The sequence below is a fragment of the Hevea brasiliensis genome, chromosome 10 (genome assembly GCF_030052815.1).
Source record: "Hevea brasiliensis isolate MT/VB/25A 57/8 chromosome 10, ASM3005281v1, whole genome shotgun sequence".
NCBI lineage: Eukaryota > Viridiplantae > Streptophyta > Magnoliopsida > Malpighiales > Euphorbiaceae > Hevea > Hevea brasiliensis.
The window spans coordinates 87,593,320-87,665,408 of NC_079502.1; the positions used below are offsets into that span (position 1 = coordinate 87,593,320).

The 72,089-nt window shown below is 29.9% G+C and overlaps 2 protein-coding genes, 1 non-coding gene and 1 pseudogene across 3 annotated transcripts; 3 read left to right on the forward strand and 1 right to left on the reverse strand.

Moving 5' to 3' along the window:
• The first annotated feature begins 6,180 nt into the window (after positions 1-6,180).
• Positions 6,181-7,674, forward strand: LOC110631496 (transcription factor MYB92-like). The gene is made up of 3 exons (XM_021779338.2): positions 6,181-6,408; positions 6,503-6,632; positions 6,718-7,674. Exons 1-3 carry the CDS (start codon positions 6,276-6,278, stop codon positions 7,508-7,510), a joined length of 1,056 nt encoding a protein of 351 aa, XP_021635030.1. The 5' UTR covers positions 6,181-6,275; the 3' UTR covers positions 7,511-7,674.
• A 6,288-nt stretch (positions 7,675-13,962) lies between these two features.
• Positions 13,963-15,061, forward strand: LOC131169389 (DNA-directed RNA polymerase subunit beta'-like; annotated as a pseudogene).
• A 33,971-nt stretch (positions 15,062-49,032) lies between these two features.
• Positions 49,033-50,748, reverse strand: LOC131169390 (uncharacterized). Its single transcript, XM_058128610.1, has 4 exons — positions 50,284-50,748; positions 50,011-50,148; positions 49,470-49,668; positions 49,033-49,331 (listed from the first exon to the last, which is right to left on the reverse strand). The coding sequence occupies exons 1-4, from the start codon at positions 50,746-50,748 to the stop codon at positions 49,033-49,035; spliced, it is 1,101 nt and encodes a 366-aa protein (XP_057984593.1).
• A 2,484-nt stretch (positions 50,749-53,232) lies between these two features.
• Positions 53,233-53,338, forward strand: LOC131170091 (small nucleolar RNA R71). The gene has a single exon (XR_009141033.1). It is a non-coding gene; the product is annotated as a small nucleolar RNA R71 (small nucleolar RNA).
• The last annotated feature ends 18,751 nt before the right edge of the window (positions 53,339-72,089 follow it).

Here is a 72,089-nt window from a genome sequence, read left to right on the forward strand (position 1 = left end):
TAAATATATTGATTAACAAAAAATTTAATTTAAACTGAACAGAGAGATTAAAGAGTAAACAAAAAAAAACAGTGATTAACTAATATAATTTTCAAAATAAAAAGATTAAGTAGTTAGTTTTATTAAAATAGAAGGACTAACTAGTAATTTTTTCAAAAGAACAATCGTTAGCTAGCTAGCTTTGGTGAGGGAGGTGTTAATAGAGTGTGTCTTTTGTCCACTCTGCATAAATTCCAAGGTTTTTGAGAATTTTCTTCGTTTTCTTTTTGGAGTAAACTTGTGCCGACAGCCATATGAGGTAAGTGAAGGAAAAAAGAGGAGGGGAAAGCAAATGGGATTCTCTCACTTCTCGTCGTTTGTTGCTTTGACTCTATGTGGTTATTGGTGTGATGCTTTATTATGTGTTTAGGTTTGAATAATCTTTAGCTTATGAAGAAAGAAAATGGACCCCTGGATTTTCAGCCAATATACAAGATCAGTACGTTGGCAAATGGACAGTATTGATTCTAACGTCTATACCTAGCAGTTTTGCTTCTAAAATTGTTCTTTTGTAGACGATTTTTCCCAGCCTTTATTGAGCAGAATCATGTGAATTGGGGAATCCTTTATTTAGTATTTCAATAGAAAATTTGATTCTCGTTACATTACGCTTTTCAAATATAGTCTAGTTTATTATGAATCAACACATTAAATTTATTTATTAAATATATAAATTTATGTATTTATATAATTCATAATGAATAGAATCTATATAAGAATTTCTCATAGCCTAAAAATTAAAAATAACTTCTGGTTTTTGATTTTTTTTAAACATTCTTGAATTTTGATCCTTTGGTCGTGAGCTAGGTTTTGGCTGAACAAAGGAAAACCAATTGACCGCAATGGTACAATTTCCAATTACAATATTTTCTACTTGTACGTGCGGTAGAAAATCTCTGATGGAGTTGTCTCCTGAAACGTAATAAACAAAAATTTTCACTACCAGATTGGAAATTTTCAAAAGTAGCCATGAGCATAGATTTTGTTATGGAATAATAATAATAATAATAATAATAATAATAATAATAATAATAATAATAATAATAATTTCTTGTGTATTTTTATTTTTGGATTCAATGGAGACACAATAGATTAGATAACAACTGATGGGCTATAGATTGGAGGTAGCCATCTTTCTTTCTTTTGAAACCAGATGTTGCAAAAGAACTGAAATATATATTCATAGAATCTTGATGATTTCAGTTATTTTTCAGTTTTAAGAATAATTTTTATCGTCTTTTAGCATGGCTATGAAGCTCTTTTTGCAGGATGCCTGGAAAAAGATCAGGTGAAATCTGTTTCTCTCTCTCTCTCTCTGTGGTATTGAAATACAGGGCTAAAGAAGAACGTCTTGTAGGTTTCAAAGGCGGTGGAAATTCAGTGTTTGCTACACCAACTTCTCCTCTAACCAGCTCCCTCAATGGTCAAATGGGTCACATCCTTTCATGTCCTTATCCTTGAGTAAGTTTTGTCATTAAGACCAAGTATTTTGATAACTATTTTGTGATCACATACTGTTGTTGGATTTTTCTTTTTTAACTATAAATATTTAACGATTCTAGAGAACAATCTTTATCGATTCCATCTGCATTTTTCAAGCACAGTAGTCAGTCTGTGTTAAGTATTAACAGTATTTGCCATTTCTCTTGTAGGCTTAGGCAAAGCTTCAATTGCTATTACAACTTATAAAAATATGGTGTTTCAATTTTTGAGATTTTTCAGGCATTATTGATATTTGAAGAGGATTAAATATAATATTTTTTTTCTCGAGATCTTATCAAAATGTATAAATGATAAATTAATAAATCATAAATAAAATGATATAGTTAATATAAATTCAATTTCATATAAATATTAATACAATAATCACCACATAAAATATTTATATGATAAATTAAGCAAGCTACTTATAATTCACAATATCACTTTACTGCAACACTAAGAAGAGAAAGAAAAAAAAACTTATACATGATCATATTTATGCTCATGTACGTGATATCTGGCTAGGTAGATGCATGTCTAAATTTGTATTCCTCTTTGGTACATTTAAAATTGCATTATTACTGTCAAATGAATTCTAGTGTCAGCTTCAATAATAGAGTGAGATTTACATAATTATGATAACAGAGGTGGGGAGATGGAGAGAGAAAGGTGGCCTATTAGAGATGTGGTTGGTTATAATGCAAAATCATTGTGCACACGTGGAAAGAGACTCCTATTTTTAGAATAAGGCACAGGATGTAGATCCATACCCAACTCACAATATATATGATCATAGACCCTACATTGCATCAGGCAGTTACATTAAAAATCAACCATTCTCTCACCACCTTCATTATGAAATTGCTGTCATTACAGGTGCTTCACTGCCCTATCATGGTGCCCTTATTTCCTTCTCTCAGAGTCTTCTTCCTTCCTTAAATAAATCCACAGAGTAGCTTTATTTGGAAAGAATATGCTCTCTAAGTATACCTACTTAGAATAAGACACTCTGTTATGAGTATTCTTGAGTGTTCTTGTTACTTTCTTTTTAAAGTAAAAAAGCTGCATGCTGCTAATAGTCATTAGGTTTGCATACCGTGTTTCGTCCCTCTTAAGATAAGCAAAAATGATTAAATTACATTCTCTTCGTCACAAAACCTCTCGAGGCTTCTGATCATGAGGTGGGCTGAAGTTGAATATGGTGAAAAGATAGTGCAATTAGTTTACGTAATTAAGGTTGTCTTCATAGGATCATTTACATCTTAATTTGTTTAATCATGGTGGGCTTAGATATTTTTTTAGAGGGGTAGGGGTGAGCTTGTGTGTATTCATTGGTTAATAAACTAATTCATGTTTGATAATTAAAGAGATGGATGTAATAATTCTAGTGGTTAGTCTAATTGATAAATGCATTTGTTACTAAATTTATTGATTGGAATTTAAAAAATTAGGAGGTAAACTCTATTTAATGTAAAGATAACTTTATAATATATAAAACAAAAGGTCACTCAGTGCCCGAAATATTTTATATTTATAAATTCTAAAGAAAATTGGTGTATGTAATCTTATAGTTATTTCATATTAGATGATCTGTATATTATAAATTGAGTAATTTTACCATTATAATATATATTCTTGCAATTTTGATATCCTCACACGTGATTTTATTTATTTATTTATTTATTTATTATTAATGCAAGTTGATTTAGCAATTTGTGCCTAATAATTCGCAGTGGACGTGAGTTATTATAAATAAAGACATCATACGTTGGGTGAAATAATTAATGGAATTCAAAATTGATGGACATTGAGCAACATTTTCTGAATAAAAATTGGCTAATATTGTTATACAACAAAATTTGTATGCAATACATAAAAGCATTATTGCATACAAATTATTTTGTTGGAGTATTTTTTAGGGGGAAAAAAAAGCAAAAATTTGGTAGGAATGATTGAAAAACAAATATCACATTTTTTCAAAAGATTTTCAATAAAATAGTGATTTTTATGAATAAAATTTCCTTTTTTATGCTTATCAAATTAGAATTCATGTTTGAGAGAATACAAACTTCGTTTATCAACTTATCAAAGTAAATAAATATTATTAAAAAAAGTTCTTAAATTTAATTTATCATAAATTTATCATATATTTTATTATGAATCGATTATAAATATAAAATTATATCGATTGTGATAAATTAAAGAAAAAAATAGTTTATCTTTAATATATTTATATCTCATAATTTATTGTGTCTGAAATACTTACTCATACATATTGTTTATAATATTTTTTCAATTGGCTTATCAAGCCATATTAATATACTCATTTTGTTGAATAGATTATTATAAGATTCTCACAGTTAACTTGTCATGAAAGAGTGTAAGTCAAATACCACACGTTATTAAGGGTATTCTTACAATGAAACTGTGATATGTAAATTCTATTATAAATATATAAGTGTTTATATATTTTCTTTGATTTACTCTTACTATCCTTATAATTTTTTCTAAAAAAAAAAGTCCACAAATTGAAAATGGGTTCTTAGTAGTGGGAAAGTTGGTCGGAAACTTCACAAAAGACATGTTCATGTTGTTATATATAATAATTAAAAAAAAGAATTTTTTATAATAATTAAAAAAATAATACGTAGAACAAAATATAGAAGAGATCCATGCACAGAGTGACGAAATAAACCCTATGTTGCGTGCATGGCATGTGTTCCGCTAGCCATCAGTAACGCGCCACCTGTTCTTCGATGCCGACTTCTTCTTTTCAGTGTTTCTTCATTTATTTTTTTATTTTTATTCCTTTGTTTTTACCACCATTAACGTGAAGATTAAGGCTGTCATTGCTTAAATTCCAATACTGCCCTCCTTGTAATGTTTTTCTAATTCACCACTGTGTCATCCAAATATTATATTCCTAAAACTTCGTTTGTTTGGAAATGAATAATTTATACATAAAAATACAAAAATATTTTTTTATTATTTAATTATGATATTAAACTAATAATGCTTGTTTATTTAATTTATATATAAATATTTTTATATTTTAATAAAATTATTAAAATCTAAAAAATAAAAATAATTTTTCTTAAAAAAAAGAAAGTTATATTTTTTAAAAATAATTTAATTTTTCTTTTTTATGAAAAAAATATTTACTATTAAATGTTCTAAATATTAAAAAAATTTTAAAAATATAAAATAATTTACGTAAAATAAATGGTGTCTAAATTGTGGAATTTTATTTTTTTTATCTTTCCTTAGCCTTCTTTTTTTTTTTATTTCAATGGAATTTAATATAAAATTCAGCTTTTAAATCTTATTAAAAATTTCCAATTAAAAAAAAATTGAACTTCAACCATTTTTTTTCAACAAACTTCTACCATTTGTTCAACAAAATTTAAACAATTTAATATAAAATCCCTCTTTCAATTTCCTATTTAAAAAAAAATAAGTTTTTTAAATTGTAATTATATATTTTGTTATTTGTTGTGATTCAATTGATTTTAATTATATTTGATCATACTTTTATAGAACCATGTAAAAATTCCTTTTTTTTTTCAAGTGATAAGTCATAAATGATTTTCATTTTATTTGCAGAATTAAATAGACTATCCCATTCTATTTGATGAACCAATTGCATTAGTTATTACAGATTTGCAAACACCAAAAATGGAATTCTCAAGTTAAATTTTAGGGTTTCCTAAAGACATTAATTTAAATCAGCAATTCACTTATGTTGGCACTTATAATGTGTCAAGAATTAGTTTAAACACAAAATTAAACATCAACATTAGTTTTGTGGTACTGTAGTTGTTTTCAGAGTTATAAAATCTCGAGTTCAAGTTTCAATTGAAACCAATTATACTAAAATAAAAATATAGAACTTTTATATGTTAACCTAATCTTTTAATTAATGGTATAAAATCACACACTAGATTATGTTCAAATAATATAGCATCCTCACTATTGTGGCACATTAACGTATGCATATCTAGTTAATAATGGCCTTCAAAATCACAATGATCAATAGACAAAACGATGATAAATCAAAAACAAAATTTTTAATAATATTGTGATATATTCTAGTATATGATGTTAATTATATGCAACATTTTTATTTTATTTATTTATTTATTTTAATTTAATCAATACTCAAATTTGATATCTTATCATTTTGAAAATTTTTGAAATTAAAATTTATAAATAACATTAAAATCATAAAATATTCAAATTAATATATATATAATACCAATATTTTAAAATTAAAAAAAATTATTTTATATAACTGTTGTATATATAATAATTGATTATGTTGAAATTCATATGAGATCTCTTTAATATGACCATAATAAAATGACCATAATAAAATCTTTATTCACGTAAGGTTATATTCTAATTTAAATAATAAGTTTTTTTAATTGAAATTAATTTATTATAAATTTATAATATAAAATACTATTAAATAAATAAATTATTTCCCCTAAATAATATATAACTCAACCGTGGAAGCCGCCGCCATGTATAGACCGCAGGGATACAATCTGCATAAAGGAGGGAGGGGTAAATTTGTCATTTAATGAGGCGGAAAGGCCTAATTGTTTTGCTAGCAAATGGGAAGCTGCCACGTGATAGTAGTTTGTACGGACATTAATTAGAGGGGCAGGAAGAAGAAAGATTGTATATAAATAGTAAAGGCGCAGTTAGTGGTTGGATCGGAGGGAGGCAACCAAATCTTGATAATAGAAAAAATGGGAAGGTCTCCCTGTTGTGATGAGAGTGGTCTCAAGAAAGGTCCCTGGACCCCTGAAGAAGATCAAAAGCTTATCAAATACATCCACAAACATGGCCATGGCAGTTGGAGAGCCCTCCCCAAGCTTGCTGGTATGAATATATCTATTTTAATATGTGTCACTCCTTGATTCCTTCTCTGACTAGATAGCTAGCTAGCTAGCTAATATGCACATCATTTTTGCAGGTCTTAACAGATGTGGGAAGAGTTGCAGATTAAGATGGACTAACTATTTAAGGCCAGATATTAAGAGAGGAAAATTTTCCCAGGAAGAAGAACAAACAATTCTCAATCTCCATTCAGTTCTCGGCAACAAGTATATATTCAACTTCATCTGTTCTCTCAATTTCCCTTTTTTTTTTTTCTCTTGGGATTTGATTTATTTTCTTGTTTTTTACTAGATGGTCAGCAATTGCGAGCCACCTGCCTGGACGTACTGATAACGAAATCAAGAATTTCTGGAATACCCATCTCAAGAAAAAGCTTATCCAGATGGGTTTTGATCCTATGACTCACAGGCCTAGAACCGATATCTTCTCTACCTTGCCTCATCTTATAGCTCTGGCAAATCTTAAGGAGCTTATAGATCACCACTCATTGGAAGAACATGCAGTGAGACTACAAGCAGAAGCTGTCCAAACGGCTAAATTCCAATACTTGCAATATCTCCTTCAAACTCAACCTCAGCCTTCGGCTTCTGTTGTGACAAGCTCAAACAATATAGCCTCCACTACAACGAGCACTTTCAGTGATATGGAAACTTATAATCTTTTGAACTCACTCGTTTCAATTAAGGATAGTCCAGTTTCAAGTTCAATTACCCAGTTGGATTTATCATCAACGACCTCTCTTCCAGGTCTTACTGATTCTATCCCTTTCTCTCATTTACCTGACTTACAAATCCCTTGCAGCTATCAAACACCACTGAACAAGAACACAATTGATCAAGCTAATGCTCCTGAGTTTACAGTGTTCAGCCAAGGAGATAACTCTCCAAACTCTCTTTGGCTTTTTTCATCTTCATCAACTCCATCTCCTCCTTCGGTTGCTCCTCCGCTTGTTACACATACTACTTCTTCCATCAACACTATGGGGGATACTTCTAGCACTACTATATCCAGCTATGGAGGTGAAGCTTCTACAGTTTGGCAAGACCTTCTCCTTGAAGATCCTTTGTTTCATGAGATTGCTTAGCTTTTTTAGATATGTGTGAAAAGGTTTGGAGTTGATTGCACTACCACTTCACTGTGTAATACCACAACATTTTTTTTTTTTATCTATATTCTGTTCACCATATACATATTTGGTACACATTAACACACTGCCTACACTCAATAGAATTGCATGTTCTTGTTTAATTTAGGTGCTTCTTCTCATTATTTGAATTTTATTTTTCATGGCCTGATCACCAAACTAATCTTTTCAATTCAGACCTAAGGAACTAATTTTATCAAAACATTTTCCTCCTAGTTAATTATCATTAATTTTTTTGGTAGTGGACATATTAATTACTTACTATTATCTTCAAAAACAGGTTTTTTTTTTTTTAATTTAATATGTATATATTAGAAAGATATGATGAGACACATATAATTTTTCTTATTTAGACCCGATATATCATGAACTCAAGACATACATATATATATAGTGAGATAAACTTATTAAATATATGGATCTCATATATTTGTGTATTGTGTTTATAATAAATTGGATCTAAATAATAATATTCCTAGAAATAAAAATAAGAGGTAGTACCTGCATATGTGTCTGTGTCTATTTTAAGCTATATATAACACTAGATATGATCGACAAGTCTAAGATAGTTGGGCTGTGAAAATAAAATTAATTAAGAAACATATTTTTCATGCATATACATATATAGTATTATTAATTAATTGATTAAGAGACTGAATTACATAATATATTGATCTGTTTTCTTTCTTAATCACTATATATTTCTTTCATCTATGCTGGAAACGTGTTGACAATACAATTAGTCTTCAATTGAACAAACACATATTCACTAGACATCATATAATTGTCAATAAACTGCAGATAATACCTAATAAAATTAGTTCGGTTGGTAAAGATGAAAGTTCTATTTCTTAGCAATCAAAGTTTGACTGTTAGGAAGCACTATATGATTATTTATCTTAAATGCATCAGTCTAATGTGGATATACATCTTTAAAATCGCTTCTCAATGTCTAAAAATTGACTAAAAATATCTATAATAATAAATATTAAAAAAAATACATAGAATTTTTTTTTGTTTTATTCCTTTTGTAGAAAAATCTCGGAATCATAAAAGGAGACATAATTATAAATTAATACCATCTCTCGGTAATTTTGCAAATGAATGAGGAGAAAACTAGAATAAACATAAGAATAGTATTAAAAATTGTAGATTAAAGGGTGATTTATTGGTAGAGCATACAGAGAAGTCATGATGTTCACACATGGGAAAATGTATGAATAGTTGATATTGGAAAAAATAATATATATAATGTGGGCAAGTTAGGATCTAGTCATTGACCAAAACATTATGATCTACACAAGCCAACCACTCTAAAGGAAGTAGCTCCAAACTCCATGTCGATCACTGTCTTTCTCGGATTAAATGTTTTCCGTGTTCATAATAATTTCCTAAGACAGAGAGAGGGAGAGAGAGAGAAAAGTTGACCAAAGATCATGTCAAAAAACTGACGTAAAAGGATCCTTCAATGATAAGAGGGACCCCAAGTAGTTAGGAAAGACAAAAAGCTGGAATTTTATGACCATCAATGATAAATTGATAATGGACGGATTGCTGCTCTATCTCTATTCTAGCCTTGGGTTGCACCACCGTTTTATGCACCCAATATTTACCTAGGATAACCCTAGCGACAGGTAGATTGGGAGTTTAATGTTTATTTAATGCACCAATTAGTATGAAAAATTACAATTCTACTTATAAACTATATAAGAAATAGCTTTAAAGGGGTGCAAATTATATTTAATAAATGACAAATTGTAATTCCTCATACTAGTGATATATATGTCTTAAATGAACTTTAACAAATGTATATTTACCTCATTAGCAAAATCGTTAATTTTTTCTGCTGATTAATTCTTATTATGTGGTAATAGGTTGGGTCAACGATTATGAAGAACTCCTAAATTTTAAGAGTTTACAGCCTAATTAAATGTTCCAAAAAATTCAAAGCTATATCTATATATTTTTCTTCTCATGTGCCAAGATATACATCTTGATTTTCAATCTTAATGGCTGTGGGTTTAGGATTTTTCTCGTCTAGATTTAGTACATCATAGATCCAAAACACAAGATATACGATGAGATCTATTTATTAAATACATAAGTCCTACATATTTGTATCTTGAATCTATAATAAACCGGATTTAGACAAAAATTTTTCATGAATTTATCTATATTTGCATGAATTAATATAATGAATGCAATATTAATTTCCAATGAAATGGGAATACCCTGTTTACTTCTCATTTCTTAAAGGAGAAAAAAGCGCAAAATAGCTATTTATATATATATATATATATATATATATATATATATATATATATATATATATATATATATATATACATTTTTTGAGGCACAAGAGGCATTAAACCGCATAATAATTTTTAAAATTAAAGGTGGTAAACATATTGACTTGAATGGATTTAAGTTCGCTTATTTTGACTTTGTCATTTTGAATCTCATTTTTTAATTAAATTTGAGTTTAGTTTTTTGGATGGTGAATTGATTCAGATTATTCATCAAATTACTTGAATCAATTTATGGATTATACGTTATTTCATATCAAAATATTAACTTTATATATATATATATATATATATATATATATATATATATATATATATATATATATATATATATATATATCAAAATTCAAGTTAATTGGATGAACTCAAATAGGTTCTTGTCAGACTTTAAAAATAAATAAATTAACCCTAAATTTTACGAGACATTTAAATTTAAATTATTTTATCAAATTACATTTTTATCTAATGGTTACTAAACTTATTCTCATATAAGGTCAATAGAGCTTGTATTAAATACACCCTTATTTTATCTAATTTCTTCCTGATTTAAAGGAGTGTGAAAGACCAATTGCCTAAGAATCTTTATTAGGTTTGGGTGACTTTATACCATTAATAAATGCTTATTCAAGAATGTGAATACTAGGTCTTTAAGCCTTTACAGCAAGAACCAGATTTCAAGGGTCAACTTTTTGGATTACCATCCTCTATTTTTTCATTTAATACAGCAAGTGGTATAAAATGATCAATGACTTGAGGAAGTCACTGAATGATTGTTGTGAATAGGTTGATCTAATCTAAGAAAAACAACTTTAACGCAAAGAGTAAAATTAAGGATTATTAGCCAACAATAACTAAATTAATGGTTAAACTAAATTATAAAATTTTTGAATTCACTAAGTTATTCTTCTATATCCGCTTTATGGTTCAAAGAAAACCAGTTCCTTTGGAGTTGATGGCTGCCCTTTCCAACAATACATTTTTCAATGATCGAATCTGAATTCTTTCTTTAGAAGTGCAGTGGCCTTATCATTGACCAAATGCTTGTTGGTAACGAGATTACAAAGTTTAGAAGGTAACAAACATGTTAGTTGAGTTTGAGTTATTTGGGTTTGTATGTTTTTTAGTTTATATATTTTTTAATTACATTGTTTTGAATTATTTTATTAATTTGAATGGCTATATACATAAAAATTTGGGTCAAATTTATATTAATTTGCTAAATATTAATAATATTCAGCACAAATATTAAAGTCATTAAAAAATATATATTTTTATCTCATTTAGTTTTTAAATAAAAATTTATTTTAATTTAATCAAATCCAAATAAGTTAGATTTGAATTAAATCATATGAATTACTAAATATTTCTAATTTAACCTATAAATTTTTGAATAATTCAAATTCATATATAATTTCAAATTGAATGCAATTTGAAAAAAAATATAAATTAATTCGAAAATTTTCAGTTTAAGTCAAGTTAACCAATTAAATTAGAATGAATTAAAAAAAATACCATATACAAGTGAATTTATTCTTTATTTTATTAATTAATGTTGGAATTTTTGAATTAAATAGTTAAAAATATATCAATTTGATTGAAAAAAAATTAATATAGTACTAATAACCCGTTAAAAAAAAAAAAAGGAAAAACTCTAAAATGGCTCAATTTCCCAAGTGAGTAGTTAGAGTGTGTTCCTTTGCTAACAAGGGATTGACTCTATAACCCATAGATTAACCTCACTACATATTCATTAACAATAATCTGAGACTTTTATGTATGCCATGTTATAGTAATTAGAATCCAAAGGCATTCTAACACTAATTAATTAATTTTTTTTTAATTAATTAGCTTCTCTATGAGCAAACTAACCTTCGAGCTGTTGTGGAAAAAGAGTGGAAATTTATTAAGTCAACAAAGTCGTGCTTGTCAATGCAACATTTTAATTGTATTTCTCAAAAGTCTTACTCGAAAAATTAATATACAATTTATTACCTAATTCTACTTTTTATTTTGGTTTGATATAATTAATGAGTTTTTTTTTATTTTTTTTAATATAATTAATTTAATTGAGATTCAAACTCAAAATCTAATAACTCTAAAAAGCTTATTATTTTTATTTTAAAATTATATATATTTTAGAGGCATGCAGTATTTTAAAAATAAAAACAAAATAATTAAATATTAAATTAAAAATGGATTAAAAGTGATTTCTAATATCTCTCTCTCCATGGTTGTCCCCTCCCTCTTTAATCATTCTTTGCTAATTGAAACATCCGTCAAACTATTACATGGAAGAAAAGTGTTGAAGACTGTCGACAAGGTCCAATTGTTTAATTTGGGGTTGTTTCCATCAAAATTTATTAATCCAATTAAGCTTGGCTCCCCCTTGCTCATATTCACTTTCAATTTTTTGTAGCTAACCGATGTGGGACTCCACCCAAAAACCTGACCTAGAAAACTAAACAATCAAGCAAACAAGACCAAAACATAATCAGTAAGTGCAGGTCAAAAAAAAAAAAAAAAAAAACCCAAAGACTTTAAGATAACACTAAAAGAGCTAAAACTCCAGCAATGAGACTATGGTAGTACGCAAACGACCCAAAGAATTCTAAAGTGAAAAATGTAAGGACCCAACACCACATCAATGTCACTCCAAACCATAAAGAAACAACCCCTAAGCTTTGTAGCTTTACAACAATTAATGCGACAGGGAAGTTAAGAACCATAACCAAGATAACCAACCATCAGGAGCATTCCTAAGGATTCTTAAGTAATAGCTTACAACATTCACAAAACCAAGGAACTGATGAATTAAAAACCATAAACATGGTACATCCTTTATTTGTAGGCACAAGTATCCTTTAAACTTTTGATATAGATGATAATCCAGAGGCCACTAACACCAAAGTTGCTTCCAATTAAGCTAGATCAAATTCAGTTGATTCCATTAGGCAACCCATTTAACCTCTTTAAGCGCGATGTAATTTTTCTTAGTTTATGCCTCTTACATAAGATCTCAGTATTTGATTACAAAAATAAAATATTAAGAAAGAAAAAAAACATGGTGCAAGCACCTCCCTTCAAAAGAAGAATGAGATATGGCAAGACAAAATGAGGAAACCTGTCCCACGTGAGGAAACAACTGTCTTGAAGTAAAATAGAGGTAAGCAAAACACCCAAAACTTCACAGCAATAAACCCTATACTTTTCATTACAAAACCAATAAACCTGAAAAAGATGGATTATTTTGTGAAAGAATTTTTGGGCCTATAAAAAGTGGAATTTGTGCTTGTGGAAATTATCGAGTAATCAGGAATGAAAAAGAAGACCAAAAATTTTGTGAACAATGCGGAGTCGAATTTATTGATTCTCGGATACGAAGATATCAAATGGGCTACATCAAACTAGCATGCCCAGTAACTCATGTGTGGTATTTGAAACGTCTTCCTAGTTATATCGCAAATCTTTTAGATAAACCTCTTAAAGAATTAGAAGGCCTAGTATACTGCGATGTGTGATTTGATCGAATTGCAGTTTCTGATTTTGAAATGAAAAGCGTCATCCCATTTAATCGAATTGGGATGTCTGGATCTAACATGTCTCTTGAGAGGAGTAACATGAAGCTCGAATTATGGGGGTATTCAATACTCCCCAATAAAAGAGGAATTGGTCTATGGTCGATGCAGTAAAAAAAAAATAGGAATTCATTGGTGTACCTAGTGAAACCCGATTTCTTTCTTGTGTTTTGTTGTTTTATTCATTCCCTTTCATTTTATTTTAGAAATATAAAGATACTATGTTTATTCTCAAGTAATCTTATATGTAATGGTTACAGTATTATATACTTCGCATATAGTCTTAAATAGAATCGTGTCATAACCGTCGAGCGAGTTCGGGACCTAAAAGATCGAATAGAAAGAGACATAGACAAGTAAATCCCTTATGAATTCTAAGGTACTGGGAATTTCTCATTCGAAGGGAAGTAGACTACTCAAGAATTTCACATTTCATTTAGGTCGTAATTGTGAGAATTGAATAAGTTGTGATAATTGAATAAAGAATTCAGAAATTCTAAAAAAAAAAATGGAAAAGAAGAATGAATCAATGAAAGCTTGCTTGGTATTCATTGGGAACTTGAGTAAGGAGTAGCTCTTTTTGGGGTTTGTTTTTATCGATTTTGTTTGAAAGCAGGAACTCTTTTCCTTATATTTGGTATAACTATTTGAGCCGGATGAGAGGAAACTTTCATGTCTGATTTTGAAGGGGGGAGACTCTATAAGATCCTATCCCAATTTTTCTTTTGCTAGGCCCATAGCTAAAAAACCTACTTTTTTACGATTACGAGGTTCATTCAAATATGAAATCCAATCCTGGAAATACAGTATTCCACTTTTTTTTACTACCCAAGGCTTGATACATTTGAAATCGAGTAATTTCTACAGGTGTTGGTGGTATCCGAGTACTATTAGAAGATCTTGTTTTGCGTATTATTATAGTTTATTCTTTGTTAGAATGGAAAGAATTAGGGGAAAAAGGGCCTACCGGGAATGAATGGGAAGATCGAAAAGTTGGAAGAAGAAAGGATTTTTTGGTTAGACGTGTGGAATTAGCTAAGCATTTTATTCGAACAAATATCAAACCAGAATGGATGGTTTTATGTCTATTACCAGTTCTTCCTCCCGAGTTGAGACCGATCATTCAGATAGATGGGGGTAAACTAATGAGTTCAGATATTAATGAACTCTATAGAAGAGTTATCTATCGGAACAATACTCTTATTGATCTATTAACAACAAGTAGATCTACACCAGGGGAATTAGTAATGTGTCAGGAGAAATTGGTACAAGAAGCCGTGGATACACTTCTTGATAATGGAATCCGCGGACAACCAATGAGGGACGGTCATAATAAGGTTTACAAGTCATTTTCGGATGTAATTGAAGGCAAAGAAGGAAGATTTCGTGAGACTATGCTTGGCAAACGGGTTGATTATTCGGGGCGTTCTGTCATTGTCGTAGGCCCCTCACTTTCATTACATCGATGTGGATTGCCTCGCGAAATAGCAATAGAGCTTTTCCAGATATTTGTAATTCGTGGTCTAATTAGACAACATCTTGCTTCGAACATAGGAGTTGCTAAGAGTAAAATTCGGGAAAAAGAGCCAATTGTATGGGAAAACTAAACAATCAAGCAAACAAGACCAAAACATAATCAGTAAGTGCAGGTCAAAAAAAAAAAAAAAACCCAAAGACTTTGAGATAACACTAAAAGAGCTAAAATTCCAGCAATGAGACTATGGCAATACGCAAATGACCCAAAGAGTTCTAAAGTGAAAAATGTAAGGACCCAACACCACATCAATGTCACTCCAAACCATAAAGAAACAACCCCTAAGCTTTGTAGCTTTACAACAATTAATGCGACAGGGAAGTTAAGAACCATAAACAAGATAACCAACCATCAGGAGCATTCCTAAGGATTCTTAAGTAATAGCTTACAACATTCACAAAACCAAGGAATTGATGAATTAAAAACCATAAACATGGTACATCCTTTATTTGTAGGCACAAGTATCCTTTAAACTTTTGATATAGATGATAATCCAGAGGCCACTAACACCAAAGTTGCTTCCAATTAAGCTAGATCAAATTCAGTTGATTCCATTAGGCAACCCATTTAACCTCTTTAAGCGCGATGTAATTTTTCTTAGTTTATGCCTCTTACATAAGATCTCAGATATTTGATTACAAAAATAAAATATTAAGAAAGAAAAAAAACATGGTGCAAGCACCTCCCTTCAAAAGAAGAATGAGATATGGCAAGACAAAATGAGGAAACCTGTCCCACGTGAGGAAACAATTGTCTTGAAGTAAAATAGAGGTAAGCAAAACACCCAAAACTTCACAGCAACCAAAAAAGATAAATGGTTTAAGACACTTATTTTCTTTTGTGTTATTAAAAAAACCTTCAACACCTCACATTGACCTAAAACAACCATAGAGATATGTCCCAATTCACAAATTAGACAATAAAAGAAAAAATAGAAGCTGCTCCATCATTGCCCAAAATGGACTGAACCATTAGGAAAAACATAACTTAATAAGAATAAAAGTATAGAACCCACTCCACCATCGCTTAAGGTGGTCCAATAGGAGAAACATAACTCAATAAGAATGACAGGTAGAAAAGTATTAGTAATCAATTTAACCTCTTTAAGTGTGATTGAATTTTTCTTAGTTTATGTGTCTCATATAAGATTGCGGATATTTAATTAACAAAAATAAAATATTAAGAAAGAAGAAAAACACGATGTAAGCCCCCCCTTAAAAAGAAGAGTGAGATATGGCAAGACAAAAATGAGGAAATGTCTCCCACATAAGGAAACAATGTCTTGAAGTAAAGTAAAGGTAAGCACATCACCCAAGACTTCAAAAAAAAAAAAAAAACAATGGTTTAAGACTCTTATTTTCTCTTGTGTTATCAATAAAAACTTTAATACCTCATATTAGCCTAAAACAACTACAGTGATATGCCCCCCCCTCCCTTTTTTTTCTAAAGTGATATGCCTCAATTCACAAACCGAATAATTGGGAAGAAAAAATAGAAGTTGCTCCACCATCACTTAAGATGGACCAAAACATTAGAAAAAGCATAACTCAATAAGAGCAAAAGTATAAAACCCACTCCAACATCACCCAAGGTAGTCTAATAAAAGAAAATTTACTTAAAAAGAACAAAAGGGATAATAGGATTAGCACTTAGAATCATGAAAGAAACCAATGTCTTCCTTAATTTGTTCCATGAAGAAGAGTATAATAGAAGATTCTGGCTCAGAGAAAGAAAGCCTTAGTTGCCTACCCAATTTAACAGTTTGTATCACTTATTCATAGGGGTCTAAAGCTAAAGCCAATACATCATAATCCCATTATGCTTTAAATGTAATGAATTCATTCTATGTATATCATTATCAGTTGGCTTACTTGTCCTTTTTTTGCCTTTACCTCCTTTACTTAGATTAGGAGAGACATCAAATAATTTCTCAAGCATTTTGCTTTTCCATCTTTGCTTCAAAAGTCTTGAACAGTTGATTTTCTTCTGTAGAAAATTTGACTTTACTTGAGGTCACCATCCAAGAAGGGGTTCTGTGAGTCAGTGGGATCTGGGCCTTGGGTTGGTTTAAATAAGTTCAACAAAAAAATATCTTAGTAAGAAAGGTCCCAGGGCTCATAGTGGACTATGCTTAGAATAGGCTAATGAGTTTGTTCTTCTAGAAGAGCCAAGTTAATGGGAGGTGATTGTGAAATAAGATAATTGTTAATCTCTTGAGAGATTAAAAAAAAAAAACCAACGGATCCTCATTAAATGTGTTCTCATGTAGCATAGGGCTTTCATATGCATGCATGGATCCTTGATCATTACGATAACTCGATGCAAACCCACTAAAAGAAGTAGAGTCATCTGGGCAAAATGAGATCTCTGTGGTTAGTGACAAACTTTGCATTACTGACCTATGGCCCTTTTTCAAAGGAAGCAATGGATGATGATGGCACTTCTTTAAGAAAAGGTGGCTCAGCTGGCTCTGCATTGAGAACAGAAAGTTAACTGCTCTATTGGATTGGCAAGATTGGATCTTCCTCATGTAGTAGGGTTTTGTTTCTTCCTTCAAGAGATTTGTCTCTAAAGATAGAACCACCATTTGTCATGTTGCAACCATCCATGTCAACATTAGCTGGTAGGTCCTCACCAGTGGACATGTCCATGTCATCATTGTGATTGAGGGAAGGGGAGCTATGGATGTTCTGATTATGGAAGAAAGTGGGATGAAAATCCAATCATGTTTCATCAACAGCAACTAACTTGAATTGAATCATGTTTATCTCTATTGCTATGGTTTTATTGATAATACTAGGATAGTCTATTAAAATGAGAAGTCTATCTAAGTTAAGCTTTGCTTTGGTTTATGTTAAGCTATCCACCGAGATAAATTCACCACAAAGACTTCCTATCCACTTGAAGAAATCTGAATACCAAACTTTTAAAAAGACTCCATATAGGCGAAGCCAGATGAGTTATTTGGTAAGGGTCAGTAAGTCTTGCCAAAGTTTTAGATCCTTAAACCATTGATGTAGCCAATTGGAACTGTCATGTAAAAAGGTTTCCATTGTCTCCTTGGACTCAAAAATAAGTAAGGCCAAATCTGCTCCCATTGGGGTAAGTTGGATGGAGAAGACTCCTTTTGATATGATATACTCCTGGACATTTGAGATTGTGTAGATGTTAGTTGACATAGCTAATCGAGATATCCAATCTTGGTTTTCTTCAACTACTTCATCTAGTACATTGTAATGTCCAGTTAGAATGAAATTATCATGTTGCATTTTTTAACTCTATAAGTTGGCAGAAGTCAAACCACTATTTGGACCATTGATTAGGACTGAGTGATTATGATCATAGGTGGTATGTTTATCATGAGAGTTATGCATCCAATTGTTGGCTTGTTTTCCACCTTTAAATATAGAGAACTGTGAAATTATGGATCTAGAGACAAATGCCCTCAACTTATAAAAACCAATCCAAAAGACATTCAAGACCTTCAACAGTAGCCATAGTTGGTACATGGAAGGGGTTTGAATAAAACCAAATCTTTTACCTCTTCAGGTAAGCTTGTTGGGGATAAATATATCCAAGATGGTTCCTTGTTTACCAAGAGCCCTCCATAGGAATTGAGCATCTAAGTTAGGGGAAAATTTTCTAAGTAGATTGTTGCGGTCTAACAAGGTTGATGAAAGGAGAGCTTCTGATGGTGTTGGTTAAATTAAGAGGTTTGTTGATAGATATGGTTGATTTTGGGAGGTTGGTGGTGGTTGTGATTGGGTTTGGTAGATAGTTGGGGTTAATTTGAAAATGGTTTCTGGGCTGGTGGTGGAGGTAAAGAGGGAGGGGGAGGAGAGAAAAAGGGAAGTTCCATGTTTGGAAGGAGAAAGTAAAATAACAAAGGGTCTTTATTTGGTTTCTTAATTGCGCAACAACAATGAAAGAAAAGAAATTAAGTAGGCTTACCAAAAAAATTGAAGAAAAAAAAGAAAAGAAAAGAAAATCTATTTGTCTTTATATTATTTGATCACCTTATGTGAGGAAATAGATAGAAAATAAAAGAAATAAGTTTAGAAAGTCTATTTTTATTGTTATTCCCTCTTCATGTAGCCCTTTGCTATTTATATGGTGTAAGGGTATATTCATACCTTCAGTCTTTGTAATTTTTTTTACTTTCTCGTTGCCCTTTTTTTACTCCAAAATAAAACAAAAACAAAAAAAGATATTTGGAGGAAAATTGGATATTTTATTTTTTTTATTAATTTTTCTTTTTTCCTTTCTTTAATTGATGTCTAAAAAAAAAAAAAAAAAAGAAATGATATTTTTTTTCCATTCATTTACCTCAGAACAAACAAAGAATTAAGGGAAATATATTTATCAATAGAAGTCTTATTATGAGGATTATCTCATCTTTAATCTTAGCGCATCAATAAGCTAATCACCTATAACAAACCAGTTAATGTAATCACTGTCATCCTTATCTATACACAACTATAAATTAATTAATCAATGCAACACAACAACCGTGTGTGGTTCTATCTTCATAAAAAACTTATAGGTATTAGAGCCCATCAAAATAAATAGCTACCTCACAAATGTTAGTTTCCAACTCCTCTTCTTCCATAACTTCTTTCCCAAATGCCACTCAATTCTTGTCCTGTAAACTTACTTCAACCAATTATTTGTTATGCAAAGCACAAATCATGCCATTACTTAATGGCATTAATCTAGCTGAACACATTATAGATACTTCTTTCCCACCTACACAAGTTCTGCGAATAGCACCCCAAATCCTACATACAACACTCTATTTCAGCAAAACCAACTAGTCTTGAGCTAGTTATTTTGCTCTATTTTTAAATCTTTGTTGCCACAAATTGTTGATCTCTTTACAATTAAAGAGGTTGGCAAAAACTTGTTACCACATTCTCCTCAGGTTTAAGAACTCAAATTCTACAACTTAAAAAATAACTTCTCACAAATGATTAGATAGCATTGATGCATACATAAGGCATGCCAAATCAATTTTTTATCAATTGGTAGCCCTTTAATCTCCAGCCATTGAAGAATCTTTTATCAATGATATCCTTGAAGGTCTATGAAGTACCTATAAACCATTCCTCCGAGCAATTAAAGCTCATAATTCTCCCATTACATATGATGACTTATATGTTTTACTTGTCAATAAGGAAACTCAACTCCAAATGAAGTCATTATCAGTAGATTCTTTAGTACCTCCACTGGTGCATTTGACTTAAAAAGGTCAGAGTAATAAAAGACACAACTTAAGCTGAAGACGTCGTAGAAATAACTATTATCATTATTCCTTTAACCCATGACGTACACCAATTAATTCCATAATCTGCCATAATTGCAATGGCCATGTTCAAGTTGCAAGATAATGCCCATCACTAAAATTGCAACACTACAACGCAGCGTAAACTTACCTGTAACACCCCCATATTTGGTAGTGCGTTCTACTATTCCAATGACAGTGTCTGTCCGGACAGCTAGGATGCTTGGAGTTATATTTAAATATTAGTGTGGAGACATAAAATAATGAAATACAAGAAAAAAAAACAAGAAAAATAAAGGAAAAATAATAACAATGAAATGAAACTAAGTTAAACGAGCCAGCACTGCAACGATGGGTGACCGCACGGGGAAGTTACGGCGCAGGCAATAGCAGACCCCAGGACTGCATGGAACCCTCCGAATTTAGTTTCGAGACATAATTAAAGACTTATTGAAGCATAAATGTCATTAGAAATATTAAAAAAAATTAATTAATTAGTACAAAGAAAAATAAGAAATCGAGAAAATGACAAAACTCGGTGTTACCGAAAAATCGGGAATGCAACCCGAATAGGGGCATTGTGGTCATTTGACATCCTAAGTTGCCTTTTGACCTAAATGTCCATTAAAAAAATAAATGATATTACACTTGGAAAATGTCATGAAAAATTAAAATGAGATATATTATGTAAATAGTAAAACTGTGGTGGCCAAATTGCAAAAATTGGAAACTTTAAATAAATAACCATTATAAGTTTTAATAGTGCTCCACTAACTTCAGTCTTTGGACACCTAAAGGGACACTTGGAATGTTAAAAATTCATCTTCAACCTCATGTGGAGAACCAGCCAAACCCAAGCTCTCCCAAGTTTTCGCATGGCCGTCCACCATAAAGCTTAAGTCCACCATTGATTTAGCCATCCTTTACACTAGCTCTCTTCATTAAACTTGACCACCATACCTTGGGCATCATACTAGGAGCAAGAAAGATAAGTTTTGGTGGAGTTTTGAAGAAGTCCAAAAGAGGTAAATGTGTATTTTTCAATCTTGCTTCATTAAACTTTGAGTGGATGTTGTAGGGAGTTGTTTTGTGTAACAAATTTTGAAGTTTGATGGAGTAATGGTGGTACACCATTTCGGCAGCCATGGAAACTTACTATTTTTTGTTTGTTTTCACTTGTAAATGGTTGTTTAAGATGTTGGTATAGGTGTTTATGTGTATAGAAATAATTTAGATAATGTATACTAAGTGTGTGTGTGATAGTGCACTTGGTTTTTGGAAGCTTGGAAGCTATTTGAAGGAGATGTGTAATTTAGCAACTTTTAAAATGTAGTTGAAATGTGTTGTTTTATGGTTTAGTTTATTGAATTAGGTTGTTTATGGTGACAGCATGTATATGTGTATAATAGTTTGGAATTGGATATGTAAATTGGGTATGTTTATGTGGTTAAATTATGTAAATGGACTTTGGAAAAATTCTGTGTTATAGTGTGTATATTGAGAATGGTTAAAAGTTGTCCAAAATGACCAAAATATGCTGTTAAGTGTGTTAATGGTATGGTACAAACCAGAATTAGCATGAAAGAGTTAGCTTGGTAAGTATAGAATGTGTAATTGGTAAGTGATGAAGAATGTGTAGTAGGGCAGTGTATGTTTTAGCTTAGAACCTTAAGTGTGTGACTCCAATTGGTATGAGACCAATTGGAGATGAAACTAGGCACAAAATGTGCTAACTTTCATGAAGGAAGCTTACCTAAATTCTGCCTAGAAGGTGACTTGAAAAATGACCAAATCCGGATTAGTGACTTGAAAGCCTGAAAATTGACCATTTGGGCAGCAGTTAGTATTTTGACCATAACTTACTCAAAATAGGTCCAATTGACCTAAAATTTTTACCATGAATAGTTTAGACATAGATCTACAATTCTTATGAAGACACCAAAGCCCAGAAATGGCCAGAACCAAGCTAAATAGTTTGCATAAATTTAGGTATCAAAACTGGCCGAAGTGAAAATGACCTAAAAATGACCTAAGCCTACCATTTTAATGCATTCTGTCCAGTATTGGTAAATTGACCATATCTTGGCCTACACAACTCAGAATGACCTGAAATTTTACCCCGCGTGCAAGAAGACATAGACTTACAAGTTTGTAGTTTGGACTGAAAACCGAGGGAACTAGGTTGTCCGACTAGGTCAAAATAGTACACCGAAATTCGATAAATTGCAATAAAATACAATACACTTGAAAATGAATTTGGTAACACATACCAATACTAAAGGGCTATAAAATATGACATATTGGTAACATTGAAATTAACTCACTTAGAGTGCATCAAGGGTCAATATTATAAGTTGACTAATGAAATGAATTGAAGGGAATAGTACCAAGAAAATTTAGATATTGGATTTTATTGTTAGAAACAATTTAACTGAGTACTGAAATACTTTAAATAATGTGTTTCAGTTGATAAGGATATTGAGAAGTATAAAGAACATTGAGTCAAGGCCTAGGAGTGACTAAAATCAGATTTATGTACAACTAGTTTTTAACTGATTTTGTTCTGAATATTTCATATGATTAAATGACATATTTTTCTTATGTATTATGTTTAACAAGCATTGGATTTAATTCAATGATTATTGAAATTGTTATAGTATGTATGAATTTAGCTTTGTGAAATGGTATTTCCACAAGTATTAAGCATTATTGTGGATTGAATAAATTATGTTTTGGAAAATTGTGATAGAACATGTTTTGAATTGTGATGGGCTATTTGCATGGAAAAATGTAAATTTATGATTTGAATTGTAATGAGCATAAAAATTATTGGATATTGGAATTGACTTTGAATCGAATTGTATTGTGATTTATGCTCACTAAAAGGATTGTGATATTATTTTATATCTCACTATAGATGCTTGACTAGGTTATTACTCGGCTCTCTCATTTGTTGAGAAGATAATGGAGTTAGTTGTGTTTTGATTACCATGATACGTGCACAAGCTTAGATTCTCCTCTTATTAGAGGTTAGATCTAAATTTTATGTTATGGCCCTTTCAGAAGATTTATTATTGTGATGTGTACTGTGCACGTTGATTCGACCTCCCCGACCATAGAGAGTTAGAATCTGATTCGACCTCCCCGACCATAGAGAGTTAGAATCTGATTCGACCTCCCCAACCATAGGGAGTTAGAATCACCTCGAAGATGACTCTTTCGGATTAGTCTTGCATAGTTAGTGAGATAAATAATGGTTTTTCAGATAAAGAATGGCTTTTGAATAGTAAAGAATTTCGATTTCAAATGGGATTTATGTATAATTGATTTTATTGGAATTAATCTTTATTTCCATAAATTGTTGGAATTACCTTAAATGGTTAGTTATGATTTGATAAATTGAATTTCGTGATCAAAGTCATTTTATACAAATGATTTATATTATTGGCAATGAATATTTTGAGTCTTGGAATTTGATGAGTATCCAGATTTCTAAATTATTTGCTGTAATTTTTGTTAAGGTATATTGTACTATGTTTTAAATTATAGTTGTGCACCACTGAGTTTACCACTCAGCGATAGCTTTGCATGCTGTCGCAGGTGAAAAGAGCATAGAGCAATTGAGTAAGCTTCTTTGAAGAGACATTCAGATCAGCTCCAGGTATACCCATGCACACAGGTTTTGATGTATGCATGTAATAATATGTATGTAAATTATTTGAGCAGTTGTATAAAAACTCTTGTAAACTATTTTAGTATGTAATTAAATGTAAATTATTGTAATATAAATGTTGAGTCTTGTAATCAATGAAATGTTTCTTTTATGATGAGGTTGGTTTGAAAATGAATTGATTTGATTATTGAGAATTGAATTGTGAGTTGAAATGAAGTTATTGAAGTTGTATTTGAGAAAACATATTGGGAGTGTTTTCCTTTTTAGGTTTGAAGAACTATTTTCTTAAAACACAGCCGGCACTTTGCCGAAATTTTGAAAAAAAATTTTATAACATTAGATTTTAATCGATGATTTAAATTTCACGAAAATTGTTTTAAAATCCCTTGTAGTATATCTAATGGGTTATCGGTAGGCAAAGTACAGTAATTCATTAGATGTACTACGGGATCATGTTACATCTTACGAGGGAGTAGGGTGTGACATTACCAATGGCATCCAACCTTTAACTTTGCTTCCACAGACAACCCTCCATTGTGTAATTGGACAATTGATTCTGGCACCAATTACCACCTCACAGTGGACAATTACAACATCTAGCAAATCTCTCCATATCATAGTACAGAAGAAGTTGTTATTGGCAATGGTAAACACATTCCTAACTTTCACATTGGTAAGTCTTCTATTTCTCTTAATAACCATAATTTTGTTCTTAATAATATTTTATGCTCTCCATCTATACATCATAATCTACTTTCAATGCATGCTTTCACAAAACATAACAATGTTTTATTTCAGATTATTTAAGATTTGTTTCTTGTTAAGGATATCCACATGAAATGAAAATTGTACCAAGGCTAGAGTGAAGATGACTTATAAACATTGCCTCTCAAACTATCTATAAATGATTGCCATTTCCTAATGGTTGCATGGTGTAACATATTTTATCTAACAACAAATTATCATTCTCTAAAAATAAACTCATAGACGTTCCTTGTAATCAATATCACATTAGTAAAATGCACAAATTGTCATTTCCTAATTTCTATTCCACAGTTAATAGACCATTGGAATTGCTTTGCATTAATGTGCGCGGACCTACATTGTCCCTTCTACTAATGGTTATCTCTATTACGTTATTTTTTATGATCACTTCAATAAGTATTGTTGGATTAATTTTCTAAAAAGAAAATCTATTGTCATTGACATTTTTATCAAATTCCATCACTTAGTTGAAAAAACACTTAGGCTTACCCATCAACAGCTTTTAAGCCAATTGGGGGGAGGGTTTTAGGCACTAACTACCTACCTTTAGCATAATAGGTGTAACACCCCTAAGTTCGGTAGTGCGTTCTACTGCTCCGGTGCCCAGTGCTGTCCGGACAGCTAGGATGCTTAGAACTACACTTCAATATGAGTGAGGAGACATAAAATAATGAAATACAAGAAGAGAAAATACAAGAAAAACAAAGGAAAAATAATAGCAAAGAAATGTGACTAAGTTAAGCGAGCCGAGAACCCTAGCGATGGGTGACCGCACCGGGAAGTCACGGCGTGGACCGTTGACTATTACGGATGCGGGGAACCCTGGAAAACATTTTTAGGACATAAATAGACCCTTATTGAAGTATAAATCTCATTAGAAAGATTAAAGAAAAATTAAATAATTAGTACAAAGAAAAGTGAGAAATAGAAAAACAGACAAAACCCTTGTTCAGAAAAATCGAACGAATCTTGAACAGGCATTATGGTCATTTGACATCCAGAATTGTCTTTTGACCTAAATGCCCATTAAAAATAAATAATATTACACTTAGAAAATGAAATGAAAAATTAATTTGGTGGTACCTAAAATAAATAGCTAAAATCAAGGGTTTAATGTGGGATTAAGTGAAAGTTTAGCTTAAAATATGATTTAATTTTTTAGTGGACCACTAAGGGAATTAATTAAACACATAGTGGGACATGTGTACACTTAATATGCAGCTGAAACTCCATCTTCTCCACATGAATTCAACATTGCCGTGAATGAAGGTGAGAGGAAACTCCATAGCCATTTTTCATGCAAGCTTTCTTAACTCTCCATTTTCAACTCCAACCTCTTAGGTTTCTTCATTAAACTTTGCCTACACATCACAAGGAAGATATTGATACCAATTTTGAGAAGTTTGGTGAAGGTTTAGCAAGTTACAATCAAAGGTAAGTTTACATTTTTTGAGAATTCCTTTGTTAAGTTTTGTGTGCATGTTATGGGTGTTGGTTTGGTGAAGGAAAATTTTGAGTTTGAAGAGTTATTGTTGTTTTCATTTTGGACAGCCATGAGTCACGTTTTTGATGAGATATTTGTGCATATAATTGATGAGAAATAATGTTGATCATGGTGATTTAGTAACCTAGTGAATTATTTCATGTTTATATGGTGATTTATGCACTTGGATGGGAATTGGTGACTTGGACGGCACTTTGACGTTGAAGAAGATTTGCGGCAGCTTGGGAACACTTGAGTAATTGTATGTATTGAAGGAAGTGTGGGCAGAATATTGACCTAGAAGGATTGATGATATGTATGTAGATTGATATTGAAAAGTGTATGTAAGATTTGTAATGGTTAGGTGTGTATGTAATGGTACTTAGAAATTGTAAATGTGAATTATACTTGGTGTGTTGAGGGTAATGGTAATCTGCCCAAAATAATGTTAATGTAAAGTAGAAAATGCTTTTGGTAATGTACCAAAACAGATTGGTAGGGTATGGAAGTAAACTTTGCAAGGTAAATATGTGTTTGAAGTGGGGTGTGAAAGGCATAGTGAGGGCAGTGTATATTTTAGCCTATAACCTTAAATGTGTAACCTCAATTGGTATGAGACCAATTGGAGGTGAAACTAGGCACAAAATGTGCCAACTTTCATTGAGAAAACATACCAAAATTCTGCTTGCAAGGTGACCTAAGAAAATGACTAATTCGGATTAGGTGCAATTAGGACCTGAAAAATGACCAATTGGGCAGCAGTAAGTGTTTAGGCCATAACTCACTCAAACCAGGTCCAATTGACCTGAAATTTTGACCAAGAATAGTTAAGACCCATACCTACAAGTCTTATGAAGACACCAAAGCCCAGAAATGACCATAAGCAAGTCAAACAACTTGCACAAGTTCGGGTCCAAAACTAGCCAGAGTTGACCAAATTGACCTAAAATTGACCTAAAATGGTACCATTTGACCAGCAATAGTATAATGACCATAACTTGGTCTACTTAACTCGGATTGACCTGAAATTTTGCCCCGCGTGCAATAAGACCCAGATCTACAAGTTTGTAGTTTCGACCGAGACCCGAAAACCGAGGGGACTAGATCGTCCGGTTAGGTCAAACCAGTATCCCGGAATCCAGCAATTTGCACTAAAATGCACTAAACAAGGAAATGACTTTGGTAAAACGTACCAAACCTAAAACCCTATCGAATGTGACATATTAACGACACTAAGACCTAATTTACCTAAAACGCAATGAGGGTTGGTATATTAGGTGATTAAGTGAATAATTGAGTTCAGTGCATTATTTACCAAACACCATCGATAGAGACAGTTTAATTTAGCACTGAAACACTTCAAATTGTGTTTCTCAGTTAACAAGGACTCAGCAAAAGGGAAGGAAACACTGAGTCCAGATCAGGGAGATAGTCATCAGAGGTTTGTGCACAACTAGTTTTCAACTGATTTTGCTCTGAATAATATTTCATATGATTAATTGTATGTTATTGTTTTAAGTTGTGTTTGTGCACAACTAGTTTTTAACTGATTTTGTTTGAATATTTCATTTGATTAAATGACATACTTTCTTATGTATTATGTTTAACAAGCATTGAATTTAATTCAATGATTATTGAAAATTGTTATAGTATGTATGAATTTAGCTTTGTGAAATGGTATTTCTACAAGTATTAAGCATTGTCACAAGTATTAAGCATTGTTATGGATTGAATAAATTATGTTTTGGAAAATTGTGATAGAACATGTTTTGAATTGTGATGGTAATTTTCATGGAAAAATGCAAATTTATGATTTGAATTGTGTTGAGCATAAAAATTATTGGATATTGGAATTGACTTTAAATCGAATTATATTGTGATTTATGCTCACTAAAAGGATTGTGATATTGTTTTATATCTCACTATAGATGCTTGACTAGGTTATTACCCGTCTCTCTCATTTGTTGAGAAGACAATGGAGTGAGTTGTGTTTTGATTACCATGGTACGTGCACAGGCTTAGATTTTCCTCTGATTTGAGGTTAGATCTAAGTTTATTTTATCGTTATGGCCCTTGCGGAAGATTCATTATTGTGATGGTACTGTGCACGATGATTCGACCTCCCCGACCATAGGGAGTTAGAATCAGATTCGACCTCCCCGACCATAGGGAGTTAGAATCACATCGAATATGGCCCTTTCGGATTAGTCTTGCATAGTTAGTGAGATAAAGATTGATTTTTGAGATACATAATGACTTTTGAGATACAATATGATATTTGAGATACAGAATGGCTTTTGAATGGTAAGGAATGGTGATTTTAATTATGGTTTATGTATAATTGATTTTGTTGGAATTACTTAAATGGATAGTCAAGATTTGATAAATTGAATTTTGTGCTCCAAGTCATTTATACAAATGATTTACATTATTGGCAATGAATATTTTGAGTTGTGAAATTTGATCAGTATTCAGATTCTCAAATTATTTACTGTAAAATTTGTCAATGTATATTGTACTATGTTTTAAATTATAGTTGTGCACCACTGAGTTCACCACTCAGCGATAGCTTTGTATGCTGTCGCAGGTAAGAAGAGCATAGAGCAGTAAGTAAATTTCGTTGAAGATATATTCGGATAAGCTCCAGGTATATCATAGGTATACCCATGTACATAGGTTTTGATGTAAGCATGTAATAATATGTATGTAAATTATTTAGGCAGTTGTATATAAAACTCTTGTAAAATATTTTGGTATGTAATTAAATGTAAATTATTGTAAATATAAATTTGGGATTTCAATTATCTGAATAGTTTGTAATATAAATTTTGAGTCTTGAAATGAATGAGATATTTCTTTATGATGGGACTAGTTTGAAAATGAATTGATTGTGTATTGAGAATTGAATTGTGAATTGAATTGAAGTTACTGAAGTTGTATTTGAGAAAACATATTGGGAGCATTTTTCTTTTGCAGGATTGAAGAACTGTTTTCTCAAAATACAGCCGGCACTTTGCCGAAATTTTGAAAAAAATTTTATAACACCAGATTTTAATCGATGATTTAAATTGCACGAAATTGTTTTAAAATCCCTTGTAGTATATCTAATGGGTTATCGGTAGGCGAAGTACGGTAATTCATTAGGTGTACTACGGGATCATGTTACATCTTACAGAGGAGTAGGGTGTGATAATAGGTGTGCTAAACACAATCAAATACATACAGTTGAATCAGAAACAACCCTTTTATATCATGCTTCCATGTAGTCAAATTATTGGATATATACATTTGCCACAATAATTTCTTATTGGAAGCATTTTTCTTGCTAGGAACATAAAATGATTCTAGAATGTAGAGGTTGTGAGCGGAGTGGTTCCAAAGAAGGTAAATGATAGGGAATTTGATGTTTAGCTTTTAATAAGATGTTGGGAAGACTTTTTCCATTTAGTGTTAAATTACATTCTTCCACATGGAAACTTGTTGGAAATAGTAGAACAAACTTTGTCTTCAATTACACAAGTTCAAGCCAAAAAATTGATGGAGTCGTAATACAAAGTACTATTTTTCAATAAATAATTAATGTATTTTTCATTTTAAAAAGTCATTTACTATGAGTATTTCTTGAATAGAAGAAAGAGTGAAGAATTAATCTATTCTTTTATAGGTGGTTTAAAAGTGATATAATATAATACATTATATTATATAATATTGCGTAAATTACTATATACCTCATGAAATTGAGTATTTAATTTGATTACAAATTTGTTTTTTGCTTCAGACAAGAAAATTTAATTTTTTTTTTTATTTTGAACATTGCACTATTTAATTTGGTTTTTTTAATGTAAATTTATGCAATATTTTGTTAGGTTTTGGATAAAAAGAAAGTGATAAAATTGACCTTTTTCCATAAACTACAAATAAAAACATAAAAAATAAAAAAGTTGATATTATTTTTAGGAATCAATTTATATATAATAATTTGATTATTTTATCTTATAATGAGTTATGTATTTTTTAAATAACAAAATTATTATTTTAAAGAGGATAAATTCAATTTTTTTTTTTTGTAACTCCTTACAATAAATTTGGACGGGAGAAAATAGTTAACAACTCTAAATTATAAGAATTAAATAACGTGATTGTTAAAACCAAATTCAATTTTAAAAGGCAAATAATAATTATCTAGAGGCAATCCAATAAAAAAGTTCTTTCATAGAAACATTTCATATTTAAATCAGGTACAGTGGGGTCAATGCATACAATCCCAATACGTAAGCTATATATATATATATATATATATATATATATATATATATATATATATATATAAAACTCAAAATGAGCTATATTAAAATCTGAGCCCAGAACCTTAATTAATTATAATTTTATGAAAATGTGTAGTTGGTAAGAGCAATGAAGGACGAGTTGATTATAAAATGAAAAGAGACATGTATCAATAATTGATTGATGAGATTTATGATCAATTGAATACTTTGTCTTGCAGACTGTCTTCGGTTCTGGTGGGGGCATCTAATCATATGATTATTACGTGATTTTATCTTTTTTTTTTTAATTATTTTTTTATATAATATCAATTTTTATTAGTATCCGAATTTATAATTTTATAAAATTAAAAATAATTATAATATTACTGAATTAAAATTTATTAATTATTTTTTTTTAATAAAAAATTGAAAGAGTGAGATTTGACCATATCACTATCATTTTCTTTGTCATATACAAGAACAAGAACTTGCTTCCACCCCATGCATGACGAAATTTATTGCTAGTAGGCATAATGCAAGCCTAGTGATTAAATTATTGGAGTAATTAATAAGGTCATCTGTTAATAATTGCAGTCCTCTTGAAGAAAGTTGCTGCTAATTTGGAGCATGAGACAAGCCTAAAACCAATGCTATATCATCTTTAAAATAGAGTTAATATGATCTAATTTAATTGTTCTTCTTATAGTCTTATATCAACCACTAATTAATTTTCAAAAATTTTGAAATCAAAGATTATTGTAAGTTGTATTCCTATTAATTTTTGTTAAAACTTTTGATTTTTTTTTGGTATTTTTCCAATTACTTGATTTCTTAGTATAAATATATTTTTAATATTGTCTAATTATAATTGAAGTTGATTTTAAAAATAACTTGTGGAAAATGCAAATACAAGAAATGATTATAAAAAAAGACTTGATTATAAAAAAAGACTTGACTTAAGATGGGTTAACAATCATACTTTATATGGAAGTCTAGATATGTTTTGAAGACCGAATCGAATCAATTGGTTCGGCCAATTAAATAAGAAAATTAATTTTGTATAATTTTTTTTTTGGTAAATCTCAGATATCTCCTAATTATTAGGTTAGACTTAATCATATTTAGTCCTAATTATTAGGTTAGACTTAAACATATTCAGAGGGTAAAGGCTAGGCCTAATCTTATTTGGGGGTAAAGTGCAACCAACGGGACTTTCTCCGTTCACAGGGATTAAACACTCAACTTTATTTAAAGAATATAGAATTTTTTACCACTCGTGCTAATCCTATTAGTTATATAATTTAATTTTTAATATTAATTTATTAAATTATTTTTATTAATTTTATTAAATTAAATCAATATAAATTAGATGTAATAAATTTTGATCCAACTTGAATTTGATTGATCTAAAGCAATCCGTAACCTATTTTAATTAATTAACGGAAAATCTGAAATGATCCGAAAATGAATGACTCAAAAAAATATGGACTCAATTAAGTGTCAGCATGATGATTAAGTTCATCCATTTGAGTTGATCATATCAATTTAAATTTTAACTAAAAAATTAAATTAATAAAAATTAATATTTGACTCAAAATGGTTCACAATCTATAAATTGACTTAAATTTAATTAACTCTAAAATCCCTTCTATATAACAATTAATAAATAACTCAAAACAACACTCAACTTGAAATGAATCAATACAAAACTATTCAAAAGAGTAAAATTTAAATCCCAAAATCTAAAATCTGTTTGTCTAAATTGTATATAAATAATGAATCAATTAAAATTACATTATAAAATATTAATTGAGTATGTGCTTCTGAGATTAGAAATTTTAATCTCGATGATTTTTAAAATACATAAGGAAAGAAAGAAAGAAAGAGAGAAGGCTAAGAATGGAATAGTTCTAAGAAAAATGCGTCCACTCTATATTAACTGAAACGATAGGGCTTTAGCAGGAATCCATACCAACCCAGCTCCAAGTCAATTGGGGGCTTGCACCTACATTTTATTTGTCACTGTCCATCCCAATGGATCCCATTATTGGTGTTCCACGTCTACTTGTTTATAGCCAAATGAAATTGATATCTACTAGCTCCTTTGACACAAAATCGAAAGTTTGTGCATGTTTTTTTAACATAAAATAATATCCTGAATTAGCTATATGATGTTGAAATCATTTATAAAATCGTGATATTTCTAATTTGATTTTCAATCGGAATTTACTATATTCAAAAAAGAAAAATATCTTTAAATTAAGAAATTATTTCATGCGACTGTATGTACAATTAACATATTTTTACCACTGATTATAATGAAATTTATGTGAAATTTATTATAATTAATGCTATGATAAAATCGTTGCATCTTATAATTTTTCCCCGAGTAGCTTGCGGGCTAAATCTTATAGTTAAAACATGCGACGGGCAGAAGCTAAGAAATTAAAAGCCATTGCAAGTGATATTTGTATGTCAAATCCAATTTGAAGAACAAGAATGGTTATTATTATATACACTTAATGTTATCCTTAACAAGATTTTCAGACAAAGGAAGCCACAGGAAACTATACATGGTTGAAGCTTTTATCATTCAAACAATGGGAACTAGAGTGTACTCCCAAAGACATTGAAACTGCTTCGAAACAAGGGCAGATCCTATGCTTCTTGCTTGATTCATTGAAGTTCCTGTGATTTTCCTGTAACTCACACACATTAGCATGAACCTCATATATGTTATATGTGCGATTCACATATAATGTCTCAATAGAAAATTATTATCTATTAATCCACAAGTACACGGAATCGCAAAAATAAAATAGAATGAATATTATATCGTTTTCACGAGAATTGTTTTTAATTATCAAAATACATGTTACTTTTCCTAATATTTAGATGATCGAATTAATTTAAATGAAAGAATTTAAAACAACTTAAAGATAATATTAACCACAATTAAACTAAAATTAACTCAATTGAAAATTAACTAACAAAAGAAACAAAGAAAAGAGTTTAAAATCAATTAAAAGAATGCTAGAGATTTTGACTTTCCCTTGACCCATTATACAATTTTACTCAATTTTATCATATAATCAATTTAACTATCTTAGAAAGGGTAATAACAAAAAAATATCTAATAATCCTTCTTAAGCCCGAACTTCCCAATAAGAATTGTTTGATTCATTAAAGCATTAAAAACTCAAGTTATCAAAATACATCATAGTATTTTGATAGCTTGAGTTTCCACTCTTAGCCCAAAAAACTATGTTAATGGTTGTTCTAACAGATTCATAAGATGTTTCCCAACCAAATCATGAATTAAAGATCATTCAAGTATTATATCAAACACTTAAAACATTAAATCAAAACAACTATTATTTGCTAAAATAGAGAAAAATAAACCAAAATTGATAAAATACTTAGGTCAAGCTACATCAAAATCTCTAGTTAAAATATTTAGCCACTCATATTAACAAAAACAAACTCAAACTCTATAAAATCCAAATCAAACCTTATCAACAAAAATGGTTTTTAATCAAAAAGGAAAAGAAAAGAAAAGTAGGAACTCTATATGTAGATGGTATAATTCCCCTCCAAGAGCCAAATCTTCAAGAAATTCATTCCAAAAGCTTGATTTCTCCTCCCAAAATGGATTTTAGAAGGTATTTGGGGCTTTTTAGGTGAAGAAAATGTGTGAAAATTTATTGAAAAGGCTCCCAAAACCGTCTCCCTTCTTCTTCTCTCGCCAAAGTTAGTTATGAGCTGAATTAATGATTCACACCCTGGCTATGCTGACTCTGGCCTTTCACACCTACGGTATGAATTCTCATCCGACACCAAAATGAGCATATTCTTCAGTTTTTCTTCAATTAGCCACAAGTCTTACACTTCCAGGTGTGAATTGACTCCTCTTTCACATCTTGAGCATGAAAATTTAACTATAAACACTCTCAAATGACTCCAATTATCTCCTTGCAAAAATTTCTTCAATCATTGGCCATTTTTTACCTAAAACAATAAAAAAAATCAATAAAATCAAACTTAGAACAAATATATTAACATGATTACTAATAAAGCTAAAAATTAAAATATAAATGACTTAAAATTGATAAAAACTAACAAAATTAATAAAATAAAACACAAATAAGAGATTTGATAAAACCTAAAAATTTCAAAACATGGTTGCAATTTTTATAAATCAAATAACAAAAGAATAATTCCACTCAAATGCTAAAATTTAATCATCTCAATCCCAATTCAAAAATCAAATTCCACACTTTAATTATTTCAACCTGTTCATAATCAAATGAAACTCTATACAATTAATAATCATTTTTCTTCCTTTAAATTTCAAATAAGCAATAAACATGCACATTTCAACCAACATGCAATTTTACCAGTCTATTTTCATTAATGAGATAGTATTATCAAGAGATTCATAAAGCTCAATGTAAATAAAACAAAATAACTACAAAAATCAATCAATATCATGAAATAAAACATACTAGAAACCTTAATTTTCAATTCCTTCCTTATTTCTTTGTTTTTATTTATTTACACTTTTTTAACAGCTTTTTGCACTATTCCTTGGCTCATCGTTTGCTTTTTTACACAAACACCAATATTAGTTATGAAGGCACTCGGTTGCTCAACAGTCACAAATTCAAGATGCTTTGTATACTTATAATCCAAGCTACTGTTTGACTCAAAACCAAACATGGGGCTCATGAATGTTTTTTGTTACATGCAACTTGAACCAGTGGAGTAGATTGTGCAATTTTATTGAGCTTTTTTTTTTTTTTTTACAACTATATACATCAAAAGAAAGAATATCAATTAAGATCAAAGCATGCTTCATTCATAAAATTAATTAATTCTCACATTAAAAACAAATTTAATTTGCTAAATTCACCTCCTAAACATACTATCCACACTTCGTTTCCATAGACAATATGAAATAAACATACAATGTTGGCAAAACAAAATAATCATTAATTGTATAGAATCTCACTTAAGCATATCACAAATCTAAAACAACTAAACTGCAGATTTAACTCTCAAACTTAGATTGAAATAATTAAAAACAATAATTGGCAAAATTATTTTCTTCTGAATTTCTTAATAAAAAATGCAACCACATTTCATAGTAAGCACAAAAGGAAAATAAAAACTAACTCACTATAAAAAAAATCAAACAAAAATAACTCAAAGCTATACAAAATGACTCAAAACTATAAATCAAAAATTATAAAACAAAAATCAAAATAGAAAAATAAATGTACCCCCAAACTTAAACTAGGCATTGTCCTCAATGACAAAATTAAACTAACAAAACCAATTAACCAAAGCCACAAAACAAAAATAGATAAACTAGGAGTATCATAGCATAGAGCATCAGTCAAGCATATACATATCCATAAGCTCCAAAATACATCACAGCTTATCATAGGCAAATTAATATATACAAGACAAAATAATTAAGCTACTACAAGATCAGAATCAAATAAAAAATAAAATAAAATCACTGCTGGTTCAATCGATTAACTGTCTCCTATAAGTGCTCCAAGCAGTGACCTTGATTATCCAGCTATCTCTAAATGTGATCCAATCTAGAATGCATAGAAATCCTCAAATCCTAAAATTGAACCATGATCATATCAAGAGTAGCATGACAAGCTGGTTGTGGCTTAGGTATATAAGAAGGCATGGGTAATGGTTCCACAATCCCACTCTCTCTTTATTCCTCTTGGGAGTTATTTAGTTCTAGTACACTCATGTTTGTTCTTAGCTCTTCAGGATATATTTCTCTCTTTGTATTCTCTCACCATACTCATTAATAAAAATGTAAAATTCATTCTCTCTTCTACACAAACCCATTCTAATAATTGTTTCCATATCAATCCACTCTCTCCCACCTACCTTTATCCAACTTCAAATTTAGGATTCACACCTAACCCTTTTGTTATTGCAGTTATTAGGCCTCTAACTACTATTTTGCCTGTATTCATCTTTGAAGTATGTTGGAGCAACCTTCCTAACCAAAAACTAGTGTTAAATGCTGTCATTTTCACCATTTCCCTTAAAAAAAAAAAAATTCATCCTTGCTAATTGCTCCTTAGTTCTCCCCTCTTCCATAAATTGTATTTGATAAAAATCTAAGCAAGTATCTTAGCACAAGGAGTTTAATCTTAGAATCCTTAGATGACTATTTTCAAAGAGCATATTCTCCAAACACACAAAAGGCAATTCATAATTTGGATTTAAAAATTGGGGAACATAACCCACACCTTCATCACAAAATCCAATAATTGAGCTATAGTCATTCCCTGCTCTTTTCCTTTCAACCTAAAACTAGTTGTTAGCTGAAGTAGAATGCAAAACACACTTTAAACTAGTAAGGAACTCCAAAGTTAAATCCCTATATGTGTGCTCTTTCAAAGTTACAAATTTTTCCCATCCTACTCTTTCCAAACAAGTAGTTATTTCATTCTCAATCCCCAAATTATGCAAAACAACATCATCAATATATTTGGTTGGCAATAATTGCCTCTTAAACAAATTTCAACTCTATAACCCCAAGGTAGTCAAAGAATGGGTTCTTATGGTGGAGGAGGTTGTGGTGGGTTAGGTTAAGGGTTTGGGTTAACTAATCTTCCCCTATGGACTAAAGTTTTCCTAAGTCTAGAGGGAGTTAGGTCATTAATGGGAGTGCTACTCCTAGATGCTGTAACACCCCAAATTTTATTATTTATGAGTATTTTTGATATTTTAATTTTATTTAAATTTTAGGAATTTTTTTGAGATTTTTCGGATTTTAAAAATCGGGTTCGATTTTCCGAAAATATAAACTTTGATAATTTTTAAAAATTAATTTAAAGACCACGTGGCAAAACTAAAAATATATTTGGAGTCTACGTATTTTTCTGAGTTTCTGAAATTTTTGAATTTTGGACCTCGTTTTGGTCCCGAGGCGAGTAAAAATTCAAAATTTTGTATTCGAATCGAACCGAATCGAATCCCGGACCGGATCGGACCGGTCGAATCGAACCGGCTCCCTTTCCTTTTTCTTCTCCGCGCGTCGTCCCTCTCTTTTCTCTTTCTTTTCTCTCTCCTCCTCCCCTGCCGCGTCATCGATTTCTCGGCCAAATCCGCCGATCCGACCGATTGGACCGAGTCTTGTGTCTAAAATCATCTACTCGTGAGAGCTTTCCATAGACACCCAGAACGCAGAAATCCCTCGAGCGGTTGGTCCGATTTTTGCTCGGGACGATTTTAGCCCATATCGACTTTTGGGCTAGAGTTCTCGGCAGTGAATCCCACGAGGAAACCGAGGCCACCAAAGACGCTCCATTCGTGAGAGCTTCGCGACATAAATTTCGAATTTTTCCGACACCGTTTTTCGGTGGGTCCCACGGAACTTCGCAGTGTAATTTCGAGCATTAAATGAGCTTAGAAAATTCTGAAAAATTTATGTGCTAACCCCCGTGTTATGGGCTTCGTGTAGGTATCCTCGATTCGCGGAAATTCGACGATTGGCCAGATACGCAAATTTCGGGCGAACGGACCGTGTGGAAAAGTCTCGAATTGTGACGAGTTTTTGGATAGCCCCACATTGTCAGACGTCCCGAGCGCGTCCCCGAAGTCAGAATCGGCAAAGGTAAACCCGAACCTAGTTTTTACGTAATTTTCTAGTGCTTAAATAGGATTAAAAATCCATAAAATATTCGTGGTAGCTTAGAAAATTACGATTCTTTTTGCAATAGCTTAGTAATATTGCTAAGGACCGCGTGGCAAAGTTTTATAATTTTTAGAGCTTGTTTGGGCAGTTTTTGCAAAAATGATCAATAATAAGGACTAAATTGAAATTTTGCGTATTGTGATGGATGATTGATTTGATGGGCGGGAGGGCTGTCTGATATGATTGAACTGTTGATGTATGGATTGTGAGTATAGAAGTGCGTTTTTAGCCCTTTTGCAGGTTGGGTAGGTCCTAGGTATAGGGGAGACTCTGCCGGATTTTCGGCACGACTTAGGACGTAATTGGTCTTTTTCTTTATTTGTATTGAGTCAGATTATATTAAATAAATGTAATATGATTGTCAGGTGAGCCGGGACAGCCTTCTTCCTCCGCCCAGCCGCCACAGTAATTTATCGTCAAGTCTGTGAGTAAAATATTAATTTTAATTATAATTTCGATATTATTATATGTTCAGCATGCCCATGCATCACTTATATGCATATATTTATGTAGTTAAACTCTAGGCACGATTTATGTTGCATTCATAACTGTTGATGTACCATGGATGTTGTTGTGGTAATTTGGAGCAGTGCGCGTGCGTTGGCGTGCGTGTGATGTGGTGTGGACTATGGATAGGACGGGGTAGTCACGGCTTGAGTAATTCGCTGGGACCCGTTCCTTCGAGGGGTAGTCACGGCTTGAGTAATTCGCTGGGACCCTCGATTTGGTTATTAAGTGGAAGTCCGAGCTTGAGTAATTCGCTGGCACCAGGTTGGATTTAAGAGAGCTGTATAGGGGATCAGCTCCCATATGTTATGATTGATACTACAGGGTGTGTGAGTGCTCCAAATTACCTTTTTGATGTTATGATGTGAAAATGTTATTGATGTTGCATTTCACTCTACAGGGTGCATTAGTTCTAGATAGTTATAGAGATTATGGTTAAAATTGATATTTTACTCTCTGAGTCGAACGCTCACTCCTGTTCAATATTTTTCAGGCTACAGGAGGATTTTATTTTGGTTAACCTGCTTTTCTCCCTCGCAGGTCAATTATTACTGTTTGTATAAACTTGTTAAATCTTAGAATTTCCGCATGTGTTAGAAATGTTATTTGATTTGGGTCTGTAAACTAAATTATTATTTTAGGACCTGTAAACTTAATATGCTATGCATGTTGATGGATTGGATGAGGGAGCTGAGCTCCCATTTATTATTATGTTGATGAGTATGTGGAGGGTGAGCTGAGCTCCCCAATTGACTATATATTGTGTTTACAGGTCGGGTGAGTCGAAAACTCCCCGTTGGTAAGTCCATTTTATGGCCGGACTCTGTCCGTTTGTTTTCTTGATATTGGGCCCAAATGGGCCTTAGAGTTGGGTTAATGAATAGTTAAGGCTTACTACGGGCCTCGGGGGCTTTAGGCTGGCCCAGGTCCTAGTGCCGGTTCGGCCCATAGGTTGGGTCGTGACAAATGTGGTATCAGAGCTTAGGCTCTAGATTCATGGGAAAGAATATACTTGGGAGTGTAAAAGGAGTCTTGTTAGGATGTTACATGCGGAGTATAGGATTCTGTTTCGTCTTTTTCTGTAATTCTTTGTTTCTAGATTCTGCGTTATACCTCGGGAAATATAAAAATTCCTCATTTAGCGTCTTGATTTTCGTGGAGTACATAGAAATGTGAAATAGAGTTAGTAGACATGTGAGGTCTATCATGAGGATACGTACTCCAAGAAATGTTATATTTTTGTTAGTATGGGTTTAAATGGTGTGCCCATTTCGTGTAAGACACGAGTACATAAAAGTGAGTCTTAAAAGTACAGTTGCCCTAGTTAAGGATGAGGATACCACTACTGGCAGTCATCAGTAGATGACCCAGTCAGAATAAGTTTGTGATAATAGAAGATTCAGGAGAGATACGAAATTAGGAGACCTAGTCTGTCAGGACGTATCGTAGTAACTATACAATGTTCTCGATGTCTGCTCTGTAAGCTACAGATTACGGTACCGACATGAGATTATTGTGTAGAGCTGCGTACTTCCCTGTGGTGCTTATGATGAGGATGTTGCAGGCAGTCTCTGTTTTGGTACAATAATACCAGAACAGAGTTCTATATCTGCAGAGGAGTTGGAAACTCTTGATTAGGGGTCTAGAGTTAGAATATTGAAAGGTCACAGTTGGGTAATAACTAGAGTCAGTGATTCAGTTACCCCAGCATGAGCTAGAGTTACAGTAAAAGTTGCCATCAGACCAGAGGTTTCGGACTAGTTGCAAAGTAAAGGTGACACCTATAGAGTGAGACCGTCTAGTCTTCGGTATGGAATTTTGGATGGTTGTTGGAGAACGATAGACGTTTTGCTTAGAACTTAGTGAGAATAGTATACCTTGTGTGTATCAGTATGGAATAAAGTACAACCCTACTACCTAGAGAAGGTCGAAACTATGAATTGATGATTTATAGAGCTATGATATGATAAAAGAGTCATTAACTTGACATGGTTCTGGCAAGGAGGTAGATGTAGTACCTTTGTTGCAGCAAGTTAGGATATAGTCCTATCTTTTCAGAATGGATCGAAGGTTATTACTGATAATGATGACTTATGGAATAGTGTCCCAGATGGGACTGTAGAGTGTGGTAGAGAGTAGTTGGCTCAGGTATCCTGGAGAGGATACAAGTTCCATTATAGGAATCATATATAATCAGATCACGATGGATGTAAATCCTTTGAATTGGATGACGGGTTTGGGTGCCCGAAATCTTAAGTTTTGGAATTGAGTAAACATGGAAAATAATAATAATAATAATAATAAAAATAATAATAAATAAAATTACTGCAGAATCAGTTCTCGAGGTAGTAAGGGTATTATGTAAGCTAAAGGATAAGAATAGAGATCATACAATAAAAGTATGACTGTAATTTGCTGAGTTCCTTTCTAATTTCAAATTATTCAAAACAATAGTATAATCTAATTATAATAGTGTTAAGAGTAATAAATTAGTGAAGATAAATCACAGAAGGCCAATGGATAAAGAAAGTGTAGAACGAAAGTTTGGACAATTGATTGCAGATGCAATATAATCTAAATGCCAGTGGGAATACCAGCTAGAGTGGTCAAAGGACCAAATCTGAGTAGCACAGATATGTGATAATGTGATAGAGACTCTGAAAGAAATAGTTAGCAGGTACAGCTGTCATGTTAGGAAGAAGAATGGAATCAGGGATAGAATAGTCAAGTTCTATTTGGGGTAAGACAAATGAAATAAACGGAAGGACAACGTGAAGGGCACATAATAAAAGGAACAAAGTTAAGATATAGGGTAGACTAAGTGTTATTCTTGGCAAGGAGAATGACAAGGATGGAAAACCCAAAATGGGACCACATTAGTGAGAATAGTGATGGAGGTATGGAATAACATAATAATGAGTAAATGCTAGAAGGTGTGCGATGGTATTGCGGACTACCTAATTAGGTAAAGAAAACGAAGTTAGTAAGTAGTAAGTTGAATAAAGGTCAATCTAAGAGATCAAATAGGTATGATGATAGGAAAAGAATGATAGATAATGATACATATGCTTAGTTTAGACTTTTGAGATAGTGAGAAGGTAGTTAGAGGTTCATTATGAATGTCAGGCAAACATTGTTAGTGTGATCAACAGAATCACTTTGTAGTGAAGCAATAACGACAGGACAACAGTAGGGGTAAAAAAAAAAAAAAAATGACAAGTCTGGGTGGTTATAAATCACTAGAAAGTTCAAGGATCAAATTAATGACCATAGATAAGGGTGGAATTAGTGTTGGAAGAATTTATTAGTGAGAAAAATCTTTCAGGAATCAACAAAAGTTAAGGGCACAATAGAAACAATGATAGATATGAATCATAGGTCGAGTATAAATAAAGTTAATAAAATATAAAATATTATGTCAGGAAGGACAATGGTACGGTAAAGGGTTCATGCAGATGATACCTTATAGGTAGAGCACAATTGTGCTAGGAGATAATGAAATTTGGAGAGAAAAACCAAGAAACATAGGTTAAACATTATTATATGGACAATCGAGCGTAGTTGAATATAAGAGTATTTTTCTTTCTTTTCAATTTTAGCTTGTGCTTTTGGTTCTAGAAGGTTATATAAGGAACAGAGACTGAGTCAAGGAGACCTAGTTATTTGAGAGTTTGGTAGGCACCAATTCATATACAATTTCGTGATATGAGAATGACAGTAAGTGCATACCTAATGTTAAGTATGAAAGGACGATCAGAGTAATGGCAGGAGTTAAATTGAGTTAGCTACTAAGGCTTGCGACTGTTTTAAACCATGAGCTAGATGAAGTACTATTTATGGATGAGTTTCAATAGATGAAATTGTTGCTGATGGATAATTTGAGGTTGAAGTTTAGAAAGCTATAGGCAGTATATGTGATTATATTAAGGAGAATGAACACATGAAGTATTTTATTTAGAATTAAGGCATGGTACACATTTCCTACAGCCGTGTTAGTTCAGATGGAACTTATAGTTTCAGGGGCTCCTATCCATCCAGGATGAGCAATTTCCTACTGAGGTTAGTGGGGAATGATAATGTTCTGATAGTTAAGTTGGAAAAAGGGAATACAAAAATTTTTCTAGTTAATTTTAAGTGTTACACATAAAGTGAAGAATGTCTGGGTAGAGTAAATCGTAAGGTTGGAATTCTCAAGATGTTGTTTTTTTTAATTGTTACATATAAAGAAGAAGAATGTGCTGGTAGGAGTAAATCGTAAGGTTGGAATTCTCGAAGTAATAGAACTGATAATTAAGATAAAACTAAGAAATAAAATGAAAGTTAAAGTTGATGATGGGATGGACATCCTTGAAGGAAAAAGTTGTAAGGGTGAAATGGAATTAAGATTTAGGAATAAATGCAGTAGGTTGAAAGGATATCAACAATAGCAGAAATAGGAAAAAGGAAGTGGATGAGATCCAAAGGTTAGGAAGAAAGCTTGTAAAGCTAGTTATAATGACGAGGATAAGGAGGAATAGGTATGCTAGGACCACACTAAGAAATGTTTAAAGTAAGTTATTATAAGATAATAGATTAAGGGAGTAGTGGAGCCTCGATCTGAGTGCCAATGTGTCAGAAGTAGGCCACATACTAAGAAGCTAAAGGAAGAAGTCTAGATATTTCCATTCCAGAGAAGGAGTGAGAATCGATAAAGTCGCATGGATTGAGTTGTCAGGGAATATAAACACTTTTGTTACCTAGAAGGAGAGACCCAGTTCACTTTTCAATATTGATAAATAATACACTTGGCCCTTGGAGGAGACTCTACCTGACTGGTTACATAAAATGGACAGAGGTTGGTCTAAGTACCTTAGTAATGACACAAAAGGAGATTAAAAATTTGAAGTATCATGGGAGGAGAAGATTTATAGGTATTGACCACTGAAGTCATAGGAAGAGTAAAGATCTCGAACAAGATGCCTAGATTAGGTGCTACAGGAGAGCTACTCATAGGATACCATGGAACAAGGAACATAAGTTATGTCATTGGGGAAAACAGAGATTATTAAAACAAAGGAATGATGACTGAAGTCACCAAGAGACACGTTAGAGCGTAATAAAAGTGAGGTAAGCGCCAAGGTTAATTAAAGTTATCAGATATCAAGTCGAGAGTAATAGAGTTATAATGAATACCTGAAGTGTCAGAAGAATGGTCAATGAATAGCCAAGAGATAAGAGCATCTCTAGAAAGAGATGATGACAAATAGGACACTATAGTAGAATCAGAGAACAGTAGAATGTCATATATAATATACGAAGAGTTCGAAAAATAAATGTTTTACCAATATCTGCATAGCTGGATGAGTAATGATTGCACTTATTTCGATAATATTCTTTTCCATATCTCTTGTTTATTCGAAAATTCGAGGACGAATTTTCTGTAAGGGGGGAAGAATGTAACACCCCAAATTTTATTATTTATGAGTATTTTTGATATTTTAATTTTATTTAAATTTTAGGAATTTTTTTGAGATTTTTCGGATTTTAAAAATCGGGTTCGATTTTCCGAAAATATAAACTTTGATGATTTTTAAAAATTAATTTAAAGACCACGTGGCAAAACTAAAAATATATTTGGAGTCTACGTATTTTTCTGAGTTTTACGGAATTTTTTCGAAATTTGTGGACCTCGTTTTGGTCCGAGGCGATAAAAATTCAAAATTTTGTATTTCGAATCGAACCGGCCGAATCGAACCGGATCGGATCGAACCGATCGAATCGAACCGGCTCCCTTTCCTTTTTCTTCTCCCGCGCGCGTCGTCCCTCTCTTTTCTCTTTCTTTTCTCTCTCCTCCCCTCCCCTGCGCGCGCGCGTCGCTCCAGTTTCTCCGGCCAAATCCGGCCGATCCGGCCACCGATTGGACCGGGTCTTGTGTCTAAAATCATCTACTCGGCGAGAGCTTTCCATAGACACCAAGAACGCCGAAATCCATCGAGCGGTTTGTCCGATTTTTGCTCGGGAAGATTTTAGCCCATATCGACTTTTGGGCTAGATTTCTCGAAAACCGTGAATCCCACGAGGAAACCGAGGCCACCAGCAAGCTCCATTCGTCGAGAGCTTCGCAACGACATAAATTTCGAATTTTTCCGACACCGTTTTTTGGTGGGTCCCACGGAACTTCACAGTGTAATTTCGAGCATTAAATGAGCTTAGAAAATTCTGAAAAATTTATGTACTAACCCCCGTGTTATGGGCTTCGTGTAGGTATCCTCGATTCGCGGAAATTCGGCGATTGACCAAGTGCGCAAATTTCGGGCGCACGGACCGTGACCGGAAAAGTCTCGAATTGGGCGAGGTTTTGGCTAGCCCCATTGTCGACGCGTCGGCGCGTCCCCGAAGTCGGAATCGGCAAAGGTAAACCCGAACCTAGTTTTTACGTAATTTTCTAGTGCTTAAATAGGATTAAAAATCCATAAAATATTCGTGGTAGCTTAGAAAATTACGATTCTTTTTGCAATAGCTTAGTAATATTGCTAAGGACCGCGGGGCAAAGTTTTATAATTTTTAGAGCTTGTTTGGGCAGTTTTTGCAAAAATGATCAATAATAAGGACTAAATTGAAATTTTGCGTATTGTGATGGATGATTGATTTGATGGGCCCAGGAGGGGCTGTGTGATATGATTGAACTGTTGATGTATGGATTGTGAGTATAGAAGTGCGTTTTTAGCCCTTTTGCAGGTTGGGTAGGTCCTAGGTATAGGGGAGACTCTGCCGGATTTTCGGCACGACTTAGGACGTAATTGGTCTTTTTCTTTATTTGTATTGAGTCAGATTGTATTAAATAAATGTAATATGATTGTCGGTGAGCCGGATGACCTTCTTCCTCGCCCGGCCGCCACGGTAATTTGTCGTCAAGTCCGTGAGTAAAATATTAATTTTAATTATAATTTCGATATTATTATATGTTCAGCATGCCCCTGCATCACTTAGATGCATATATTTATGTAGTTAAACTCTAGGCACGATTTATGTTGCATTCATAACTGTTGATGTACCATGGATGTTGTTGTGGTAATTTGGAGCAAAGCGGCGTGCGTTGGCGTGCGTGTGATGTGGTGTGGACTATGGATAGGGCGGGGTAGTCACGGCTGAGTAATTATTGGGACCCGTTCCTTCGAGGGGTAGTCACGGCTTGAGTAATTCATCGGACCTCGATTTGGTTATTAAGTGGAAGTCCGAGCTTGAGTAATTCGGCACTGGGTTGGATTTAAGAGAGTGTATAGGGATCACTCCCATATGTTATGATTGATACTACAGGGTGTGTGAGTGCTCCAAATTACCTTTTTGATGTTATGATGTGAAAATGTTGTTGATGTTGCATTTCACTCTACAGGGTGCATTAGTTCTAGATAGTTATAGAGATTATGGTTAAAATTGATATTTTACTCTCTGAGTCGAACGCTCACTCCTGTTCAATATTTTTTTCAGGCTACAGGAGGATTTTATTTTGGTTAACCTGCTTTTCTCCCTCGCAGGTCAATTATTACTGTTTGTATAAACTTGTTAAATCTTAGAATTTTCGCATGTGTTAGAAATGTTATTTGATTTGGGTCTGTAAATTAAATTATTATTTTGGGACCTGTAAACTTAATATGCTATGCATGTTGATGGATTGGATGAGGGAGCTGAGCTCCCATTTATTATTATGTTGATGAGTATGTGGAGGGTGAGCTGAGCTCCCCAATTGACTATATATTGTGTTTACAGGTCGGGTGAGTCGAAAACTCCCCGTTGGTAAGTCCATTTTATGGCCGGACTCTGTCCGTTTGTTTTCTTGATATTGGGCCCAAATGGGCCTTAGAGTTGGGTTAATGAATAGTTAAGGCTTACTACGGGCCTCGGGGGCTTTAGGCTGGCCCAGGTCCTAGTGCCGGTCCGGCCCATAGGTTGGGTCGTGACAGATGCCATAGTAAAAAATATCCAATCCTAACCAAAATTCACCAATAACCACAAATTAATAACACCCAATGCAAATGAGAGATGGAAATGATAACGGGGATTGTGAAATTAAAAGAAAATAAAATCCATTTTATGATTATAAAGAGAGTGTTTGGATGGTGAGAACATTCAAGAAAATGTGAAAAAGTAGAGAGAGAAAGGATACAACAATGCTCAAAATCAACCCAAATAAATGTGAGATGATGCAAATGTAAGAATTTAAGCAAAAAAGAAAAACTTCATACCAAATGGAGTGAAAAAAAATAAATTCAAGTGTGATGTGAATGGGTAAGTGGAAAAATGCAAAGAAAAATGCACCATAAAACTAGCAATCAAACTCTAATATGTGTGAAAAAGAATTAAAAATCAAAGAAATGAAAAGAAGAATGATAAAATTCATACCTTGAATATATGAAAATGCGAGAAAATGAATTATTAGAAGCACAAAGAAGTGTTGCCACCATGAGAGAAGCAAATGAGAGAGGAGAAATCTGAAAATTCAAAGAAAGAATCCAGAAGAAAACAAGTTTGAGCATTACATGCCCAAGGCTTGCTGAACATGACGCTTCATGTCCAAGCCGTGTGGGTTGCGGCATGCAAAAATTGGGGCAATGGTGCGCTGGACTTCGCATGGCCAGGCCGTGCTGATTATATACTTTCACGCTTAGGGCATGTTTCTTGAGGCAAAGGGGCATAAATGCTATGAAATACATGCCCAAGCCATGCGTATAGCTCCTTTTCACACCCAACCCATGTGACATTCAGCAACTTGAAATTTTTTCTATGGAATGCATTTTTGTGTGAGAGTTTCATCACTAAGACGTGAATCATGGGTGTCCTCACCCCTAAGGTACGAAAGTTACAGTAAGAATGAGAAAAATTACTCCGAATAAATTTTTTAAAAGCATACTTTTTGCCTCTTATGAATATGAACATAAAATGCATTAATTTAGCAACTTAAACAACCCTCAAATTGAACTCTTTTAAGCACCTGAACTCTCCCAAAAAAAACAAATCAAACTATTATCACACCAATTCCTCACAAATCTCTTAAAGAAATGACTAATTCCTCACTCAACATTAACATGCAAACACCTTTTCTCCATCCACACACTTCAAATCAAAAAAAAAAAATTCCAATTCTATCTCACACATCACAATTCAAGATCAATCAACAATTCACTCATCATAAGACTCAATGTAATGGCCCGGTTTACTAGTGACATTGTCCGCTCTGGGCCAAAGCCCTCACGGTTTTAAAATGCATTACTAGGGGTTACGAACCACCAACTTATAAACCCAGTATCTCTCCCGTGTTTTGCCGATGTGGGATTTGCCTAGAGTGTTACAATCCACCCCCCTTATGGGACTCAGCGTCCTCGCTGAGGTTTGCCCCACGATCGCCCAAGGTTGCACGCGGAGCGGCTCTGATACCACAAATGTAATGGCCCAGCCCACTAGTGATATTGTCCGCTCTGGGCCAAAGCCCTCACGGTTTTAAAACGCGTCACTAGGGGTTACGAACCACCAACTTATAAACCCAGCATCTCTCTCGTGTTTTGCCGATGTGGGATTTGCCTAGGGTGTTACAATCAACATCAACTACCACTTCAATATGTCAATTCCATACATATCACTTCAATTACACATTCATCAATAAATGAGTCAAGAATATCAACACTACACAACACATGAACTTTCACTTATCAATTTAACACAAAGCAAGAAATCATCCCATCCATTCATTATAGGCAAGGTTAAGGGTGACCCCCCTTTGTAGCACGCCTATTTGCAATTGAGCACTCTTTTTCACAATCCTTGCTCCTCATTTTTCTTTCCTTCTTACCTTTAAATACCTTCAAGTAAGTAAAATCAACACTAATCAAAATTTGGGGATACCAAATAACTAAAATTAAAGAAAAACCAAACATAAACAAAAGTGAAAGAAACTATAAAAAAACGAAGGATATAGCTTGGATTGCCTCCCAAGAAACGCTTGTTTAAGGTTTTAAGCTTGACCATTCCTTCTTTTGACTTCAATCTAGCAATAATACCCTCTTGACTTGCTCAAACTCTCTCTCTATGTACACCTTTAACCTTTGACCATTCACCTTAATGGTTTTATCATCCTTTTTTCACCTCCACTTCACCATACGGATGAACTTGAACCACCTCAAAGGTCCTAATCATCTTGATTTAAGCTTGCTTGGAAACAACCTCAGATGAGAATTGTAGAGTAAAACCTTCTGAGCCACATGAAAATCTCTTCTTAGAATATGTTTGTCATGCCATCTCTTGGTCTACGCCTTGTAAATTTTTGTATTCTCACAAGCATAGTGGTGAAATTCTTCCAATTCATTTAACTGAAGAATTTTTTTCCTTTCCAATAACTTTTGCATCCATATTCAACAATCTTGTTGCCCAATAGGCCCTATGCTCCAATTCCATAGGTAAATGGCAAGCTTTACCGCACACCAAATGATATGGAGATGTTCCAATCGGTGTCTTGTATTTCATCCTATATGTCCACAATGTATTATCCAATTTCTTAGACCAATCTTTCCTTGAAGCTTTCACTGTAGTCTCCAAAATTCTTTTGAGCTTTTTATTAGAAATCTCCATTTGGCCACTCATTTGTAGATGATACGGTGTACCTACATGATGAGTAACACCATATTTAGTTAGCAAAGAGTCCAAATATTTATTGCAAAAGTAGTTATCACCATCTATAATGATTGCTCTAGGAACTCTAAAGTAAGTAAAAATGCATTTCTTTAAAAATCTCAATATACTTTTGGAGTCATTTGTTGGAAAAGCAATGGCTTCAACACATTTAGATACATAGTCAACTGCCACCAAAATATAATGATTAGAATAAGTAGCAGGAAAAGATCCCATAAAATCTAAACCCCAAACATCAAACAATTCAAATTCTAAGATACTTGTTAAAGGCATTTCATGCTTATTTGAGATGTTGTCGGTCCTTTGACACTGGTCACAAAAAGCAACAAAAGCATAAACATCTTTAAATATATTTGGCCAACAAAAACCAGATTGTAATATCTTAGCAACTATTTTGATAGGTCTAGAATGACCCCCACACTCTAATGAATGACAATGATTAATCACAGTTTGTATCTCATTATTTGGAACACACTTTTTAATCAGTTGATCTAAATAATATTCAAACAAGTAAGGGGCCTCCCAAGAATAAAATTTAACATCATGCAAAATTTTTTTTCTTTGTTGATAATTCATATCAGGAGGAAGTATCCCACATGCAAAATAGTTCACAAAATCAACATACTAAGGAGTGATAGATGAGATTATTACCATTAATTGGTCATTAGGAAATGATTCATTTATGGGTAGCTCATATTTCTCTTCTTGCTCTTCAAACTCTAATCGAGACAAATGACATGCTACAAGATTTTTCACTCCTTTCTTGTCTCTAATTTCCAAATCAAACTCCTGCAAAAGTACCCATGTAATTAGTCTTGGTTTAGCATCCTTTTTCTAAAGTAACTACTTAATTGCAAAGTGATCAGTATAAACTATGGCTTTTGCTCTAATTAAATATGATCTAAATTTATCAAAAGCAAAAACAATAGCTAGCATCTCTTTCTCAGCTATGACATAATTTAGTTGAGAATCATTTAGAGTTTTGCTTGCATAATACACCATATGAAGTCTGTTCTCCTTCCTTTGCCCCAATACTGCTCCAATTGCAAAATCACTTGCATTACACATCAACTCGAAAGGCAAACTCCAAACTAGTGCAATAATGATAGGAGCTGAAATTAACTCTTTCTTTAACCTATCAAAAGCAATTAAACATTCATCAGTAAATTGAAATGGTGCATCCTTAAGTAACAAATTATAAAGAGGCTTGGTGATCTTAGAAAAATCCTTTATAAATCTCCTATAGAAGTCTGCATGCCCAAGGAAACTTCTTACTACTTTCACTGATGTTGATGGAGGTAATTTTTCAATTACTTCCACCTTTACTCTATCTACCTCAATACCTCTTGTTGAAATTTTATAGCCTAGAACCACCCTCTCTTGCACCATAAAATGGCATTTTCCCCAATTTAACACTAAATTAGTTTCTTCACATCTCCATAAAACTTGGGAAAGATTAGCCAAATGAACGTCAAAAGAAGGTTTAAAAATAGAAAAAGCATCCATAAAAATTTCAATGAATTTCTAAACCATGTAAGAAAAATTGTCATCATGCTTCTCTGAAATATTGCAGGTGCATTACATGAATGGCATCCTTCTATAAGTAAAAGTCTAATAAGGACATGTGAATGTGGTTTTTTCTTAATCCCCAAGTGCAACAGGAATTTGAATATAACTAGCATATCCATTAAGAAAACAATAGAAAGTATAACCAGACAATCTCTCAAGCATTTGATCTATAAATGACAATGGAAAATGATCCTTACAAGTGGTTTTATTCAACTTCCTATAATCAATACAAACACGCCATCCCGTAACAATTCTAGTTGGAATCAATTTATTTTTCTCATTTTGCACTACTGTCATTCCCCCCTTCTCAGGAATCACCTGAACTAGACTCACCCAACTGCTATCAAATGTAGGATATATAATTCCAAAATCTAACAACTTTATAACCTCAGCTCTCACTACCTCTTCATGTTAGGATTTAATCTACGTTTATTTTCAATTGTAGGCTTATAATTTTCTTCCATCAAAATCTTATGCATGTAAAAGCTAGGACTTATACCCTTAATATTAGATATGGACCATCCTAAAGCAGTCATATGTTGTCTCAAAACATGCAAAAGTTTATTTTCTTGCTCAACATTCAAATTTGCAAAAATAATCACAAGAAAAATTGAAGATTCTCCTAAAAATGCATATATAAAATGACTTGGGAGTGGTTTCAATTCCAACTTAGGAACTGAATTTTCTTCCACTTTTTCTTATCCTATCTCAACATTATGCACAACTTCACATCCAATATCATGCAAACAATCACACTCAACATCTTGAATATCATTCAAACACCTTCATGGACATCTATGAGTGCATTGCCATTTGCAAGGAATGGGCAACCCAAATCAATGGAACTTCTCTATCTTCCTCTATGTCTAACACCATAAAATCTATTGGAAAGATAAACTCATCCATCTTGACCAAAACATCTTCAATTATGCCCCTAGGATAAGTTACTGATCTATCTACTAATTGCAATGAAACACTGGCTGGCTTTATATCTCCTAGCTCAAGTTTCCTGAAAACAGAAAGAGGCATTAAATTAATACTGGCACCTAAATCACATAAAGCTCTAGTAAATTCTACATTGCCAATATTGCAAGGGATAGTAAAACTCTTTGGATCCTTCAACTTGGATGGCAACTTGTTTTGGATAATTGCACTACATTCCTTTGTCAGCATCAATGTTTCATGATCCTCTAGCCTTCTTTTCTTGGATAAGATATCCTTCAAAAACTTGGCATAACTTGACATTTGTGCCAATGCTTTTGCAAAAGGTATGTTATGTGTAACTTCTTAAACACCTCTAAGAATTTCAAAAAATTTTTGTCTTCATGATGTTGCTTAAGTCTTTGTAGAAATGTTACAGGAGGCATGTATGGTTTTATTGGCTCTTATACTCTCTCCTTCAATTGTACTTCTTCCTTCTATTCAACAACTTATTTTTCAACTTCCTTTACCTTCTCTTTCTTTTGGGGATCTTCACGTAGCTTTCCACTCCTTAAAGTAATAGCATTCGTTTACTCTTTAGGATTACACTCTATGTTGCTAGGCAAATTACCTTGATTCCTTCCAGATATCATACTAGCTATTTGTCCCATTTGCACCTCTAAGTTCTTAATAGCAGCTTGCTGATTTTGCAAAGTCACATTCTGATTCTAGAAGTTCATCTTGGTCTCATTCATGAAAGTCTCTATTGTCTTAGCCATATTTGCCACAATATCTTCCAAACTTGTTTTCTTTTCTGGCTGTGAAAAACCATGTGGTGCTTTATTTTGATATCTAAGCTGCTATTGTCCTCCCCATGAAAAATTAGGGTGATTCTTCCAAGTAGGGGTATAAGTATTGGAAAATGAATTGTTCTGCTACCTTCCAGGATTGCCTATATATTGCTTGCTCTTGTATTGGTTGGAAGAATGACTCATTTATGTAACAATCCTTTATTACATGTGTCCCGGCATAATTCTCAGAAACAGGTGCTCTAGTGTTAGTAGTAGCTGTATTCACTGACATTTGATCTAATCTTCTAGAAATAGAGTCCATTTGAGCATTCAGTCCAGTAATAGAGTCAACCTCCTGAACTCCAGTAGCTTTCCTTATTGTGTTCCTCTCATTGGGCCATTGATAGCAATTATCTTCTAACTCTTCCAACAACTCATACCCCTCATCAATTGACTTCCCCAATCTCCATTGATAGCAATTATCTTCTAACTCTTCCAACAACTCATAACCCTCATCAATTGACTTCCCCAATCTCTTCTAGTATGACCATTTAACCCATTGTAGAAGCTTTAAATCAACAACCACTTAGGTAGCCCATAGTGTGGACACCTTTTCACCAAATCTTTAAATATATCCTAAGCTTCATAGAGTGTTTCCATATCCATCTGAGTAACATCTGGATATCATTTCTCAGCTTCACAATATTGGCCGGAGGAAAGAACTTAGCCATGAACTTTTTTGCTAAGTCCTCCCATATAGTGATAGACCCAGTAGGCAAAGAATTCAACCATCCTCTTGCTCTATCCCTTAGAAAGAATGGGAAGAGTCTTAATCTAATGGCATCATCCGATACTCTATTGAACTTCAATGTATCACATATCATGAGAAAGCTCTCCAAATGGACATTAGGATCCTCATTTGTAGTCCCTCCAAACTAACATGCAGTCTGAACCATCTGAATAAGAGCATGCTTCAACTCAAAATTGTTATCATGCACCATAGGTCTTGGAATGCTCGATGTATAACCAAACAACGTTGGCTTAATTTAATCTTGCAAAACCCTCAATTGTTGCCTTGGAACTTATGCCTCTTGCTCATCATCCACCACTTCCTTAATCACCACTCTTAGATTCACGTTATCCATTTCAATATTAGTTTCATTTTCAGCCTTCTTCCTTTCTCTAACTTGTTTTCTATTCGCTCTACAAGTTCTCTCAATTTCAAGATCAAATTGCAATGAGCTTGAGTCAACCAATCTTCTTATAAACCACCTACAAACAACCAAAGCATAAACATAAAAATTAAATTCAATAAAATAAAAATGCCTAAATTACCAATAAAATCAACTATTTTGATATCAAAGTTGTCAATCCTCGACAACAATGCCAAAAACTTATTTCTAATCCACAAGTATACAGAATCACACAAGTAATATAGAATGAGTAAGATATCGTTCCCATGAAGATTGTCTTTAATTACCAAAATATATGTTAATTTGCTAATTTCTAGATGATCGAATTAATTTGAATGAAAGAATTTAGAGCAACTTAAAACTAATATTAACCATAATTAAACTAAAATTAACTCAATTGAAAATTAACTAACAAAAGAAACAAAGAAAAGAGTTTAAAATCAATTAAAAGAAGGCTAGAGATTTTGACTTTACTTGACCCATTATGCAATTTTACTTAATTTTGTCATATAATCAATTTAACTATCTTAGTGAGGGTAATAACACAAAAATATCTAATAATCATTCCCAGGCATTATTAAACCCTTCAATTAACCAAGATAACCCAAATTTCCCAATAAGAACCCAAGATATCATTAAAGCATTAAAAACCCAAGATATCAAAATACCCCATAATAATTAGCCTTTGTTTCCACTTTTAGCCAAAAAAAAACTATGTTAATGGTTGTTCTAACAAGATTCATGAGATGTTTCCCAACCAAATCATGAATCAAAAATCATTCAAGCATTATGAATTCCCATTTGACACCAAAATGAACATTTTCTTCAATTTTTCTTCAATCAGCTGCAAGTCTCATGCCCAGGGTGTAAATTGACTACTCTTTCTTGGGCATGAAAATTTAACTCTAAAAACTCTCAAATGACCCCAATTATCTCCTTGCAAACATTTCTTCAATCATTGGCCATTTTTCACCTAAAACAATAAAAAATCAATAAAATCAAACTTAGAACAAAAATATTAACATGATTACTAATAAAGATAAAAATTAAAATATAATTGACTTAAAATTGATAAAAACAAACAAAATTAATTAAAATAAAAACTATATTTACTCCATATATCACATTACCTTGCAATCAGGATATCAATGCATTGCAGCCCCTACATTTACTCCATATGTCACATTACCTTGTAATCAGGATATCAATGCATTGCAGCCCCTACTGTCACGCCAGACAGCTCGTTTATCTGCATTTCAGATTCACCCATGATATGCATGAAAATTTAAAGAACAATAATTAATCAACAAGCTTTTGCTTAAGTGATATTGGAATCATCTCTTAGGTTGTGAGAATGAGTGTTCATGTCCAATGAAAAAAAATTAATTAATAAATTTTACATATGGAAAGCAAAGCTGAAGTTATGGAGTCTGTCGTACTGCTCTACTATCAGTGGCAACACTACAAATGGTGAGCATTAGAATGAATGACGTTATAAACTCCTATATTATAAAGCCTTCAACTGATTCACTCTGAACTTGATATCTGCTTTTTCATGGAACATCACACATAGGGTGAGGATGGCCAGGGTTGACCCTGCTAACTGTGATGCCACATATCCTGATACCTTCAAAAATTCAAGGAATCAGCTGCGTTTTGAAGCTTAGGTATATTGCATAACCAAACTGGCTCTGTATATATTCTCAATATTGATTGATCCTTATCTTATTTGAGACATAGTTGACGAACCAATAGTCTGATTAGTTACCACTACTGCTAACCTTTTCCATGGATACTTAAATGAAACTGCAAAAGCAATAATAATAGCAGGATTAAAAGGCCGCAGGAGACATGGCCTAATGCATATATCATCACCATCACAACAATCCCCCATGCCACTGCTACAACCAGAGTTGGAATATCCAATACTTGATCTCAATCATCACAGAACCACACTATAAAATAAAAAAAAATTAAAAAAAAAAAAAAAACCCAGTTAGCTAAATCAATTTGGCAATTCCAATTAGCATTAATTGGCTAGAACAAGAAAAACCCTGCCTTAAGAGCATTGATTGGAGAAACAATAATTTCTGCTGTTGATGCCTCCGTGAAGGAGTGTTTGCCTCCTTTCCTTCTTCTATTGTTGATAGGTCAACACTCACTGTAGGCTGAGGGGAATACCCAGGAGAAGAAGGGAATATTGCAGCCATTAAAAAGCTTGAGTTTCAACAAAAAGACCATTCCTTCAACTTGCTTCTGGTATACATAATTAGTTGTTTTATTACTTTCAAAACCACAGCGTTGACATTGCCAATGAAATGGGGGGAAAAAAAGATAGTTCCATTGATATGTTCACAGATATTAATTCATGTTTTTCAATTATATAGTTCCATTGATATGTTCACAGATATTAATTCATGTTTTTCATAATATAATTGACTGCAATACTCTTGGACGATGTAATATCCAGATTATTTCTATTTTCTGTTCATGGTAATCATCAAGAAAACCCAATCATCGATCAAGGTCCAAAAAAATTTCATTCAAGTCTTGGATTGAGGATTGAAGTATTGGAATCTGATCCTCAACTATACCAAAGAAGCAAGACATTGGCTAGCTATTAGACCAATAACTTTGCAAATAAATGTTTGTTTCATAGTGTAAAAAAAATATTTTTTTTTTGTTTTGTCAATTTAATTTGTTGATTAAAAAAAATTAAAATTATTGTCCTGTCCTATAAGACTTTACAACATTAGATTGGCAACTTAATTGCAAAAGTTGTGAGGGCCTCTTTGGGACAAATAAAGGCTAAGAATCCCACATCTTTTAATATTATTATTAATTAGCAAAAAGATTTATTTTTTTTTAATTAAATAGGCCTATTTTTTTTCTTTAAGAATTAAATAACTAAGCTTGAAATTTTCAATATTGCACCATATATATAAATAAAAATGAAAATTTTCATTAGTCATTTTAAAAAAATAAAAATGTAAGACATTATTTGGTTCAATTCTATTGTAAAATTTATTTCATTTATAAATGAATTTCATGATAAAATTCATTTATAAATGAATTTCTTTATTTGATATATTTTATATTAAATGTGAAATTCATTTCAAATAAAATAAATTTTATGTTTGCAACAAATAAAATAATATATAATAAAAAAATAATTTTATCATTTGAAATATATATGATTTAAAGTTTGGAATTCATTTACAAATTCTATTATTTTTTATAGAATTTAATTTAATTATAATAAATTAGATGAAATTGATTATTAAGAATTACAAATGAATTTTCATTTAAATCAAATATTAAAATTTTATATTTACAAATAAATTTCACAAAATTTTATAAAATTCATTTATATCAAACACTATTTTAATATAAGTCATTTATTGATAAAATAGACTTATCATATAATTAATTTTAATATTATTATTATTCATAAATACTTTTTTTTCCCAATAAACGAGTAAGAATATTGCGAGATTGCTGTCTGGTGTTTACAATTATGAAGAAAAAGAAAGTACGGCGTTCTGCTAAAAGAAGGAAAATAAAAAGGAAAGAGATTTTCCCTGTTTGGACACCGGAAGAAAAATTATAATGCAAAGAAAAAAATAATGATTATATTTAAGGGTGTTAATTGAATAATTAAATCAAATTAATAAAATTTAATTATTTTGATAGAAATACATTTGATTCAATTTAATTATCATAATAATTTTAATTTTCAATTATCAAATCAGTTAATTTTAATTTATGCAACCAACTAATTGAAATAATCAGATTTTTATTAATTAATATAGTAGTTATTATTTTATTAATAAAATTTAATTTATAATTATTTTTTATTAAAAATAAATCACATTTGTTATTTTTTATAAATACAAAATGATTACAAATATATTTTTATTAATATTTTATTAATTAATAATATAAAATATATATCATAATTGTTTTTGATATTTTAGTTATAATAATTGAATATATTTTGTTTCAATTAAATTTATTTTTTAAATCAATTTTAGTTTCATTTATTTAATATTTTAAAATTGACTAAAAAGTCAACTCGTGAAAAATTTTAACGTGATTCAATTAATATCAGTTTTCGGTTTAAATTAAAAAATCAAACTGAATTGATTCAATTCGGTTCAATCGGTTCGATTTTAAAATTCAATCGATTCGGTTTAGTTTATAATTTTGATAATTTTGATTAATTGGTTCGGTTAGATTATTTTCATAAAAAATAAAAATAAAAAATGAACCGAAATTATTAATATATATAGAAAATCAAAGAAAATCGAATCGAACCAAAATCAAAGAAAACCGAACCAAATCTTAAGATTTTTTAGTTTTGATTTCTATTTTTTTTGTTTTTATGTTTTATTATTTAGATTTAATGTTAAAAATATGAAATTTTATAAATTTCGATTTGATCGGTTTAAAACCGAACCGAACTGATATTTATCGGTTCGATTCGGTTCAGTTTTCTCTTATTAATCGGTTTGGTTCTGTTTTTAAAATTTTTTATTTTAATTTTCGGTTTTATTTATTCGGTTCTTTTCGAAACAGAACCAACCGTTTGCACACTCCTAAATACACCCTTTATATTCTATCTAAACCATTCTTTTGGAGTGAAAATATGAAAAAGTTATATAATAAAATAATGATTTCATATAGGTAATCCCACATGGATAAGTAAATAAAATTTAGACAATTCCATAAAAGTGATTCTATAAATTAAAAAAAAAAAAAAAGTGAACCCTAATTACTGACTTACCATATAATTACTCGAAAATAAGCTAGGTTTGAAGGAAAAGTTATCGTAACCAAGAAAATTACATTTCTAATCTTGTTTTTTGTCTTTCTTGAAATTTAAAAGACAATGGATTTTTTCCCCTTTAATTTTTGGACATTTTTTTAAGCTAAGTACTTGATATAATTAGTCTAATCAATAAGATGAATTTTTTTTTCCTTATCGATTAATAGGGATGAGTATTTGGTTAATTGAACCAAATCAAATCGAAATGAATTTTCAACTGACTGAATGTTAACTGACTTTAAAAGTATTAACAAAATCAGACTAAATTAAAATTGAGAGAAAATCAAAATTAAGTGAAACAAAAAAAATTCAATCGGTTATCAATTATAACTAAATTAATCTAAAGAGATAAAATATATAATTTATATTATTAATTAATAAATTATTAAAATAATAATAAATTATATTTATAATATTTTTTATTATAAAAAATAATATATATAACTTAATATTTATAAAAAAATAATTATAAGTTAAATATTATTATAAAATCATAAAAATAATAATTACAAATAATATATTATTAATAAAATTATAATTAATATAATAATTAATAGAAATTTAATTATTTCAACTAGTTTGGTAACTGAATGAAAAACTGATTTGAATTGAATCGAACCAAAGTCATCTTACGAAAATAACCAAATTTCATTATTTGGTTTAATTGTTTGATAATAACCGAATAATATAGATCCTTACCGATTAGGATTTTACTTCTTTAAAGAGCCTAATAAAATTATTTATTTTGATTGCATTAAATTTATACGAAGAAGTACATTCCAAAGATGATATAAAAAGGAAAAAAAATTAACACAAAAATATCTCTAACCATTAAAAAAATTGTATCATTTATAGCTCTTCTTTTAGATGCACATATATAATTTATTCTTAAAAAATCAATCTATTTACGTCAAAAATAATTATTTTATTTATTAATTATTTTTAGTCTTAAGAATTAATTAAATTGATTTTTTGTGAAGTTAATTTAAGTAATTTGTAGCCTAAGATAATTAATAAGTGAATTAATGGTGGTTACTGTTAAATTCAGAAAGAGTGTCGGTCAAATTATAATTTAATTTATTTTAATTTGGACTTCTACAAGTGATTAAATTGCTTTTGATGTATACATCAAAATGACTAACCAAATTAATATAACAACCCAACCACTTATATATTACCCTTTTACTTTATATTCTTTCGATGTGGGATTCTAACAGTAACGTTAGTTTGTAGCAGTTCCAAGCAATTACAAGGAGTATGCAGGTAACTGAAGAATGTGGCAATATGTATTTCAAAGTTTTTCAGGAGTCTTCCAGTTAATTGCATGGCAATTTGTGGCGGTTTCAAGCAATTCAAAGAAGTGGATAGGAAACTGCAAGCAACAACAGAACATGTCAAAGTATATTTCAGAGTCTTCCAAGAGTCTTCCACATACCGGCAGACACAACTATAAAAGTTAGATACACTGCAATGTGAAAAGACCCTAACACTCAATAACATCAAACAACAACAACTCAACCAGACTCTAGCAATATTTTATCTTTATTTTATCAGTCATTTATTTTTCCAAAGCTCTTGCATTTAGTTTCAAGTCTTGTACTCTCTTTTCAATTAATCTAAATGTCTTTTCCATTTTCAATCTACTTGCCCTTTTAATTTTGGAGTGGGATTGATGAAATTGTATTCAGTGTAGTCAGTTTTCACAGTCATTTGATCTAAAAATCAAAGTACAATCTTAAATGATATACTCAATATATGACGCATCCGCACATTTTTTTAAGCTGTTAGCTAGCCAAATTGTTTTCTAATGAAATACAATCAATGAAGCAGGTGACAAATTTTGGGTGGTTTCTCAAACAAAGAAAAATATAAGTAAAACGGAGAAAGAAAATTTGAGAAAGTTTTTCAAAAAGATTTCTTTTTTTTTTTTTATGAAGAGAAGAAAGTGGGAGAAATGAAAATTGGAGAAAAAAAAAAAAGATATGCGTCCGAACGGATGATGGAGCTTTTATATTCAGGTTTAAATTATTTTAGATTATGAGTAATTTTAAGTTATTTTTTAAAATAAATTTGATCAAATTATTTTGAATTATGAGTTAATTCGAAATGTTTTGTTGAATAGCTACAAAAAGGATTCAGCAAATTTTATGAGTTACAAATGATTTCGAATGTTAAACAAAAATTAATTTTATTTATTTAATTTTTAGAATCAAAATTAGATTGATTTAATTAATAGAAATGTGTTAACTTTGTATTAAATCATATAAAATATAAAGTTAATCACCAATATAAATCACTCATATTTAAATTATTTAATAAATTATAAGTTATTTTGAATTAAATTAATGGATTAGTTAAAAAATTATCATTAGTATTTGTAAAAATCATTTTGCCTGGATTCAATAATATTTTTCAATATTTGAAACTTGATTAAAATTTATATTAAATTATCTAAACTCATTAAAAATTCAATTATTGTTAGTTCAATAATATTAAATTTATTAAATTTTATATATTTGTATTATTAACTAAATATTATTTTAAAATTTCAATAATACTATAAAAATATTTAAATTTTATTTATTTAAAATATAATATATAAAATTTCAAAATATTATTCAAAATATATATTTTATATATTTAGTAATTATTTACACACTATTTAAATTCATTATAATAAAGTTTAATTGAATTAGATACCTAAAAGTATTGGACTGGTTATCCTTCCCAACACTTAATAGTAATTTTGTGAAGGAATAGTGCATCCTAAAAGCAGGGCCATTTTGAAGTTCATTATCTTATTTCATTAGGTTTTAGATAGAAATGATAATGAGTAGGATGTATACAAAAATTATTTTATTTAGACTTTATTTTAATATTAAATTTATTTTAAATTCGATTGAAATTTATTTTAAATTATTTAAATCATTATAAATTTGATTATTATTATTCAAATAATATTTTAATTCGTTTAATTTTATATATTTTAATTAATTATTTAAATAAAGCATTTATTTTTATTAATAATTTATATTTTAAATTTAATAATTTTATAAAAATATTTAAATTTTATTTATTTCAAATATAATATATAAAAAATATTAATATTATTATAAAAAAATATATTTTATATTTAGTTATTTATTTATATGAATGAACTAGTAATAGACATCTAATATATAAAAACATGATATTATTTTTTAAATCCAAACATACTCTGTATCTGACTCTATTGGTGAAATCTGTCATAAGATTCAATTGAATTAGATAACCAAAAGTACTTGAGCCATTACCATCACTAATTAACAACATGATCATACCAAATTTAAATAAAAATATCTAAATTGTCATTGTCTAATAATTTAGTTAATTTTAGGGCAAATTATAAAAAAATATGTACTTTTTTTTTTTCAATTATACTTTATAATAGTTAAATTGCCAATTAAAATAATATACTTTTAACTCTTATCAAATCGCCAACTGTGTCGTTATTTTACTAACAATATGCAAGTTCAATTACGATATCAGATGTCACGTCACGCCAATGTTAAGGTAAAATTGATAAAATTTAGAAAGTAGAAAATTTAATTGGTAATTTAATTAGTGTAAGATATAACTAAAAAAATGAAAGTTGATTTTTTTTTTTTTTACAATTTCACCAATCCATTTTCATTTATAAAAAATTTCAAATTACTTTTAAATGAAGAGTTAGTTAACGATTCGATTTTAATTAATTTGATTGGCCTAAAAATGCATCAACATGAAAATGTGATAAATTAGTAGTAAAATAAATGAAAATGAAAAGTGAGATACTTAAAATGATATGAAGGGAAGTAATATAAAAAAAAATTTATAATCTTTGAACATTGATACAAAATTGGTTTTCAACGTAACTGAATGACAAAAAATAATTCATATAACTAACTTTAACTAATTTAGGAGATTTGATTGTTAATGTTATTGTATAAATTTTAATTAATTATATCCAACTTATATAGTAAATATTTAAAGAAATTTTATTTTTTAATCTTTAAATTATGCTAGGAATTGCAACATATAAAGTATCCCTGTAAATTATCTTGTCCGAATTCAATTAGTATTTTAAATACCCAAATCCAATTATATTAGCTAATTGTACTCAAACCCACTTAAATTTATATAGTTTAATTAATAATTTACATAGAATATATGCTTATAATCAATAATTTATATTGTAAAATTTTATAATTTTAGAAGAAATTATAAAAAAAATGGAATTCCATTTTTTTGGTAATTAATTCTATACTAATTAAATTACTAATTAAATACTATGTTTTTTAATTTTTACCAATTATACCCTATGGTTAGCATGGCATGGCATTTAACCTTGGCGGTTGTCGTTTTCGTTAGTGAATTAGCGGCACAATTGATGATAGAGTAAAATCAGCAAGAATTAAAAAGTACAAAGTTTAATTGACAATTTCATTAGTATAGGATATAATTAAAAAAAAAATTGAAAGCACCAAGTTTTTTTTTTCAATTTCCCTTAATTTTATGCATAAAACATAATTAATAAAAAGTGGCATTTATATAAAATTTTTACTAATATATATATATAGAGAGAGAACTAAAGAGTTAATAGGCAGCCATTATAGATATATAACATTTATTCTATCATAATAATTATTCAAAAAATGCAAGTAAGAAAATACTGGACATAAATCTGTAATTCAATTAATATATTAAAGAAATATAATATATTCAAATATTATCTTTATTTAATAATATAAAATATTATTTTAAAAAAGAATACTAATAATATGAAAAGCATATAAACAGTGTATATATATAATTAAAAATTTATAAAAATAAATATATGTTAATACGTATTAATAATAGTAAAAAGTTATTTGGTTATCATTCTATTATAATAATTATAATTTATATAATTTTCTTCAATAAATGCAATTAAAATAATAAATTACCACTTGACATAAATTGGTGCAACATGAAGAAAAAGTATGTATGCTTTATATATACACGAGCGAATTGCCTATACAAATGCTCGTGGCTAATAGAAACTTTAATATGTAAATATTTTTAATTTATGTATTTTAGTTTTAATGTATAAAAATAAAATAATATTTTGTATTTATTATTAATTATTTTATATTTTATTTTTATTATTTTCATGTTGATTAAACATTTTATCTCTAACTTTTTAATGAAGATTTTATAATAAAAAAATATAGCAATATAGTAAAATTATTGATCAAATATATCAAATAAGATAAGATTAATTAAATCATACGATTATATTAATTACTTTAAATACTAAAAAATTTTAATATTCTTTTAGTATATTAAAAAAATATAATATATTCAAATATTTATTTGTTTAGTAATATTATCATTATTCTAAAAAATGATATTAATGATCTAAAATGCATAAACATAGTGCAAAAAGAAAAAAAAAACTAAATTACATGCATGTACTCTCTCTATATATATATATAAAGCATAATAAAATAAGATAAATAAAATAAAATAATATTAAAATAAATTTAAATTTATTAATGTATAAATAGGAGAGAGGAAAACTTTTAAGTGTTTTAATATAATTTTAAATTATTTTTATTATTAAGATACAATTCTTAAATTTTTATAATAAAATGAAATATTAAAACATTAAAGAAGAAATTTATAAAAATATAATAATAAATAAAATTTTCAATCGTTTAATCATGAAAATTGAGATAATAATTGCAATAATATATATAATTAAAAAAAGAATTAAATAAAAAGAAATAATTAAATACTTAGCATAATAGACAATAATTACTATAAATATAGATGACAATTTTTATATGTTAAGTGTCACGTGGCAATACCAAGAATAAATTTATCCACATGACAACACTAAAAAAAAATTCTACTGGCTTTTTATATAAGAAGAAATATAATTCTTAACTTTTTATGATAAAATAAAATATTAAAACATTAAATAAGAAATTTATAAAAATATAATAATAAATAAAATTTTCAATCACTTAGGCATGAAAAATTAAGATAACAATAACAATAAAATAGATAATTAAAAGAAAAAAGAAAGAAAATTAAATAAAAAGAAATAATTAAATACTTAGGATAATAGACAATAATAACTATAATTATAACCAACTATGCTTTATATCAATGTAATATATAAATGTATGAAGAGAGGGGGAGGAACATTAGCTTTGCCCAAATTGTCCTTCACTATTTATAATATTCATAATTATATTTTTATTATTTAATTTATTTTTGCAATTTATATAAATATAAAATTCCTAGGGCTTAAATTTTAATTATCTATATAATTTTATAGTTTATATAAATCTAAAAATTTTAATCCTACTTATATTTAAATTCTACTTAATTGGATTTTTATTATAATACAATTTAAAATAAAATTTTATAAAATTGCTTTTATGATTTAAATTATTTATAAAAATAGGTAGTTATTTTATTTATATAAATCACTTTTTTAATGAGTCTTAATAAATTTATATCTTTATCTTATAATTATTTATATAAAAATATTTTAATATAATTATACTTAAATTTATGTAAATGAATAAGAAAATAAATTAATTTTTATCAGCCAAACATATGAATTATTTTATTAATATTTTTAAAGTTTTCTTTTAATTTAATTTCTTATAAGTTCATTTCAAAAATATTTCATATAAATAAATTTATATTTTTTAATTATTAGATATATTTCTAAAATTCTTAGTTATTGCATTAATATATAGGTTAATTTTAATTAAAATTGAAATTATAAATTCTATGTACATACTACACGTATATATATATAACAATGGAAAATATATTACAAAAAAATTCATATTTGTTGATTTGTATGTAATATATAATAAAATTATATGAATATAAAATTTTTAAATAATTATTTTACATATAAAGTATATAAAAGAAATTATATATATCAGAAAAAATTAAATGGATGAATATATTATTTAAAAAATTAATAATTAATAAATATGCTAGCCTTGAGTTTAATTATAAAATTAATATAATTAATAAAATGATTAAAATTTATAATACTTATTTTTTATTTTAAAATTGTATATTACTAAAAGTATAAAAAGTGTTAATGTGTATTCATATAAAAAAAATAATGATTTTTTATTTTTTTAATACTATAATCTCGTTGTAACATGGCAAAAAGTAAACACATATAAAAAGAGTTATGAATTATATTTTGAATATAGAACTGTCATTTCAATTGAATAAATTTATATTTAAATATAAATTTAAATTGATATTTTAATTTAAAAAATAATTTAATTTTCATATAATATAAGAATGATATCATTTAATAGAATTTTTTTATTTATTTAGATTCAATAACTTTTTTTGTTGAAATTTGATATTTAATTTTTTGAAAAAAATTATAAAAAATTTAATTTAAGAATGCGTTATAAGTTAGTTTGATAAAGTATTTTATTATATATTAAATAATTATAATTATATTACATATAAAGTATATAAAATAAATTATATATATATATATCAGAAAAAATTAAATAGGTAAATATATTATTTAAAAAATTAATAATTAACATATATGTTAAGCTTGAGTTTAATTATATAATTAATAGAATGATTAAAATTTATAATACTGATTTTTTAATTTTAAAATGGTATATTATTAAAAGTTTAAAAAGTGATAATGTGTATATATATATATATATAATATATAATGATTTTTTAACTTTTTAATACTATAATCTTAGTAAATACGTATAAAAAAAATTAAGAATTATATTTTAAATATAGAATTATCATTTCAATTAAATAAATTTATATTTAAATATAAATTTATATTTATATTTTGATTTAAAAAATAGTTTAATTTTCAAATAATATAAGCATTATATTAATAGATTTTTTATTTATTTATTTGGATTCAACAATTTTCTTTATTAAAATTTAACGTTTAATTTTAAAAAAATAATTATAAAAAATTTAATTTAAGAATGCATTATAAGTTAGTTTGATAGAGTATTTTATTATATATCAAATAATTGCCTATATGTTTTTTGATATAATCATTCTAATTAAAAATGATAATATACTAATGTCAACGTTTTTTATTCTATTAGCATTGATTTTTTACTTTTCATATAAAAAAAAATTTAATTATTAATTTATTATTCATAACTAATTTATTAGTATTAATATATTTATCAATCTTATTTTTAAAGTTTTTCTCTATATAATAAGAAAATATAAAATTATTTAAAATATGATATATCAAATAAAAATCAATAATATTGATATTTATTTATATAAGTGTCCATAGATAATTTTATCAAATAAAATTAAAAAATTAATAAAAATAATTAGAAATTCAACATTATATAAAATTATACCAAATTAAATTTATTTTACTATTATCTGTATAAACTCTTAAATGGTGTTAGAAAAAATTTAAATTTTTCAAGCTAATTATATATGTTTTATAAAAAATTATATAATATTAAAAACTAATTAGTCTTGATAAACTCATACATTTCATTGTTGGATAAATTTAACATGAAAATATATAAATCAACAAAATAACAAATAGTTAAATTTATATATTTACAAAATAATTACAATTATAAAATTATATTATAATAATAAATTATTCATAATAAATTTCATCAAAATAATTTCTTATTTTCATTGACATACTTTTATTTTTATTAACTTAATTCAAAAATAATAAGTGTACCTATAGCATACATATCATAAAAACTGAAAATTTATTATATTATCATTTATAATATAATTACTATGCATGTAACAAATAAAAAAATGTGCAATACACATTTAAAAAATAACTAGTTATATATAAATATATGAAAGGAGGGGAGAACATTTGCATTGTCCAAAATGCCCTCTATGTTTTGTTAATATGACAATAAATTGTCATTTAATTGGCTATTAAAAATTAATTTTTTAAAAATTTTTTTATTTAAATTAGCTTTTTTGTTTTTCATTCATTAAAATAAACAAAAATATCATTAAATTTTTATATTATTTATAATATTATAGATTTATAATGTTACAAAAACATAATTATAATTAGAAAAATAAAAATAACAATCTTAGCTTACGAAAAATAAGCTTTTTTCACTAGAAATATACAATTATGATTAATTTAAAAATATAAAATTATATTATTATAGTAGAAATTAAAAAAAAAAGACTTCTTTCTATTTTTTTGTTACAGTATAATTTTTATTTTTTAATTTAATTATATTTTACATATATTAGCAAAATTACAATATATTTATTTAAATAGAAAATAGTAATTTAATTTAACTTGGATTGAATTAATGTTATTAACTGAGTGTTTATTATAAAAGGACAGTTCAATATTTTTTGAATTATAAATGATTGGCCATCTAATAATATTTACATATATACAGTTAATCTTTCTTTGACAATTTAAATTTTTAATAGGTTGATTGAAACAAACTATGTCTAATTTGAAAACAAACACTTCCATTGATTAGTTTCATGTAAACTCTAATCCCAATGATAAGTTTTAAAAGAGTATCATGTGCATGCTCGAAATTCATAATCCTACTACTGTAAAGATTATCTATGATACAAGTTTAACGGAAACACATAAACAACCTACAAAAAGACAAATTAAAAATATCAGCTAATTGATAAGAACGATTTAAAATTTTAATGTTTTGTTGTTGAAACTTTTGACTTCATAATAAAATTGATAAAATTGTAAATTTATAAAATTATAAAAATAAATATTTAAATAGAATGAAATTACAAAATTTTAATTATTTAGGCTAAATCATTATAAAATATAAATCTTTATACTCATTTTAAAAAATAGTAAAACCAAACATATGGTTTTTTTTTATATTCTAATTGTAATACCTTCTCTATTATTTTCATTATAATATTTAAGTAAATTGATAAAGTTATAGAAAAATAATGCAATTTCTAATTCATAATATTAAATTGTCCTTATGTTATTAATTTAATTATTTTAATTAGTTATTTATTATTATTATTATTATTATTATTATTATATAAAAATTAATAAAATATTATTTATAAAAAAATTTAATTAATTATGAATATATACAAATAATATGTTGTGCACATTGCAAGAAATCAATTAAAATATATAATTAAAGATGGTAAAAAATATCCACAATAATTTAGTATTATGGTAATAAAAGATTTATTTTATTTTATTTTATTTTAATGGTTAATAAAAATTAAATTAATAAATATATTAATAGGAATCCTAATAGAATTTTAAACCAATTTTCACATAATTAAATCTATAAATTTTAAAATCACAAATACGTATAATTTAAACTCCACCTAAGTAGTTTGTGCTTAGCCAATCTCAAATCGGGATAAAGGAGGAGGGTTGCAGTAGATGACAACCAGCGTAAATATTTCGCTGCACCTCATAATATGAATTTTTAAGATATAAACGTTGAGGCGTCCTCTACTTATGACGAGCTACATCAGAGCCTGGGTGTCGTGAGAAATATGCAAAGTTATAGGGTATTCACCGAAAGCGACGCACCATACCGACCCCCAGGTGTGGTGTTAAATGAGCAAGGATTCCCCATGTTAGTAGTATGCCCTAGAGCATATCATTTAGTATGTATCTTGTACATGTTTTTATTAATAAAAGGCATTTCTACTTTTCCGTTTACATAATATATTTATGTGTAATAGAAAAGGTCCATTGATATTTTGTTAGAAATTATATTCTTAAGTTGTTAACAATATGAGTGACAGTATTTCTAGTACAAAGTATCATAAATAGGTTCACAATCGAGGATATTTCATAATAAGGACATGACTTATCCAGAAAGATTGTATTCATATTTGTTCCCAAGTTATTTTATATGAGATATAAATAAGATGGAATAGTGAGTCTCATGCCATATAACAAACATGATAGGCACTTATACATGATAAGTAGGCCGAACCAGTGACACTTATGACAAACACATGGAGTTTACTCTTGTCAATGTATTGTCATAAATCATATCAGTGCATATAATCTTTAGACCTGAGATAGCACAGTTATCTTGTATATAGGTGGTTTGAGTTTGATACTGCTTTCATACTTGTACTATGTATGAGTATATGGGCATGTGTTGGCTCCTACTAGTTATACATGGAGGTAGGTGTTGATCAAGATGGAATCTGTTTCTCTAAGTAAATAGAGATAAAATCATATGTTCATTTAATTATTCTTGATGTTTCAAGTTCCTGGCCAGGACAGATAGATTTAATCAGAAAAGAGTTTCTGATGAGAAAATCTTTTTAATCAAGAACTGGAATTAAAAGAGAACATAATATTCATAGCAAATGGAGTTTGACATAAACCATGACTCCAGCTTGAGTTGGGATTTTGTAACAGAGAGATTCTAGTGCATGGTATCATATGATTATAGGTTCATTTAAGGTAAACCTTATTACTAATTGGGTGGCCATGGCATGCTATGCTAGGTGTTAACCATGGTCTATGAGATGCATAAAATGATTTAGAGAAATCATTTATGGTAAGAAAGAGTTCTGATGATATTAAGAGTTGATATCATATCTCATTGCCAATTAGTGATGAGCCTAGTAAGTCACACACATACACAAGTTATCACCTAATTAAATATAATTTAATTAATTAATTAATTAAAGAGTTTAATTGATTAATTAAATAGGTTTGGTTTGTAATTAGATTGCAAAGTCCTTAGCATTACTTGAAACCAAATCTAGATTATTGGATGTATAGTATAAGTTAAATTTATATTTAAAGTGTTTAAATATGAATTTAATTAATGAGAAATTAATTAATAGTGTGACACCCCTTACCCGACTACAGTGTAGCCGAGCAAGTTATGCCACTCAGTGTGCCGGAGCACTCTATTTTTTCTTAATTCATTTTTATCGTAGTTTTGAATATAACTTGTGAAATATAATTCATTTATTGAAATTGTAATTTATTTGAGGTTCCGAAAATTTTATGGAAAATCCGACAGAGTACCGGCTAAAAATGGAGAAAACAGTTCTTCGGAACCTGTGAAAAACACTTCCAATATTCACATTCAATCATTTCCAAACTCCAATATCAAAATCTCATCAATATTTCTCAATTTCAGTTCTCAACAACCTTTTCATTTCTCAATCATTCATCCATCTCGTTTGATAGTCATGTAACAGTCATAGATCGATATTCACTTTTCCATTTACAAGTACAAATTTGCATTATTTACATGAAAATCAAAATACATTACATAAGTTTCATTACATATGAGAAAATCAAAATTTATTACAGAATGCCAAAATGACACCTAGTGTCCTACCAATGCACTGCAGAAGTTGAGGTGACACGGACACTATGCAGAACTGCAGGATGGACTTACCCAATTTGTGGTCTACTGGCTCTCGATCAGTATCTTCAGTACCTACGCGTTGCAAAAGCGACACGCTAAGCATAAAGCTTAGTGGTGCAAATAATAAAATAGAAAGAAATAATATGCAAATAAAAATCATAATTTTTTTTAGCCATTGTGTTCATAAGAACTGAATAATTACCAACTTAATGTTTAGTCGAGGGCTAATTACGTTTTATGATATTAACTTCTTCATGCATTTTGTTTATTTATTTTCTTCCTGATCTTGAGTTTCTTTGTATTCTATCGTAATCATTCCTGATATTTAATTTTCGTATTTTTTTTAACAATCAGTTCAGTTACAGTTATACTTTTCCATGCCCAAGTAACCTATACTGAACGACTGGAATGGATAACGGGTCGTTGGCACTGGACACCGCGGTGCCTCGGGCCGTCATACCATGGGACGCAGAACGTCAACCACGTATGCAGTCAGTATGGCTAAAAAGCCATGATATCACATAATTGGCATAAAAGCCATGAATACGGGCATAAAAGCCATGAATACGGGCATAAAGCCATGAATACAGCATAAAGCCTTTCGCAGTACTGCTAAAACAATATCCTATTGGCATGCCAACCTATCCAAACCAATCACATTAGGCCTACTAGGGCATTTTGCACTTTTAAGTTTCACAATTTTTGAATTTCAAGTTTTCATGTCACTATTCATTTCATTAGTCAACTAAAATGTTGACTTATGCATAAACAATAGGTACATTGGTTTTAGTACTCCCAACATACCACATTTTGTATTCAAAACTTGTTGGTTTTGGTCACTTTCTCAAAGCTTAGGTCATTTTGGCAAAATTGCCAATTTTTGGTTTTGGTGTCACTATTCACCTCATTGGTCAACAAAAATGTTGACTTTTGGATAGAAAATAGGTGTATTGGTCTTAACACCCCAAACATACCACATTTTGTATTTAAAACTTGTTGGTATTGG

Bases quoted from the DNA above. Each gene is read 5' to 3' on its own strand.
- LOC110631496 (XM_021779338.2), top strand. From the start codon at position 6,276: ATGGGAAGGTCTCCCTGTTGTGATGAGAGTGGTCTCAAGAAAGGTCCC. The intron at 6,409-6,502 runs GTATGAATATAT...TCATTTTTGCAG, and splicing joins AGCCCTCCCCAAGCTTGCTG to GTCTTAACAGATGTGGGAAG. The intron at 6,633-6,717 runs GTATATATTCAA...GTTTTTTACTAG, and splicing joins CATTCAGTTCTCGGCAACAA to ATGGTCAGCAATTGCGAGCC.
- LOC131169390 (XM_058128610.1), bottom strand. From the start codon at position 50,748: ATGGTGCAAGAGAGGGTGGTTCTAGGCTATAAAATTTCAACAAGAGGT. The intron at 50,149-50,283 runs GTTTTTGCTTTT...GTACTTTTGCAG, and splicing joins AGAAAGAGATGCTAGCTATT to GAGTTTGATTTGGAAATTAG. The intron at 49,669-50,010 runs GTAATAATCTCA...TTTTGTGACCAG, and splicing joins TTCCTAATGACCAATTAATG to TGTCAAAGGACCGACAACAT.